The sequence below is a fragment of the Pistacia vera genome, unplaced genomic scaffold, assembly GCF_008641045.1.
Source record: "Pistacia vera cultivar Batoury unplaced genomic scaffold, PisVer_v2 Contig430, whole genome shotgun sequence".
Taxonomy (NCBI): Eukaryota; Viridiplantae; Streptophyta; class Magnoliopsida; order Sapindales; family Anacardiaceae; genus Pistacia; species Pistacia vera.
In genome coordinates this window covers 1,752,841-1,822,108 of record NW_022196258.1, presented here as the reverse complement: position 1 = coordinate 1,822,108, position 69,268 = coordinate 1,752,841, and the positions used below count along the sequence as shown (strand labels likewise).

At 34.9% G+C, this 69,268-nt stretch overlaps 8 protein-coding genes and 1 pseudogene across 12 annotated transcripts; 6 read left to right on the top strand and 3 right to left on the bottom strand.

Moving 5' to 3' along the window:
• Positions 1 to 11,058: 11,058 nt before the first annotated feature.
• LOC116143620 (short-chain dehydrogenase reductase 2a-like) lies at positions 11,059 to 12,909 on the bottom strand. Of its 2 annotated transcripts, XM_031429081.1 has the most exons (3): positions 12,824 to 12,873; positions 11,889 to 12,598; positions 11,059 to 11,129 (listed from the first exon to the last, which is right to left on the bottom strand). In XM_031429081.1, the coding sequence occupies exons 1-3, from the start codon at positions 12,859 to 12,861 to the stop codon at positions 11,122 to 11,124; spliced, it is 756 nt and encodes a 251-aa protein (XP_031284941.1). In that variant the 5' UTR covers positions 12,862 to 12,873; the 3' UTR covers positions 11,059 to 11,121. The 2 variants fall into 2 exon arrangements, with proteins under 2 accessions (XP_031284941.1, XP_031284940.1); XM_031429080.1 differs by lacking the exon at positions 11,059 to 11,129 and having other exon boundaries at positions 11,728 to 12,598; positions 12,824 to 12,909.
• Positions 12,910 to 18,947: 6,038 nt separating this feature from the next.
• Positions 18,948 to 20,107, bottom strand: LOC116143416 (annotated as a pseudogene).
• Positions 20,108 to 29,073: 8,966 nt separating this feature from the next.
• On the top strand, positions 29,074 to 35,775 carry LOC116143472 (protein SCAR2). Its single transcript, XM_031428932.1, has 9 exons — positions 29,074 to 29,444; positions 29,937 to 30,100; positions 30,453 to 30,576; positions 30,675 to 30,786; positions 31,117 to 31,178; positions 31,263 to 34,728; positions 34,810 to 34,896; positions 34,990 to 35,094; positions 35,176 to 35,775. The coding sequence occupies exons 1-9, from the start codon at positions 29,290 to 29,292 to the stop codon at positions 35,224 to 35,226; spliced, it is 4,326 nt and encodes a 1,441-aa protein (XP_031284792.1). The 5' UTR covers positions 29,074 to 29,289; the 3' UTR covers positions 35,227 to 35,775.
• A 923-nt stretch (positions 35,776 to 36,698) lies between these two features.
• Positions 36,699 to 40,333, top strand: LOC116143404. 2 transcript variants are annotated; one of them, XR_004130127.1, is made up of 5 exons: positions 36,699 to 37,234; positions 37,370 to 37,439; positions 37,552 to 37,637; positions 39,081 to 39,132; positions 40,146 to 40,333. XR_004130127.1 is itself a non-coding variant. In XM_031428854.1 (4 exons), exons 1-3 carry the CDS (start codon positions 36,869 to 36,871, stop codon positions 37,599 to 37,601), a joined length of 486 nt encoding a protein of 161 aa, XP_031284714.1. In that variant the 5' UTR covers positions 36,700 to 36,868; the 3' UTR covers positions 37,602 to 37,637; positions 40,146 to 40,333. The 2 variants fall into 2 exon arrangements, 1 of the variants encoding a protein (XP_031284714.1); XM_031428854.1 differs by lacking the exon at positions 39,081 to 39,132 and having other exon boundaries at positions 36,700 to 37,234.
• A 1,468-nt stretch (positions 40,334 to 41,801) lies between these two features.
• LOC116143559 (solute carrier family 40 member 1-like) lies at positions 41,802 to 46,010 on the top strand. Of its 3 annotated transcripts, none has more exons than XM_031429011.1 (8): positions 41,802 to 41,968; positions 42,506 to 42,650; positions 42,779 to 42,975; positions 43,061 to 43,546; positions 43,819 to 43,990; positions 44,261 to 44,398; positions 44,550 to 44,660; positions 44,956 to 46,010. In XM_031429011.1, exons 1-8 carry the CDS (start codon positions 41,868 to 41,870, stop codon positions 45,124 to 45,126), a joined length of 1,521 nt encoding a protein of 506 aa, XP_031284871.1. In that variant the 5' UTR covers positions 41,802 to 41,867; the 3' UTR covers positions 45,127 to 46,010. The 3 variants fall into 3 exon arrangements, with proteins under 3 accessions (XP_031284871.1, XP_031284870.1, XP_031284872.1); XM_031429010.1 differs by having other exon boundaries at positions 42,506 to 42,656; positions 44,956 to 46,007; XM_031429012.1 differs by having other exon boundaries at positions 42,506 to 42,656; positions 44,261 to 44,412; positions 44,956 to 45,092.
• A 2,330-nt stretch (positions 46,011 to 48,340) lies between these two features.
• On the top strand, positions 48,341 to 49,923 carry LOC116143495 (F-box/LRR-repeat protein 3-like). Its single transcript, XM_031428949.1, has 3 exons — positions 48,341 to 48,979; positions 49,474 to 49,599; positions 49,900 to 49,923. The coding sequence occupies exons 1-3, from the start codon at positions 48,341 to 48,343 to the stop codon at positions 49,921 to 49,923; spliced, it is 789 nt and encodes a 262-aa protein (XP_031284809.1).
• A 1,664-nt stretch (positions 49,924 to 51,587) lies between these two features.
• On the top strand, positions 51,588 to 55,569 carry LOC116143542 (F-box/LRR-repeat protein 3-like). Its single transcript, XM_031428989.1, has 8 exons — positions 51,588 to 52,226; positions 52,595 to 52,720; positions 53,098 to 53,202; positions 53,292 to 53,685; positions 53,764 to 53,893; positions 54,105 to 54,399; positions 54,493 to 54,744; positions 55,144 to 55,569. Exons 1-8 carry the CDS (start codon positions 51,588 to 51,590, stop codon positions 55,204 to 55,206), a joined length of 2,004 nt encoding a protein of 667 aa, XP_031284849.1. The 3' UTR covers positions 55,207 to 55,569.
• Positions 55,570 to 58,958: 3,389 nt separating this feature from the next.
• Positions 58,959 to 61,598, top strand: LOC116143427 (probable WRKY transcription factor 33). The gene is made up of 5 exons (XM_031428894.1): positions 58,959 to 59,267; positions 59,368 to 59,562; positions 60,014 to 60,639; positions 60,731 to 60,892; positions 60,991 to 61,598. The coding sequence occupies exons 1-5, from the start codon at positions 58,998 to 59,000 to the stop codon at positions 61,442 to 61,444; spliced, it is 1,707 nt and encodes a 568-aa protein (XP_031284754.1). The 5' UTR covers positions 58,959 to 58,997; the 3' UTR covers positions 61,445 to 61,598.
• A 228-nt stretch (positions 61,599 to 61,826) lies between these two features.
• LOC116143433 (CASP-like protein 4B1) lies at positions 61,827 to 63,428 on the bottom strand. Its single transcript, XM_031428902.1, has 4 exons — positions 62,972 to 63,428; positions 62,730 to 62,865; positions 62,028 to 62,281; positions 61,827 to 61,989 (listed from the first exon to the last, which is right to left on the bottom strand). The coding sequence occupies exons 1-3, from the start codon at positions 63,238 to 63,240 to the stop codon at positions 62,090 to 62,092; spliced, it is 597 nt and encodes a 198-aa protein (XP_031284762.1). The 5' UTR covers positions 63,241 to 63,428; the 3' UTR covers positions 61,827 to 61,989; positions 62,028 to 62,089.
• Positions 63,429 to 69,268: the final 5,840 nt, after the last annotated feature.

Sequence of the window (69,268 nt, the reverse complement as noted above, 5' to 3'; positions counted from 1 at the left end):
CTTTTTCCCATCCAAGGTTTGCCTTAATGACCTTTTCCCATTAAAAATTTTCAAAATATCACTTTTTCACCCAAAGTTTATATTATGATAATACCCAAAATACATTTCATTTTCTCATTCGGCCTTCAGCGAGTTACTAGGAACCAAGTTAAGAGGGGTTTTGTAGAGCGGAAGACAATAGATTGAATGATGGTAATCGATTGAATATTCGACACTAAAATCTGCTAGAAATTAGCTAAGAATAGGAAATTCTAGCTTTACGGTGGCCGATAATCGATGAGAAATCAAATACAGGAGTGAGAGAGATTTTACAGAAAGGAGATTGAAGGTTTAAATGATGGTGGCGGAGATGATTTTCACTATTGGAATTGGCTTTGGGTAGTAACGGAAATCAGAATATTAACTTTGGGTGAAAAAGTGGTATTTTAAAATTTTTTGGGTGGGAAAAACTCGTTTACTCTTTGTAGTTAGCACCTGTTCCAGATAGCTACAAATTCTAATCTACCCATTTAAAAGTTTTTTGTCACTTCTTGTAAAGTGTCATTCTAAACTCGTAGTCTATAATATCTTTTATTCCTTTGTCCTTTAGGTATATATCTCCTGGTAGAAATAGACACTTTTGGAATAAGTTACAGCATTTTCCCACCCAAGGTTTGGCAAAACGACCTTTTCCCACCCTTTAAGTTTCAAAATGACACTTTCCCACCCTTTGTTAGATTCTGTTATGTTTTCCGTTAATATTTCACTGAAAAGACAAAAATTCCCTTAAACATTTGATTTTATAAATTTCTTATTATTTTTTAATTGGCCAAAAAGTCAAAAAAAAAAAAAATAGTTGCCCCATCAACAAAGTTAAGAGTGACATTAAAATTAAACAACCTTGGTTGCGTTTGTTTCAGTTTTGGGAATACTACTTTTAGTATTCCCAAAAAAGTTAAACAGTAAAATACCCAAAAACTCAGATTTTTGGGAATACTACTCCCAATATTATTCAACTTTTTTTAAACCCCTTAAATTTGATAATTTAATTAAATACCCCTAAATATTTTTTTAAATTCACAAAACACCCAATAATCCACATTTACCAGATTCCGGCCACCACCACCGGAAAATGACCGGAATCTGGTAGGATGGCGCACTACCGGCTGAATCTGGCCGGTAGTGCACCGATCTAGCCTTTTTCGGCCAGATCCACGGTGGATCTGGCCGGAAAGGCCAGATCTAGGCCAAAGATCTGGCCGTTGACGGCCAGATCTTTGGCCGTAACAGTCGGTCACGACGGCCAACAAGCTGCTTTTCGTGACCTCAACGACGACCGTTGTTGGCCGTCGTTGAGAGCAAATACGGCCAGATCTGACGTAGATCTGGCCTTTTTCGGCCAGATCCACCGTGATCTGGCCGGAAAAGGCCATAGCGACGCATGACCGGCAAGATCCAACCGGTATGCGCCCATAAGGCGACTCCGGCTACCTCTGGTGGTGGTCGCCGGCTGGGGTGTTTGAGGGTGGGTTAGGGGTATTTTGTTAACTTTTATGTTTTATTATAAGGGGTATTTTGTAAAAAAAATAAACATAAAAGGTATTTTATTAATTTATAAATTCTACATCGTAATACCCACCCAATTCACTTTTTTTTAACTTTTTTCAAAAAACTTTTCCCAAAACCCCCAAATTTTGAACCAAATGGAGCCCTTAATATTTATTTTTATAATATCATCACTATTATTCAATAATCTACTAAATTTATAATATTTTTCATAATATAATATTTTTTCGTTTTTACTAATTAACATAAAAAATCAATAGTCCTAATTAATTAAATAAACAAAGGAAAAAATATATTTTAATATTTGAACTAATAAATAATCGAGTAAAGATTTTGATTTAACTAAATTTTAATTTAAAATAAACTAATTAAGAAATAAACTATTAAAGGGTATTTTTGTCTTTTCAATCAATATTAACAAAAAATACTAACAGAAAAGGTGAAAAAGTGTCATTTTGAAATTTGACGGGTGAAAAAGTGTCGTTTTGCGAAACCTTAGTTGGGAAAATGTCATTCTCCCAATAAGTTACTTGTGTATTTTCTAGTTTTGTCTGCATGAAATTGAGCCGATCGATATTCTGATTGTTCCCTGGAACTAAGATAGCTGTAAAAGAAAGAGAAATCCATGTAAAAAAAAAACATGACCCCATTTGCTATATTAATAAATGTAACTTGATTTGATCAATCTTTTTGACATTTATACAAATATGGGATCCTGAAACGGATGATAAATGAAAGAACAAAGTGACAGCAAATTGACCATCTGGAAGTTAACAAAACTTCTGAAAATCTCGGTGTTCTTTTTGAAGACACCAAGCATATGACGACTGGGGTTGCAGTCTATACTACAGTCTTTCAATTCGCTTAGTTTAACTTCTACATAAACAATGCAAATCAGTAATAAACTGATCAACCAAAATGAATAATTCCAAAAGGTTTTATCACTTCATTGGTATAACTCTGGGAGTAATTCTGTCGTTTCACTAGAGTCGTCCATTCATTGGAGAAGTAGTTCAGGCACAATTGATGAAGAGAAGGAAGGAAGAGTTTGTGTTTGATGAATGTGGCTCAAGAGATGACAGGCTGGAAGAAAAAGGTTGACGTTTGACGACTCTCGATCGTCGTTTCTGATTGTGACCGACCGAGGTAGCCACCCAGTCTCTTTCAGCGTGCGTGTACACCTAGAAGCCCTCAATAATTCTTTTATTATATTACAACATGATATGAAAAAGACGATTTTTGTTTATTGTTAGCATATGATTATCATTATTTCCAACCTCATTAATGAAGATAATGAATCCTATAACTTGTTTCCAATAATCCTTATTAAAGGAAAAATATACTTTCCCAACTAGTTTTTTGCATACCCAAAGACGGGGATGAGAGAAGGTAGATGGATTCATATAGATATTATCAGATTTAGATCTTATGACTCCGTATGATTTTGTTATGAAAAGACATCTGTAAGAGTTGAGAGTGTCTTTATACTATATAAACGATCAATGTCTTCGTCTCTTAACCGATGTAAGACTTTGACACTAACAAAAATAAATCACCTCTCTTGACATAATACAATATCACAGGAGAGATGATCTGTAATTACGTATATAGTCTTTTTAGCCGATTACAAGTCAATCTTAGCATCATCATAGGCTTTTCCTCATGATCTCTGTCGATGCAATTTTAGAGTGACCGTAAATAACATATTGATGTCGGAATAGGTTTAGATTAATATGTTACTTATTAATCTACTTAAACCAGCATGGTCCCAGGTCATTAACTGCTCCGAATTTCGCAAGATCAAAGTGGAACCCTCTCTTAAAATTCAATCTTTATTGGGTAGAACCTAACCATTTGACCCTTCATATCACAAGAACAGATAGAGGATCGAAATTAAAGAAATGCAAGCAGATGGACAATGATATTTTGTACATAGCAATGGCATTTAAGATATCGGCCAGTTGGATCCAGCCAGGAACGAACGCCCTCGTGTGCATTGCATGGGGCCTCAACAATCATTCTCCCAACCATCATGCAGAAATTCAACTACATACAGATACAATCAAATTGAAAACCATATGGATGGGAACTGGCTTTTAATATGTCGTTTACCAATTATTGTTCAAGTTTTTGATTCTTGCTGTCTGATATAGAAGGATAGAGAATCCCATAAATGAGATTTCGCATTAATGGCGCTTCGTGGATGCATGCATATCCATTTCTCGTCCACTCAATCTGTGCAATCATCTAATTTTTAGGTCTTCTCACACTCTTGGTAGGAGGAAGATCCTTGTCAAACGATAGACTCGCTCTTAAATGGGCATAGTTAAAAATTTATTTGTGATTGAACAATGTATGAACCAGAATAGGTGGTTTCCTGCACAGTTTTATCCAGGAAAAAAACGCATATGGATGGCGAGGGTGGCCCTCATCTCCTAACCGATGTGGAATTTTGGCACCAGCAACATTCAATCAAATATATTTTTTAAAATTCTTAACATTCCTTATACTGTATTAAAAATAAGTAATTACATTTAAATTTTATATTAAACCGGCACTTAATTATATGTTCTTGATCATACAAAATAGGAAGAATAAAATTGTAGAGATCACATTAATGGGTGGCCCCTTGGAGCTTGGACCGACAATGCTGGTGTAATGTTATAGAATCGGCTACAAAACAAGAATGTTAGGCTGGGAATTCAAACCCCCGGAAATGTGGGTTCCTCGATAAACTCCAAACCAAGTTAATGAGAGGTTTAGTTTTGGGAATGGATCGAGTTTCTCTCAAGGGTCTGAGAAATTGTGATGGGTGAGGGTAGGGGGCCGAGTGATAAAAATAAAAGTTAGGTAATGAGTGCAAATCAATCCAGTTTGATTGAAAAGTCTCAAATCTCAATGTCTGTTGAATGGTCAAAACAATTGAACTTGTCACATGTAAACCCTCGTGCTCATGTCATGCATGGCCAATCTTGATTTGCTTCTCTTTATTGTGATTGTGGTGGAGGATTGGCCGATTTCTTCTTTTGTGATCTTTTAGTGAAAGAGTAATACTAACCTTACAAAGAGTCGTTCAAAGAGTCAAATCTAGCCCTTAAAATTCATGATTGTTCCTTTCTCTTTCTCTTTTTCCCTTCTTTTAAAGGTTAGATTTGACTCTTTGTATGCCTCCTTATAAGACTAGTATTACTCTTAGTGAAAAAGTTTTAAGTAAACTTTTAATAAAATCACATCTGAATTACTGCATATGATTGTTCTGTCTTAATTATCTTAAGTTTATTCGAACTTTTCATGAAGAAATTTTTGGTTTTGTGTTTGAATTGTTATTGGGGAACTCTCGTCCTGCGTGTACAACTTCTAACACCAAAACCCAACTCACTTTCAAAAATTAGTTTAACAGAGGAGTGAGTCCAACCATATATAATTTAGGGATGTTCAAAAGAATCGATTAGAACCACAACCTGCGAGTACCCGGGGTTTGGTTCCGGTTCCTACCCGGAACTGGCCATCAATGGGTAGGTTCCAGTTCCAAATTTTTGGAACCGAAATCGGAAGCTAAGACTAATATAAAATAAAATTAAAAAGTAGGGGGATTAACAAAAAATTTTGTAGAAAAAGTAATGTGAATACATTTATATTTATATTTCATAACATTTAAAGTAAGTTGGTTTAACTTTTGAGAATCTATCTTTACAAAGTAATGAGGTTTGTAATTTTGAATTTATAATTTGTAATTTTATTTTTGTTACCAGGTGCCAGGTGGGGGGTATTTGTAAGTTTTTAAGGGTTTTTTTGTCATTTTAAAAACTTTTGGGGGGTCATGAACTTTACAGGATACCTAGAACCGAAACCGAAACCGTTGTTACAGGTTTTAGTTCTAGGTACCTACTAACCGGAACCGTCGGTTCTGATTCTAGTTCCAAATTTCAAGGAACCATTGGTTCCGGTTCCGATTCCGGTTCCAAATTTCAAGGACTGTTATATATACTATAACAGTCCACCAATTTAACGATGTAGAATAAATACAACTTCTAACCTTCTTAATTCGTGTTATATATGATGCGTTTTTTTATTATTATTTTATTAGACAAAAGTAGAATGTTTGGGCTTTGTTTGGGTCGACCAGATGGTTCACTTCACAAATTAAAAATGGGCCATGCTGAAAGCCTAATATGTGGAACCATGTAGCCCAACTTAACTTCATCATCCTCATCATCCATGTCCTTCAACTCCATATCAAAATACCATCCTTGGGCCGAATTTTAACATTGTGGTTCAATTTCAATTTAACCCCTTCCTTTTGATTATTTTAAAAATATCCCCAAGTAAAAGGGATAGATAAGGATACTGACACGCTGCCACATTACCAAACTCATTTATTACTCAAAAAAAAAAAAAAGGTAAAAACTTGGATGGATCTATTAAGGTTATGATTTTTGCCATCAGTGCTCATTCTTTTTTTTTTTTTTTTTTTTTTTTTTTTAACCCAAGTGTCCATAATAATTTCCGTGCACACATAAATCATTATAAACCTAATAGATTTGGTAAGTGTAAATATGATATCGAATAACCCACCCCAATAGATTTGGTAAGTCATAAATATGGTATCGAATAACCCACCTAAATATATAAGTCTTGTTATCGAAGAAAGAGGTTCTTATATGTCATCTTAATGTTCTCATACATATCCAATTGTCCACCCATGGTTGCTTCTTTATTCCAATAATATAGTAATTCTAAATTATTCCATTAATTATTATACAACCCACTAAAAATTAAGGCATAAAAATGGATGCAAATCATACTATAAAAACATCTAATAAGAAATCATCAGAATAATCAGAAGTATATATAAATTAAAAGCTAAACAATTGGAAACAACAGTTTAATTTCATAAGGGATTTGTGGTCTCACCTTGATCATCATAACTTGGAAACATCAACCATTCATCAGGAGATGAGTTTTGGTCACTTTCATCTCCATCTCCAAGTTTTGAACTATCCTGGTGACCAAACCCCACCCTGGAATTTTCCATTGCATTATTAATTTTCTCTAAATGTGGGTATTTTGAATGTTCAACAATCTTGCCATCTAAAGTTTTCAGAAACCCTAACCACCAAGAATAAGAAGAAGCCTGGTTTTCTCCCCACTCGAATTCCAGGCTTTCCATGGCAGCCGGTGGCGCTGCAGAAATCGTAGGTGCAGTAGTTGACCATACGGGTTCCGGGAGAGGCATTGACTCCGTCAATGAATAATAACAACATTGTGAAGAACTTGCAACTTTTGGTATTGATGCTGCTGCAACTATACCTGTTGATTTTGTGGTCGATGTTTGTTTCATTGAAGATCTATGGAGCTGCAAGGCTTGAACAATCTCTCTTCTAGCTTCAGCCATGTTGATTATACAATCCTGAGGAACCCTTCTAGTATGAGACCTTCTTCTCATCGGCTTTCTTATAGAATTATTCTTCTGTGAACCAAAATTCTCCATGGCTTAATTAACAAGCTAGAGGTAGACAAATGGGCAAGTTAAGATCGAGATTTGAGAAATGATATGATGCGTAACAGTACTGGAAGTAAGTGGCAAAGTTGAAAGAGATGAGTCGTCAGAGAGATTAACATTTAAGGTGACACGTGGTAGGATGAATGGACACATCAAATGTTAATATATGAGAAATGTCATTGTCAATTATATAAAGTCCACGTCCGCCCACCGCTGCGGTTTTAAAGGCTGATGATGCTGATGCTGCGGCAGCCACCAGTAGGCATTAGCGCCACTCTGCAGTAGGCAAAAACTGAAGGAAGGTTCTGTTGATGGTGGATTATTTTTTCGAAGTACGATGGGATTGGTCTTGGGCATGGCATCTCAAAGAGTGTCAAGGTTAGGCATTTAAGTCTTACAACTATGTGTATTAAACAATTACAGCCAAAAATAAATGAGGAAATGATTTTTTTATATTTAAATTCATAGTCTCATTAATGCTTTAATACTTTAAGTAGTTTAAGTTGACAGCGAAAAAAGTGACTCCGATAGAATTCACTTTTAAAATCTAGTTAATTAGCTTATAAGTGAGGGAGTCCAATCACATATATACATCATAATAACTTATTAATTCAGTGATAAGATATAAACTCAATTTTAATACCCTTTCTCATGCTTATTATGTAAGATCAGGTCTAAACTCATCATCGTCTCAAACAAACGTAACAAATGTGATTTCGATATCATGATAAAATGGATTTGGGTAAAATTCACTCTTAATTGAGGAGAGAGAACCGAATCACAAATATATCTCATAATAGTCCATTAAGACGGCGATGGAAGACAGATTCAACTCCTATTGAGAGTTTGACTCATTAGTGAGGAGACAAAATGAGAGACAGGAAATCATAGCGTTTCATCATTTCTGGAACCATCTTTGACTATGTAAGGATGGCAAAAGGAAATTACAATGTTGGACCTTGTCCACGCTTAGCCTTAGTGGAATCTCGGGCTCTTGCCTCCCGGTATCGGACTTGGACCGGACCCAAACTTCTAACTGTTTGGATCTCAACCCAGTATGATAAGTCTTTTTTTTTTTTTTTTTTTTAACAGCCTTTTCTATTTAAACCTTTTATTATGATTAAATTAAATTAAAAATAAAATAATGGCTCTGATTATTGGAATGAGTCAAAGGACACTAGTTATCTATCTGACAAGATTCCATTCACTCACGCTACTGAATCAAGAAAAAGAACAGTACAGATAAAGCTTCGCTTCTTTAATTAGTCTCCAGGTGCATATTTATAATATGGCTCTTTGAAGATTCTTTTTTTCCATCAAATCTCTGAGCAAATGATATGGGAATGTGGCATTAGCCTCTAATTTAGTTGATTTAACATTGATTCAGGAAAGTATATTCTCCATCTCGTATAGAAAGGTTCCTCACCATGCATGCGCTGCAATTTCTGACTACTTTGTGGATCCAATCCAAGCCTGCCTAGCCATCAGTTAATCATCATTGTTCTTAAATTTGATTAATTGTAGTTAAGTTTTAAAACCATCAATTATAAAGTGGTTACCAGATGAAAGAAAAACAGATAAACGAACCACTACTGGGCCTGATGATAAAAAAACAAAATGAGATTTTATAAGCTCTTGAGTTCGAATCCCTCAAACATTAATAGAGGTAACCATTGATGTTTTTATTAGACCGATTAGTTTGAGGGTCTCAAAGGAGTAATTGAGATACGTGTAAACTGGCTTAGATATTCCTAACGATTAAAAAAAACAAATAGATAAACTAATGAAGTGTTCCTATTGATATTTCGGCTAATAATAAAGCAACCAACCATGTATGACTTTGTAGTTTCAATATTTTATAAATCCAGGGAAGGTTTTTGGCAGCTTACCAAAGTTGAATAATTTTACACTTCTATTGAGCTGTTTACGAGTCATTCACAGACAAAATTTTTGAAAATCTCTCTTTTGTGCAATGCAAAGATGCATGCCAGCTCGGAGAGAAAGAGAGGAAGATATTAGGTTAGAAGATTTTAGGTTAAAACTTTAAAATATTATGGGGAATACTTAGTTTCTCATGCTTCACGTGGATTCCCACAAAACCATAGTCCCATAGGTCTCCGAAAAGTAAACTGTATTTAAGACGAGGGAGAACGACATTTTCCCACAGAAGGTTTGATGAAATGACACTTTCCCACCCTCCATTAGGTTCTATTGGTATTTTCTGTTGAATATTTGACTGAAATAATAAAAATACCCTTAAATAGTTTATTTCTTAATTAGTTTATTATAAATTAAAATTTAGTTAATTCAAAATTTTTATTCGATTATCTATTAGTCTAAGTATAAAGATACATTTTTTTCTTTGTTTATTTAATTAATTAGGAATATTGATTTTTTATGTTAATTAGTAAAAAAGAAAAATATTATAAATAATAATGTTGTAATATTGATGACATTTTAAATAAATATTAAGATTATTTAACTTTAAACAATTTTATAGCATTACTTCTAACTTTTTAGGTGGGGTTAACTATTTTTTCTTTTTTCAATTTTTAATATTTGACTTTTTGGCTAATTAAAAAATAATAAAATATTTAAGGGTATTTTTGTCTTTCAGTAAAATATTAACGGAAAACATAACAGAACCTAACAAAGTGTGAGAAAGTGTCATTTTAAAAGTGGATGGGTGGTAAAGTATCGTTTTGCCAAACCTTGGGTGGGAAATGTCGCTCTCCCTTAAGAAGAAAAAGGAAAGAGGATCATATTTAACACTAGAAAGTGTTGATTAATTTAAGTTGCATGTTCGTCAACGACAGCTAAGTGCGACCAAAGATCTGACCGGTAGTATATCATTATATCATATTCGGGCCATCTTCCGATGGTGGTGGCCAGAATCTGGTAAATATGGGTAGATGGGGTGTTTTTGTTAATTTTTAAACTTTTTTTTTGTGTTTAGTTAAATTAATAAATTTAGGGGGACTAAAAGAATTGAATAAAAATATGATAGCATTTTCTTAATAATGAAACAAACATTTATTTTGAGGATAAGATTAGAAATATGATAAGAAAATAGTAAACCAAACACTTAGGGGTCCGTTTGTTTTATTATTTTAGATAGGATTTTGGGAATAATATTGAGTAGTTGAATAGGGGAGTATTACGAGGTAAAATTTAAAATTTAACAAAAAAAACTCCTAGGTTTGCTAATTTAACTAAACACCCCAATATATAAAAAATTTATAAAATGACAAAAACACCTTCACCCACCCATAGTGCCAGATTTCGGCCACCACCGTCGGAATCTGGTCAGAAAATGATGTTATGATGCAGACCAGTCAGATCTGGTGGGTAGGGCGTCGATATGGCCTTTTTCGACCAGACCCACTATGGATATGGTCGGAAAAAGCCAGATCTGGTCGTCGATAGCTGCAAAAGTCTAGATACAGCCGTCGTTGTCGGTCAACGACGGCTATTTCTTTGGGTTTCGATCGTTTGTAAGTTGTTGTAATAGATTCCGGCTACAACCAATGGTGGTTGTCGGAATCTGGCAAGTATGGGTGGGTGAGGGTGATTTTGTTAATTTTTAAAATTTTTTTGGGGTATTTATAAAATTAATAAACTTAAGGGGTTTAAAAATAATTAAAAAATATACTAATATTTCTCAAATAATTAAACAAACAAGTATTTTAGGAATAGGACTTAGAATATGGGTAGAAATAATAAAACATACGGAGCCTAGAATATTTTTACATATTTTTGGAATCAATTAATAAAAATGTGTCAAGGAACTGAGAATCACATCAAACTTTATGTGAATATGTTAATAATAATATAGATAATAAATAATACAAGGTACATTGTCAGCGTATTCTTAATTCCTTACATTTATATTAATTAAAAAAAGGGTGTCACACTGTCACATGGCTAATGCAGCTGCAAATTGTACAGTACTTCTCAAGGCTTTAATTGTTTTTGTTGTTTTTCTCCAACTTTCCTGGCTGTCCTTGGACGAATTTTTCTCACATGGCTTCCTTTAATTCAAGAACCCATTATAGATTTATGGGGTCAACTCTTCAGCTTTCTGTTTGTTGGAAAAGAAAATAGAAAAATAGTTTAATGATGAGTGCTCCAATATTAAGCCTGGAGATCAAGAATATCACAAGAGAATTGATACAAGTACACCATTCGTTTAATTAATTAAAGTTCTCCTTTTTCTTTGGAATAAAATCCATAATAATTTTAATTAAATTAGCACAAGCGATCATCTATAGATACTTAAATTAGTGGATGGCTACAGCTTACTGTTTAAGCAACGGCCCTTAATCCATCTCAAGGATTCCTATTCAAATCTTTATTTTTTATTTTTTTTGGTATTTCAGAATATTCAGACCAATTTATGCGTACCTCAACGAATCATTCAAGGACCTGAAAACCTTTTAAATAATAAACAATCTCCAAACTACTAGATACAGATTCGTATTAAAATCTTTGAAAACTATATATAAATGATGAGATAACTGTCAACTAATTAAGCTTAAAATAATTAATTAATTAATTATGAAAAGCCTTTCCCATTAGGCAGTCAAAGAGGTGATCTGGTTGTCCAATCCAATGTGTCTCTTTCATTGACATTAAAATGGTATCTTCAAGGTTTAGTTTAATCCTCATTTAGAGCCTTGGAAAGGGAATTTAACTGAACTACAATTAATAAGAAATTTTTATTACAAACCAACACAATTTCTTGATGTGGTGACTCCACCATCTACAACAAGATTATGGCCGCTTACATATTTTGATTCATCGCTTGCCAAATAAAGAGCAGCCTCTGCAATATCTTTACCTCTTAGAGTTGAACCTTTTAAATTTCCAAGTCCATTCACAAAATCTTCGATTTTATTCACTTCTTGTTTACTAGGAATTCCGAAATTCATGCAATCATCTTCTTCTTCATCATCAACTGTCTTCCAAGCATTAACGAGCATAGAAGTCGCAACACCAAATGGGGAAATACAGTTAACCCGAATCCCATATCGTCCAAGCTCGCACGCCGTGTTCTTTGTGAGCCCAACAATGGCGTGTTTTGAAGCTGTATAAGCATGTGGACCGAGCCCTCCCATGACTCCAGCTACACTTGCAGTCGAAATTATGCATCCGCCTCCTCTGGGAATCATGACTCGAGCCGCGTGTTTAATTCCAAGAGCGGTTCCTTTGACATTCACACGCATGACTCGATCGAATTCATCTGGGTCGAAATTGATAATGCTCTTGTTCTTGTACTGGTTTCCAAGCACCCCGGCATTGTTGAAAAGAATATCAAGGCGTCCGTAACGAGAGATTGTTGAGTTTATCAAATTTTCCATGTCGTCTTCTGAGCTAACATCACAGTGAACAAAGCTAGCTGAAGGAGATAATGTATCAGCAAGTAAATTTCCAAGTTTGTCTTCAACATCGGCAATGACTACTTTGGCTCCATGTCTCGAGAATAGTCTTACTGTTGCTTCTCCGATGCCTCTAGCACCGCCTGTGATAATTGCAACTTTGCCCTCCAACCTGGAAAATAGCAACAAAAGTTCATCAAACTCAACGCTCAAGATAGAAAAGGCCAATGTATCATTAATTTTATAATGTATTACTGCAGCTCCTTTCCATTAAAGAAAACTGTTGCACATTGGAATATGCTCATTTGATGATGGAGTTTCCGATGAAATCTTCTACTTATATTTGTTTTTAAAACGAAAAAACTAGAGAAGTTGAGAAATGTCAAGTAACAGATACCTTTTATGAGAGATTGGAGGACTGTCTTCCCAACCCATAACATGAATACCCTGAAGGGTTGGCTCGGGCATCACTTGAGCAGGCATGGTTTAAGTTTAGCGACAAAAAGAGGTAGAGAAAGAGAGAGAGAAAGAAGCTAAGAAAGATTGGTTTAGATAAAGAGAATATAGAGAAGGGTATTTATAGGCAGAGATTCCCAGAGGTTTATGTTAATGGTAGTGGGTTTGGTTACGTGAGTGAGCTGTTCTCTATCAAAGGGTAACTTCCTAAGAAATGTCCATTACATCAAGCCTCTCGCTTGTCCCTCAAGTTCATGTTTCCATCTTCCCCATCTCCATCTACCAAAACGCCCATTAATTAAATGATTTTCATCAACCTACTTGTTTGACCAAAACTATCCCTCCATGGTTTCAACTTTCAAGCTAGCAGCTACTGCTGGGCGATGTAATTAATTGCATCATGATAGTCAAATCTTGGATTAAATTAAACTATAATAACGTCATTATTTATAATTAATATGATATGCACTATATTTATTTAAGATTAAGCTAGATCAATATTAAATATTCACAACAATCAATAGATGATAGAACGGTCAACTAGAATTCTTAGATATATTAATCAAAATATCTTGAATTTGATCCACCTCGACGCTTAATAGGGATGGCTATTGAAGGTTTACTCTATCGTTAACTTCAGAAAACCAAAAAATTAATTGAAATGCTTGAAAAATGATACAGATACCCTCAATCACCAATATATATTTACTGCCGATTCCTTTTATATGGTACAAGTATTACAGAACATCTAAGTGGCCTCCATTAAGATCCTTTTGAAATTATATACTCTAGCCATAACCATTGAAAATATAACATGCTAAGCAGAAATGCCAAGGTATATTATTCGCCGGCCAGACATATGACACTGGTGTGAACATCCAGGACACTTATAAAAAATTTGCTGATCTCTTAGTAAATGAATATATATTTTGTTCCCACTTTGAGTTCACACAAAGAAAAATTACAAGCTTTTAGGTAGAGAGTTTCACATAACGAAGCTTTAGATTGGAGCCAGCTAAAGGCAGATTTTGGTGTATCCAAAATTATATGACATCGAAGCTAGATATTAAGATATATTTCTGGAACAAACAACGAGGATCTAGCCTTCTATAGCCTATGTTTTTCCAACTAGATTGTGTACAACTATAATATTGTATGCTGTTACTTCTGCCAAAAGCTAGAGATTTGCCCAGACTGGAGCTGGATCTCTGAGGGTTTGACGAAGGATTTGGGTACTTGTTTTTCACCTAATTCAACTGTTTCTGCCTCAAATCCAAGATAGATAATCTCTGGATTTGTTTAATATCCCAGAAAACTATACCACATGGCCTTGCATGATCCTTTTTCAGTTAAATGTATAAATTAATTACACATACTTGCAATTTATAAAATGGGAAAAAAAGTACAAAATTATTGTAGGAACTGAAATAAAATAATCAAATACACAAACACAAATAATTTACAAATTCCTCTCTTCCAAGTTTCCTGTAACACGATCACTTTTCTCTGTTTGAGTTCTTCACGTATCTTCTGTAATCTCTAATAGTGTCAAAGAAATCCCAAGTCAAAATTCACCTAAAACTTTAATCAATTCTCAACACAAAAGGCCTTTGTCTATCAAAATCAGAGTGACAGAATATAGAGCAAAAAACAGTGTATCTATGGATGTATATTCAAGCCCCAGTTCCAAATTAAAATATAAAGAGTATTAACTGTTTGTAACTGTTATAATCTTCAATGCTTTTATTCCTCTTGAAATTGAGTACTGTATACTTAGTTTTTTTTCGGTAGAGACAATATTAACTATCTTTAAGTAGTTTGGCGATTCACTTAGGACTTTTAGGTATATTACTCAAAAAGTGTTGAGTTCGGATCCTCATTACTACTAATACGGGATAGTTACTGGAGGCTTATTTGGTTGTTAACTTTAGGATTCGAGAGACTAATTGAGATACGTGTAAGCTGATTCGAACATTCCTGAGTACCAAAAAAAAAAAAATAATATATAGAGACAATATTTGTGCATAGTGACGGGCAAACTAATCGCCTTGAACACGCAACAAAAAATAGGACCAAATCAGGACAAATATTAGAATATAGCTTTTATTCAATGTATTTTTGTATCTAATTGTAAAGAACAAATTAAAGATGGAGTCAGTTAGTGGCAGCAGACTCAACCCAACAGACCCTCTTTCATTTTCTTCTAGTTAATTGTTTCTACCCAAACCTTCATACTACAAGAATCTGGGAATTGGGAAATGTATTTGACCAAAACAGTACTGGTTATATATTTCTACTTACTTTAATGTGATCTCCATCGAATTTAAAGCTGATTTCGATGTATAGCTAATCATCGAAAGCAGCAGCCTCAAGTTCTTGACCAAANTCCAAACATTAATAGAGATAACCATTGAAGTTTTTACTCGACCGACCAGTTTCAAGGCCTCAAGGGATTAGTTGAGATACGCGTGTAAACGTAAAAATCTACCTGTACAGAAAGGGAGTTTAATCCCGTGAGGTTGAGGCCACTAGCGATCCGCTGCACCTGCACACGTAGAGAAACAAACGCGTGAAGCGAACGGAAAACATCCGGATAGTGTTTGTCGTAGGCACTCCGACGCTCAAGTCAGCAAGGCTGAAACAGGCTATTATAGTGAGAGCTAAGGAGTAGAGAGGTTACCACAAGTCTAGTCGGGGACTGTGACTACGGCAGTGATATGAAGCTCTTGAGTCAGAGCTTTGGGTGTGAAGGTGTAATGTCCATTGTGATCGAGAGGGCTGGCCTCTGTTTATATAGTGACAGTCTGGTCTCCCAATCCTAGTGGAAGTAAGAGTCCTAGTGTGACTATGATGCAAACCCTAGAAGAGTTAGGACGGTGGTGAGCTGTCTTACTAGCATCCGAATATGAAGGTGATCTGAACAGGAAAGCCACTTTGAGTAGGAAAGTGATCAGGAACAGGAAAGTGACTTTGAATAGGAGATTGATCGGGAACAGGAAAGTGATCACAAAGGGTCATGGGCTCTGAACTCGCCTATAGGCTCAAGAAGTGAACTGGAACTGGGAGGCCCGTGCCCAGATAGTTTGGACAGGCCGTATCTCGTATCAAATGGAACTAATCTGGTTTGGGCCTCTTTGGGATTGGGCCCGATCTCTTCCTCACTGGTGGTTCTGTTTTCCTATTTGGGTCAATGACGATTTATGATCCTAACAACGCGTAAACTGGTTCAGATAAACGAATGATGTGTTCCTATTGATATTTCGGCTAATAATAAAGCAACCAACCATGTATGACTTTGTAGTTTCAATATTTTATAAATCCAGGGAAGGTTTTTGGCAGCTTACCAAAGTTGAATAATTTTACACGCTATTGAGCTGTTCGAGTCATTCACAGACAAAAATTTGAAAATCTCTCTTTTGTGCAATGCAAAGATGCACTGCCAGCTCGGAGAGAAAGAGAGGAAGATATTAGGTTAGAAGATTTTAGGTTAAAACTTTAAATATTATGGGGAATACTTAGTTTCTCATGCTTCACGTGGATTCCCACAAAACCATAGTCCCATAGGTCTCCGAAAAGTAAACTGTATTTAAGACGAGGGAGAAAGACATTTTCCCACAGAAGGTTTGATGAAATGACACTTTCCCACCCTCCATTAGGTTCTATTGGTATTTTCTGTTGAATATTTGACTGAAATAATAAAAATACCCTTAAATAGTTTATTTCTTAATTAGTTTATTATAAATTAAATTTAGTTAATTCAAAATTTTTATTCGATTATCTATTAGTCTAAGTATAAAGATACATTTTTTTCTTTGTTTATTTAATTAATTAGGAATATTGATTTTTTATGTTAATTAGTAAAAAGAAAATATTATAAATAATAATGTTGTAATATTGATGACATTTTAAATAAATATTAAGATTATTTAACTTAAACAATTTTATAGCATTACTTCTAACTTTTTAGGTGGGGTTAACTATTTTTTCTTTTTTTCAATTTTAATATTGACTTTTTGGCTAATTAAAAAATAATAAAATATTTAAGGGTATTTTTGTCTTTCAGTAAAATATTAACGGAAAACATAACAGAACCTAACAAAGTGTGAGAAAGTGTCATTTTAAAAGTGGATGGTGGTAAAGTATGTTTTGCCAAACCTTGGGTGGGAAATGTCGCTCTCCCTTAAGAAGAAAAAGGAAAGAGAATCATATTTAACACTAGAAAGTGTTGATTAATTTAAGTTGCATGTTCGTCAACGACAGCTAAGTGCGACCAAAGATCTGACCGGTAGTATATCTTATATCATATTCGGGCCATCTTCCGATGGTGGTGGCCAGAATCTGGTAAATATGGGTAGATGGGGTGTTTTTGTTAATTTTTAAACTTTTTTTTGTGTAGTTAAATTAATAAATTTAGGGGGACTAAAAGATTGAATAAAAATATGTAGCATTTTCTTAAATGAAAAAAACATTTATTTGGGATAGATTAGAATATGATAAGAAAATAGTAAACCAAACACTTAGGGGTCCGTTTGTTTATTATTTTAGATAGGATTTGGGAATAATATTGAGTAGTTGAATAGGGGAGTATTACGAGGTAAAATTTAAAATTTAACAAAAAAAAACTCCTAGGTTTGCTAATTTAACTAAACACCCCATATATAAAAAATTTATAAAATGACAAAAACACCTTCACCCACCCATAGTGCCAGATTTCGGCCACCACCGTCGGAATCTGGTCAGAAAATGATGTTATGATGAGACCAGTCAGATCTGGTGGGTAGGGCGTCGATTGGCCTTTTCGACCAGACCCCATAGGATATGGTCGGAAAAAGCCAGATCTGGTCGTCGATAGCTGCAAAAGTCTGATACAGCCGTCGTTGTCGGTCAACGACGGCTATTTCTTTGGGTTTCGATCGTTGTAAGTTGTTGTAATAGATTCCGGCTACAACCAATGGTGGTTGTCGGAATCTGGCAAGTATGGGGGGTGAGGGTGATTTTGTTAATTTTTAAAATTTTTTTGGGGTATTTATAAAATTAATAAACTTAAGGGGTTTTAAAATAATTAAAAAATATACTAATATTTCTCAATAATTAAACAAACCAGTATTTTAGGAATAGGACTTAGAATATGGGTAGAAATAATAAAACATACGGAGCCTAGAATATTTTACATATTTTTGGAATCAATTAATAAAATGTGTCAAGGAACTGAGAATCACATCAAACTTATGTGAATATGTTAATAATAATATAGATAATAAATAACAAGGTACATTGTCAGCGTATTCTTAATTCCTTACATTTATATAATTAAAAAAGGTGTCACACTGTCACATGGCTAATGCAGCTGCAAATTGTACAGTACTTCTCAAGGCTTTAATTGTTTGTTGTTTTTCTCCACATTTGGCTGTCCTGGACGAATTTTTCTCACATGGCTTCCTTTAATTCAAGAACCCATTATAGATTTATGGGGTCAAATCTTCAGCTTTCTGTTGTTGGAAAGAAAATAGAAAAATGTTTAATGATGAGTGCCCAATATTAAGCTGGGAGATCAGAATATCACAAGAGAATTGATACAAGTACACCATTCGTTTAATTAATTAAAGTTCTCCTTTTTCTTTGGAATAAAATCCATAATAATTTTAATTAAATTAGCACAAGCGATCATCTATAGATACTTAAATTAGTGGATGGCTACAGCTTACTGTTTAAGCAACGGCCCTTAATCATCTCAAGGATTCCTATTCAAATCTTTATTTTTATTTTTTTGGATAGGATGTCCAGACCAATTTATACGTAAGAGTCATTTAAAGACTTGAAAACCTTTTAAATAATATACAATCTCCAAACAACTAGATACAGATTCGTATTAAAATCTTTGAAAACTATATAAAATGATGAGATAAATGTCAACTAATTAAGCTTAAAATAATTAATTAATTAATTATGAAAAGCCTTTCCATTAGGCAGTCAAAGAGGTGATCTGGTTGTCCAATCCAATGTGTCTCTTTCATTGACATTAAAATGGTATCTCAAGGTTAGTTTAATCCTCATTTAGAGCCTTGGAAAGGGAATTTAACTGAACTACAATTAATAAGAAATTTTTATTACAAACCAACACAATTTCTTGATGTGGTGACTCCACCATCTACAACAAGATTATGGCCGCTTAAATATTTTGATTCATCGCTTGCCAAATAAAGAGCAGCCTCTGCAATATCTTTACCTCTTAGAGTTGAACCTTTTAATTTCCAAGTCATTCACAAAATCTTCGATTTTATTCACTTCTTGTTTACTAGGAATTCCGAAATTCATGCATCATCTTCTTCTTCATCATCAACTGTCTTCCAAGCATTAACGAGCATAGAAGTCGCAACACCAAATGGGGAAATACAGTTAACCCGAATCCGTATCGTCCAAGCTCGCACGCCGTGTTCTTTGTGAGCCCAACAATGGCGTGTTTTGAATGTATAAGCATGTGGACCGAGCCTCCCATGACTCCAGCTACACTTGCAGTCGAAATATGCATCCGCCTCCTCTGGGAATCATGACTCGAGCCGCGTGTTTAATTCCAAGAGCGGTTCCTTTGACATTCACACGCATGACTCGATCGAATTATCTGGGTCGAAATTGATAATGCTCTTGTTCTTGTACTGGTTTCCAAGCACCCCGGCATTGTTGAAAAGAATATCAAGGCGTCCGTAACGAGAGATTGTTGAGTTTATCAAATTTCCATGTCGTCTTCTGAGCTAACATCACAGTGAACAAAGCTAGCTGAAGGAGATAATGTATCAGCAGTAAATTTCCAAGTTTGTCTTCAACATCGGCAATGACTACTTTGGCTCCTGTCTCGAGAATAGTTACTGTGTGTTCTCCGATGCCTCTAGCACCGCCTGTGATAATTGCAACTTTGCCCTCAACCTGGAAAATAGCAACAAAAGTTCACAAACTCAACGCTCAAGATAGAAAAGCCAATGTATCATAATTTTATAATGTATTACTGCAGCTCCTTTCCATAAAGAAACTGTTGCACATTGGAATATGCTCATTTGATGATGGAGTTTCCGATGAAATCTTCTACTTATATTTGTTTTTAAAACGAAAAAACTAGAGAAGTTGAGAAATGTCAGTAACAGATACCTTTTATGAGAGATTGGAGGACTGTCTTCCCAACCCATAACATGAATACCCTGAAGGTTGGCTCGGGCATCACTTGAGCAGGCATGGTTTAAGTTTAGCGACAAAAAGAGGTAGAGAAAGAGAGAGAGAAAGAAGCTAAGAAAGATTGGTTTAGATAAAGAGAATATAGAGAAGGGTATTTATAGGCAGAGATTCCCAGAGGTTTATGTTAATGGTAGTGGGTTTGGTTACGTGAGTGAGCTGTTCTCTACAAGGGTAACTTCCTAGAAATGTCCATTACATCAAGCCTCTCGCTTGTCCTCAAGTTCATGTTTCCATCTTCCCCATCTCCATCTACCAAAACGCCATTAATTAAATGGTTTCATCAACCTACTTGTTTGACCAAAACTATCCCTCCATGGTTTCAACTTTCAAGCTAGCAGCTACTTGGGCGATGTAATTAATTGCATTGATAGTCAAATCTTGGATTAAATTAAACTATAATAACGTCATTATTTATAAAATATGATATGCACTATATTATTTAAGATTAAGCTAGATCCATATTCAATATACAACAATCACTGGATGATTGAACGGTCAACTAGAATTCTTAGATGTATTACTCAAGATATCTTGAATTTGATCCACTCGACGCTAATAGGGATTGCTACTGAAGGTTTACTCTATCGTAACTTCAGAATCCAAAAAAAAATAATTGAGATGCTTGCAAATTGATTCAGATACCCCAATCACCAATAAATTTACTGCCGATTCCTTTTATATGGTACAAGTATTACAGAACATCTAAGTGGCCTCCATTAAGACCTTTTGAATTATATATCTAGCCATAACCATTGAAAATATAACCTGCAAGCAGAAATGCCAAGGTATATTTTCGCGGCCAGACATATGACACATGTGTGAACATCCAGGACACTTATAAAAAATTTGCTGATCTCTTAGTAAGAATATATATTTTGTTCCCACTTTGAGTTCACACAAAGAAAAATTACAAGCTTTTAGGTAGAGAGTTTCACATAACGAAGCTTTAGATTGGAGCCAGCTAAAGGCAGATTTTGGTGTATCCAAAATTATATGACATCGAAGCTAGATATTAAGATATATTTCTGGAACAAACAACGAGGATCTAGCCTTCTATAGCCTATGTTTTTCCAACTAGATTGTGTACAACTATAATATTGTATGCTGTTACTTCTGCCAAAAGCTAGAGATTTGCCCAGACTGGAGCTGGATCTCTGAGGGTTTGACGAAGGATTTGGGTACTTGTTTTTCACCTAATTCAACTGTTTCTGCCTCAAATCCAAGATAGATAATCTCTGGATTTGTTTAATATCCCAGAAAACTATACCACATGGCCTTGCATGATCCTTTTTCAGTTAAATGTATAAATTAATTACACATACTTGCAATTTATAAAATGGGAAAAAAAGTACAAAATTATTGTAGGAACTGAAATAAAATAATCAAATACACAAACACAAATAATTTACAAATTCCTCTCTTCCAAGTTTCCTGTAACACGATCACTTTTCTCTGTTTGAGTTCTTCACGTATCTTCTGTAATCTCTAATAGTGTCAAAGAAATCCCAAGTCAAAATTCACCTAAAACTTTAATCAATTCTCAACACAAAAGGCCTTTGTCTATCAAAATCAGAGTGACAGAATATAGAGCAAAAAACAGTGTATCTATGGATGTATATTCAAGCCCCAGTTCCAAATTAAAATATAAAGAGTATTAACTGTTTGTAACTGTTATAATCTTCAATGCTTTTATTCCTCTTGAAATTGAGTACTGTATACTTAGTTTTTTTTCGGTAGAGACAATATTAACTATCTTTAAGTAGTTTGGCGATTCACTTAGGACTTTTAGGTATATTACTCAAAAAGTGTTGAGTTCGGATCCTCATTACTACTAATACGGGATAGTTACTGGAGGCTTATTTGGTTGTTAACTTTAGGATTCGAGAGACTAATTGAGATACGTGTAAGCTGATTCGAACATTCCTGAGTACCAAAAAAAAAAAAATAATATATAGAGACAATATTTGTGCATAGTGACGGGCAAACTAATCGCCTTGAACACGCAACAAAAAATAGGACCAAATCAGGACAAATATTAGAATATAGCTTTTATTCAATGTATTTTTGTATCTAATTGTAAAGAACAAATTAAAGATGGAGTCAGTTAGTGGCAGCAGACTCAACCCAACAGACCCTCTTTCATTTTCTTCTAGTTAATTGTTTCTACCCAAACCTTCATACTACAAGAATCTGGGAATTGGGAAATGTATTTGACCAAAACAGTACTGGTTATATATTTCTACTTACTTTAATGTGATCTCCATCGAATTTAAAGCTGATTTCGATGTATAGCTAATCATCGAAAGCAGCAGCCTCAAGTTCTTGACCAAAATCTCCTACCTATCTCGTTCAAATTACTTCTAACTTTCCAAGGGAAAAATCAATTCAAAAGTAGAAAAGTCAGGTCAATTTTTACTTGTCAACTGCATTTTTTTTCTTTCTTCATTTCCACTCAATCATTTTTCCTCGTCTTTTGCATATTTAATAGCCATTGATTTATACAAACGATACAATGTCCCATATCCCAGAATATCTTATTGTCTGTCGAAGCCAGACTGGCTACCACGAAAGAGTCACCTATTTCTTGCATATCTTTCGTCGAACCACACAGCCAGGTCAACAAACTCAAGTCCAAAAGGTCAAGGATTTGATCTGATCAGCTGTCGTACATTGAAATCAGAGTCTTGGGTGGTGATGATCCGGTCGCTGATTAATATTAAGATAATGCAGATTATATTCTCTATTAGCGAGTTATGATCGACGAAGACAATTTGATTATATATAATTGAACCCTCTGTGTTTTCTTATTGCATGTTGGAATAATGAATAAGCAACTTGAACAGTTGTTCATGTAAGGGACCATGCATAAATGGAAAATTCCCAATCTCTTTATCATGCTTTGAAGATAATTGGTCTTAATCATGCAATTGTTTATCTTAATTTAAGCACTGCCCCAGATATAATAATATTTCCAGAAAACGAGAAAGGAGGAAATTAAATTTGTAACTAATCTTGATGGGGTTTGTCTTATTAATTTTTTAAAATATTTTTCTTTAGTGAAAACACTGTTTATTGACCAAATGGGGGCTTCAGGCAGACATTTAACTAGAGCATTATTAAGCTACTAATTATGGATCCATTACTCTTTTTTTTTTTTTTTTTTTTTTTTTTTTGGATGATCGAGGTGTTTGCATCCAGCTTACGCACATCTCAATTAATCTATCAGGACCTTAGAACTACTAATCAAGTAAGAGTTCTAGTAGTTTCTTTATTAATAACCAATGAGGAACTTAAATTTAGAATCTCTTAAATAATATACCTATGAGTCTTTATCGAACTCGTAGACCATCCATGGGTAGTTATGGGTCCATTACTTCCCTAGAAGTTATACCAAAAATCCTCTAAATGATAAGAATACTTTTTACTTATCAATAAGTAAATTAAACTGTTTGTTTTCTTTACCTTTTTCCTTTTTTGGGTTGATGTTGGATTATTCTCTTTGTAGGGACAAAAGTAGAGGAAATAATTAACCCTTTTTTATTAGAGATTTTTTTTTTTTCCAATTTTGTCAACCCGAGAAATGTAATGTTATTGTTAGAAATTGTATTTGCCTCACATTGATAATTTGGTAGATTGTTATGATGTATATGTATAGTGAACTTTCTTCCCTTTAAGCTAGCTTTTGTAGGTGAGTTATACACAAACTCGTTTATCATGATACTAGAGCCACTAGGTTTTGAACCCTGATTGTCCTTGAGTTTAGCTAGCTGGTTTTTCTTTACAATAAAAAGTGGCTCACAACCCAATCTTACAAAAACTCTCTCTCACAACCTTTACATGATAGCTCTCAGTTTTTTGTCAATGAATTTTAAATTCTGGGAAATTCATCAGCAAAAAACTGGGAGCTACCACTTAGGAATTGTGAGAGAGAGTTTGTGAGACTGGGTTGTAAATATAATATTGTCATTTTCTTTATTAGTTTATATATATATATTGGTGGGCACACTGTAAATCGATGCAGCAGTGCACTAATACTATAAAGCAGAAAGCCTTAAGGTGTAGTGGGCAAATAAAAAACAAATGCCTCTTTATTTTATGTAATTGGAGCATAATCAAGAGTTGGTGAATCTGATCATAGATTATAATTAATAAAAATATATTCTTTTTAAAATTAAAATTTAAGCATTTTGTAATCAAAACTTTTTTGGTTCATTTTTTTAGATTATCGAACTGATTTGGGATATTCAATTGAATTTCTCTGCTTTGTTCAGTGGAAATCTCTTTTTCTTTACATTCGAGTATGAAACCTGTTGAATTGGCCATCATGGCCCCAAATTTCCTGGTCTGAAGCTCGATTAAGCTTTAGGGGCTTTGAGATGGATCAAGGCCCATACTTTAATAACATGCTCAACAGCATCGATGGAGCCACGGAGAGATGGTTTCTATGCAAATCCTTGGACCCATTTTGTATTTTTTTTTTTTGGGTAATCGGGAGTATCCGGACCAGCTTGTGCACACTTCAACTAGTCTTTTAGGATCTTAAAGTTAATAATTAGGTAAAGTTCCAGTAATCAATCCTAGTAACAACTGAAAGGAATTGAACTCATGACCTTGTAAATAATACATTCAAGAGTCCCTATTTCATCAACCGACCATCCATTGCAAATAGCGCTATATTGAAGTCTTCACTGATGAGAACGGTGCTAGTTTAAGGCAAAAAAAAAAACAGGAATTATATGCTCAAAATTATGGCCATAATTGTCTTCATGTACTGTTTGCATTATGGAGCTTTTATGGGTCTTAAAGATAAGGATACGGTAATCCTAATTAGCGATCCAAAACAGATATTAAGATCCAAATTATGAATAATATTAAATGACATCTTATAACAAAATTAATGAGAGCACCTACTTGTGCGGTACATTTATTGAAATCACCGCAAAGGCTTTATCGGAGTTTGGGAAATATCGAGGCTGGTCTGCCCTAAACTTGGCAATTTCCCATCAATGGGGCAGGCCTTGACCCAGACAGAGTGAATAAGTTTTGGGCTACAATTTCTTAGAATTAAAATTAACAATACTAAATGCAATCCTGTTTTCAGTTTTATAAATTGCAGTGAATGACAATTTCCCACCCAAGGTTTTCTGTAATTACATTTACCACTCATAAACTTTGAGAAAAACAATTTCCCACCCATCGCCAACCTCCGTCAATAGAATCTGGTACTTGACAGGGGTAAAGCTATGAAAAAGACTATAACGCCCTCTACGATTTGACTTTATATTTTTTAATGAGGTTGAATAACATTTTCCCACCCAAACTTTATTAATGTATTTTTCACCTATAGTTTGGTTTATATTAATTTTAGGGTTAATAAATTAAAAAAATAAAGTTAGTTATTAAAATCAAAAAATTATGAAAAATTTGAAAAAAAAAAAAAAAGTTGGTCAAATCGCAACTAGCGATTTCGACTAATCCACACCCAGTTGGGTGCGATTCCTAATTTCCTATTAATTCACCCTAGCTGGATGCGATTCCGGCTAAACCTCACCTAACTAGGTGTGATTCCAATCTGTTTTAAAAACTAAACCGGTCGGTCAGACCAAGACCCAGCAGCTTCTCCTGTCCGGTTCAGGTCTTAGGGGAGATTTTTGTAATATTTTAAAATTATAAGGGTTAATTTGGAATTTTATAGGGGTATTTTGGAGATATGTCAAAAGTTTATGAATTAATTGGTATTTTTGAAATAAATAAAAAATTTAGGGACTAATTTTAACTTTTTTAGGGGAATTTTTGTAATATATTAAAATTTAAAGGATTAATTGGTAATTGTTTAAAAATAAAATTGTCACTGACATCATCGGTCCAACCGGTTGACCCGTGACCCGTTGGACTGATGGCAGTAAAACGGGTTGCCAATCCGGGTTTTAAAATAATGATTCCAACTAAACACACATCTTTTTTGAAAGTAAGGTTGAACCTTGTATTTTCAAAATTTAAAAACATATACTATGCAATATGAAAACAGTTTTCTAAACCAAAAATGATAATTAGATGAAACACAATAGAGCCAGTTAAATTTTTTTATTAATTATTTAAAACATGTTCCATATTACAATCCTTTTAGGCTTTTAGCCTTTTTACAGATAATCCTAATCAAGCTCTTACGTAATTCTAACATAATCAAATGAAAATTCTCGTACACATAAATAAGTTATAATGGACCGTCAAATGAGAATTAATTACTTTAGCTTTAGGCTTTATATAAAGTTTCATTTATTGTATTTTAATATATGTCCTCGGAAATTTCTTTACGATAAAAAGTTGTCATATAGATAGGTCCTACCCATCTGCCATATAAATATAATTAGGAGATCGTACCATTGTAATTATAAATAAAGTCCCTAACCACTTCCACTTACAAACAAACACATCCCCCCTTTTACTTAGCTTTAAAAAAAAGTATATACTTGCATAAAACTTGGTTTAACAAATACGATTTTTTTTTTTTTTTAATTGAAGTATCTAGGCCAACTTTTAATACTCTTAAAAGCGTAGATAACCATTTTATGAGACTCGAACACAAAGATCTTTAGATAATTTATCTAGATGATTATAGTCTTACCATCTGATTATAGACGGTAAAATCTACGGGATCGAATCTAGTGATGCGGGCCACTGACAGCCTACTGGACTTGCGAGGAAAATAGCGAAGGTTGTGGAGACTTGGGAGGGAATAATGCTATGGTTTTAGGGCAAAATGTTAGGGCTTCAAGGACCCCCTATGAGAGGGTTTGCCTCTGTTTATATAGTGAACCTCGAGGGTTCCCATCCCAAAAGGATACTAAGTCTTGTTTTTGGAGGAGTTCTCTTCCAAGAAGAGATATGATTCCTCGCCTTTATCGGATCAGGCTCATCAATTTTAGCGAGAATCTAGGTCTTACTAGAAGAGGAAGCAGAATTAGATTCTGATTCTCTGTTTATCAAACTGTTGTGGGCTGATGGGTTGAAACCCAATCAAGCTTAATTTACAGGGTAGCCCAACTCGTGGAGAGGGCAGTTCGTAAAGTAGATTTAAGCGTGAGCCCAACTAGAATTGAGCTAAGGCCTTAGGCTGTAACACGTTTATTTTGTTATTGAGCACCGTCAGGTCCAATACGATTTTTTATCCATACACCGACCTAGTTTTTATTAGATATTTTGGACACTTATGTTTTAACATTTACAAACAAAGTTAAGTGATGAATGATGATTCTCTGATTTTATGCAAATATGAAAATCAGACATAGAAAAACATATAAAATTGAAAAATAATATATAAAATTGGACAGGTGTGAATCATTTTATAGCAGCATTAACGAACACGTTGTCTAGTCCTTCTTGTCAAGAGGGTTGTTGGGATATGGAAACGGAAAGTGAATTTGAAAGCACCCCACTATATCAACCAAAACTTTAAAGCAAAGGCTACATCATTATATCCAAATATATATTAGTTATTATTTATTTACAATTATGGTTGTAACTAAACAATTTTCAATACTACTTACATGTTTTCTTTAATTATTTCTTTATAAATTTACCTAACCAACTTCCTAACTCATATACCTGTCTTCATCAACCCATCAACATTTGCCATTATTTAACGGTGTTTGACCGTTATATCTAAACCCTTTGATAAAAACGAATTGATATTTTCTGATAATTATGAGGCGTTTAATATGAGCTAAATTAGATTGAATTGAACTGTTCTTTAATCCATTATAATTACGACAAGCTATTTAAAGATGGTGGGCACATGAAGAAGAATGAACGAAGATCGGGACCATCAAATAGAAGAATTCAAAGCTTCAAAAATGGAAGCCCAACTACAATATCTTCCATAGAAAAGGCTTCACCAGAAAGCAAAGACTTCTATACCACTAACTAACCAGTAACCACCGCACCAAAACTCACCGTATCATTCAACTGTATATTAAAAAAAGTTTTGGAAATTAAAAAAAGAAGAAAAGCATAGAATAATCTCTTTTAAAGACAAAAACTTAATGAAACTTCCTCAATCTTGGCAGTATCATCACACGTTACATCATTATCATCAAGTGATGCGAATTGTATGGTCCGCTTGATTTTCCACGCCTGGGACCCCCTTTTTCTTTCTGAATGATCACATGTAATTAAGTATACTATAATAGTATGAGAACACGTTAGTATGTGACTGACGCCCATGTCTTGCAGCTCGTGGGCTCCACTTGAAACCTGAAATTTCGTTCCATTTTGAACCCCGTTACGTATATTTATTTATTTGAAACCTTATTATAAAACTAATATAAAATAAAATGAAAAATAATTTGTATGTATGCGGACCATGACAGCATGAAACCGAGACGTAACAATTGGACACCTTTTTTTTTTGGGTCCCACAATTGTTTTATTTAGCTCAGCAGCCAGCTTGGTAAATTAATAAAAGCTACAGATTTTATAAATAATTGTAGAGTCACGCTTAAGTATGGAGATTAATTATTAATTATTAATCCTCTGGATCCGGGTCTACGGTCCTCCACCACTGGTTAATGATCATGCGATCAGGAGTTTATTTATCTAGTGTACATTTATTTGTCCTTTTTCTTTTATATAATTTTTCTGGTCCTAGAGTACCTGAAGGTTGAGACCACGAGACTTGGGGTGGTCCGAAAAACACCTGATTATGATAATAATTTTCAAAGCATAATGGATTATTAAGATAAATATTGGATGTCAAATAACACGATCCAATGAGATGGGTGCATCATAATCGGCACGATGCGCGCCGGGCAAAGGACACAATCAAAATACTGTTCACCGTTTCGTTAATTCTTTCCAAAAATTCTCAATCAGGTAAAAAGATAAAAATTAAATTAAATTAAAAAACAATTATCGCATTAAATACTCTCTCACTCTCACAAGTCGCTCTTCACGTCTGTGTGACCGCTGTATATTCATTTCTCCTTCCCAAACATCAAGAAAAAAAATAAAATCAGAAACAAAAACAAAAATCTTCCTCTCTCTGAACTCGCCTTTGTTGGAACTTGGAAATGCAAGCGTAAAGCGTAGTACATGTCAAGGCTGGAGAACAAACACGCTGAGAGAGACTTTTTTTTTAACCATATTAGGGTTTGTAGTGGCTGAATCTCTTTTCGAAGTACAAGAATGCCGTTGACGAGGTATCAGATAAGGAATGAGTTCAGTTTGGCGGATCCGGAGCTGTACAAAGCTGCGGATAGAGATGATCCTGAAGCACTTCTTGAAGGAGTCGCTATGGCTGGCCTGGTCGGTGTCTTGCGCCAGCTCGGCGACCTTGCCGAGTGAGTTTCAACTTCGATTTGGCTTTGTGTTTGCTTGAATTGTGGTTTTTTAGTAAAATGTTGAGCTAATAGGGTTTGGATTTTTTGAAATGAACTGATTAAAATAGGTGTTGAGGGTGAATAAGTTCAGTTTTAGATTTGGAATTTTTTTTTGATCCGATTGGATAATTTAGTTTTATTTATTAGCTAAGTTTGTAATGATTCATGGATTCATTTAGCAATTTGAGTGCGAGATTTCCTTTTATTGTTATATTTTTAGATTTATTTCCAGGTTACTATACTTTTTGTTGGTCAAAATTCAGAGGAGATTTTGGATAATTGAAGGTCAAATTAAATGTTGAATGTGAATATTGAAGAAGTTGAAGGTCTTACCTTAGCTCATTGTGATGAATTGTAGTTGTGAATTGTCTTTCACTTGTTGTTTGGGAGAGCTATCATGAGAGAGGTGTTGTATATGTATTTACCTCTTATGTTTGGTTGTGGTTGTTTTAGGTTTGCTGCTGAGATATTCCATGACTTACACGAAGAGGTGATGGTGACTGCTGCAAGAGGCCATGGGCTGATGGTTCGTGTTCAACAGCTTGAGGTTGAATTTCCTTCTATTGAGAAGGCTTTTCTTTCCCAAACTAATCATTCATTATTCTTTACTAGTACAGGTTTGTTTACTTCCTTCTCTGTCAAATTTTTATGTACATTTTCATCTAATTGTAGATGGAAATTGCATTATCTTGAATTATATATTAAGAGTGCTTAATGTCGTTATTTAATATTTAGTTGTTTTCTTGTATCAAATTTTATACAGAGTTGGATAATTTTGAAAATGAAAAATTTGTGCTTTTATAGATCACAGTCTTACTAGGCTGTGCTGGATGTATTAGTGTCATAGAATGTATTAGTTCATAAATTTTTTGTTATAAGACTATCATAGAGTTCTTGTGGTTGAAGAAATCATTTATTAAATTGCATGGTAAAAGGTCATACATATGTAAAGATTTAATTTTGTTTCAGGAACTGAGTGGCATCCTAATCTGCGTATGGAACAGAATCTGATAACTCATGGCGACTTACCTCGTTGTGTAATGGACTCTTATGAAGAAGGCCGTGGTCCACCACGGTTGTTTCTTCTAGACAAGTATGATTACCTGAATTCTGTTGACTTTATGATGAAAATGTTGAAAAGGTTTTGCTTAAAAAAATGAAAACTTTATCATTAGTTTCTGAAATGATCAGATTTGATATTGCGGGGGCTGGGGCATGTTTGAAGCGTTATACTGATCCATCATTCTTTAAAGTTGAAGCAGCAGTGGAAGCCCCGAGGGAAAAGAAAATTCGCAAAGTGAAGGTATTGCACTGAAAGTATTTTCATCATACAGTGAAATCTTTTTCATTGGTCATGGTATTAGAGTATTCTTTCCTGTTCTTTTGTCCATGCTAAGTAAACGTAAATCATCCATCAGGATATTTTAGTTTATTTTCTGTGTATGAGACTTTTTTCCATTTCCATTGTGGTGAACAGAAATTTTGTTTTAAAGCTCTTTATGAGTGTAGTTATTGTTGCTCTGAGATTTATATTTAGTTGTGGTCTTGGCATTCCTCATAGTAGTGCCTTCTCTTGATTCAAAGACGTGCCCTGTATGTTTAAGATGTTATTCTGTCTTTATGTATCTGGCAGAGGAAAGTATCACGCTGGAGGAATGGAGGAACTCCAGAAATAGTATCAACATCACATGCCAAGTGAGACCTTGTATTCCATACTTACGCTTAACTTGTGATTGTTTAAAGTGAATAGATGGCTCAAATTGCTTTCAAATACTGCAGACTGCATCAGTTGTTTCTGGAAGAGAAGGTTGAGAAGGGCTACAGTGATCCTGCACGTCTTGTGAAATTGAAACAGAGGCAATTAAATGCATCTCCTTTAGACTTAAAATCTGGGAAAAGTTACATGGAGAAATTTTTGGAGACTTCTGAACACAATGTTGTTCGTGAAATTTCTGTTACTCCACTGGCCTTGAAACTGACATCAGATAATTCTAGTGAATCAGGCCTTGAAATACATGATATAAGTACAGTGAGTCCTGTGAAAAAATCAACTCAAAGAAAGGAAAGCACACATGACTCACAGGAGGTAGTACGGAATCCATCTATAGATGAGTTGTATGGGGAGATCATTGATAGACAAATTGTGAAGATGCATGAACCAAGTGCTGATGATGAGACAGATGCAATTCCTTCTGATCCTCATAAAGTGACGGTTGAAAAGGAAATAGCAATTGATAGAGAAGGCAAAATGGACAGCACTCACAGCAGTGTAGATAGGGAGAATTCTGATGATATGACCAGTGAGGTTGACAATTACTCGGATGCTCTTACTACCATGGAGTCAGAAATGGAAACAGACAATGAATATAGAGCTAAATCTGGTATGGGCTTCTCGAATGTCAAAAAACGTGGGATGGATTCTGGTAGGAATGAGGAACAGCTGGAGTCCCAAGCTCATTTTTCAGATTCTCAATCAATTGGAAACTTTTCTGCATCAGATGATGGTAACAGTTCATTTAAGAAAGGAAGATCTAGCCTTTCTTACTCTGATAGCAATTTGGCTGAAAATACGATATCTGATGGTGAAGGGTCAGCTAAAGTGTTTCCTTCTTCTGAAGCTTTCGTGGTTGAAATTACAGAGACTACATCATCTCACGATCTCATGTTATCAAATGATCTGAACGTTGATGAAGATAATGTCTGTGATCTTGGAGACGCCGCTTCTAGTTCCTGTCTTGTGGATTCAAAACCTTCCCTTCTGCAGTTTGATTCTGCAGCAAGTTCACAGCAACACAAATTAGATGAAACACCCTCTGAAAGTATTAAACCTGTTTCTGAATCATCATATGATGAAGAAAGTGAGACAAAATTTGTTGATTCTTCAGCAGTTGTCTCTGATATGCCTTCACAGACAAAAGATGGTGCTGCTTTTACACTTTGTGCTGAGAGCGGTCCTGTGGATAATTTGGATGATGGAGATCCAAATGTCTCTTCTGATGCTGCGTTGAATTTGTCAAACAATTCAGATCTGACTCATGAAAAGAAAAGCAGCGATGATTCTGCAGATGACGGTTGTGCTGAAAGGTTGGTCAATACTAAGGTTGATTCACATGAGTTAGTTAATTCTCCTAGGGAGGAACAGGTCGCTTTCTCAGCCATGCAAGAAGCAGAATTATGTTCTGATTCTGCATCATTGCCTGCCAGTTCGAATTTTGTGAAGCCTGATGATTTAGTTTCTGAAGTTAATGATACTTTCCCAGAAAGTGGAGCCTACCCAGAAACTTCAACTTCTATGGTTGATGCTTCACAGACTTCTAGCTCCAAAGAGCAGCAAGTATCAAATACTGGGGATAATATGCCCTTTATTGAACTTGACTCAACAGAGAAGGCAGCTTTGTATTCTGAGGAATCAAATCTTGAAGATATTTCTAGGACTGCTGACACTGAGAAAGTAGGTGTATTGACATTTGAGGTTCCTGCTGTCAAAGAAGATGAGGTCCCTCTTGAACTCACATCTAAGAGCACAGATTCTTCCGTCCTTGAGGATCATGATGGCTTAGATGATGTGGTAGCTGAAAGCGTTAAAGCAGAAAACCTGGTTGTGCTTACTGTTGCTGTTGATGATGTGCCTACTACCGCCAGTGCTGATGATAATGTTGACAATGTTGTTTCTCTGCCACAAGATTCAATTTGTTCTCCATCTAGTAATCTTGAAAATCTGCAAGAATCTCCTTTTGGTGGTAAGGATCCAGGTCAGGAAGGATTGGAACTTAATGAGCCAATTTCTCCAGCATGTGTTGAAGGATCAGAGGCAGAAAAGGAAATGAGTCAACTGGATGTTGAGCCTGAAAATTTTGACTCCACATCCTGCAAGTTGGCCTCTGATGATAATTCTTATTTGAAAGTGGTGAAAGTGGTTGATGATGATTCATCTTTAGCTGATTGCACCCAAAATAAAGTGCCTGAAGCTGATGCCGTCATTGCACCAGCATCGTCAGCAGTAAGTGACCAAGAGCTGGAATTTCTCCGTCAGAATCATCTTCTAGAAGAGGCGGAATGTGTCACAACTTCACTTGCTGGTCACCTCTCAGATCCTGAAATTTGTTTGCACCAGTCTCCGGCTCTGCAAGCTGATCAATTTGATGTGGAATTGTCAAAAGCAGAAGAAGCAAGTTCTAGTTCATCTCAACATCAGTCTGAACTAATACAGTCTTCAAATCTCACTGATCATGGAAGACTCTCTAATGATGCTTCTGAATCTTGTCAAGAAGAACTTCCAAGCGAGCTGTCACCTTCTGATGATTTAGCACAATCAGCTGGCCAGGAAATTAACAGTGTTGAACAAACAATGGATCCATTAGGTTCTTTCCCTCCAAGCTTTGGCCTTCTCCATGAGGCAAATCAAGTCAATATGGAGGAGATTCCACCTTTGCCACCTCTGCCACCAATGCAGTGGAGGTTAGGGAAGATTCAAGATGCTCCACTAATTTCACAGCAAGAACCCGTTGGTCATAGTCACGAGTCATTCCCATCGATTCTGCCATTTAAAGACGATGAGAAAGCTCAATTTGGTTTTCCAGATCAACAGAGAGGCACTGTGCAGTCTGGGAATCCATTTCTGCCCCTCACTGCTCTTGGAATTGAGGATTTACACGTGTCTGAACAAGAAGTGGGTGATACAGGGCAGCCTACTACATCATTGCAAATGCCAACTAAGATTAACGACGCAAATAATAAAGAGATCAGCGTTGTTTTAGAGGAAACTCAATCCCTGAACCCATTCTTAACATCATCACTATTACCTAATGAGGAGCCTGAAGATGGTTTCCTTGCTTCAGGGGGTGAAGTAGTTCAATCAAGTTCAAACCCATTCTTATCAGAACCAGCTGATAGACACACTGCTTCTGATAATGAACCTGTATTTTCTCAGGGGAAACTAATCTACCCTCAGAATCAGCCAATACCAGAAACAGGTTTAGAGAATAACTCGCATCAATCCACATCACAAAACTCAGAAGGTGGACATGATAATACTTCTAATACGTTAGTGCTGCCACCTAGAAAGGTTGAAGAGCAGCCTCAGCATAGTTTGCCTACTTCAGAGGGAGAATCAGCTTGGTCATCCAATCCATTTGTTTTCTTACCAACCTCCGAAGTTGGAAATGCAAACGGAAGTTCAGTAGTTAAGCTTCCCCGTCCTCGGAATCCTTTAATTGATGATGTTGCTGCTCTTGACAAAAGCAAGGTAAAAATGAGTTAAAGGTGTCTATTTAATACTTCAATTTCTTTGGAACTACTGATTTTTAACAATCACAATCTTTTGCAGTTGAGAAAGGTTACTGAGCGGGTTCGGCCGCAAAATGGACCAAAGTTAGATGAAAGAGACTCCCTCTTACAACAAATACGAACCAAGGTTAGACAGAACCTCTTATTGTGACCATTATCAAAAACAACTGAAATGCAGTGTTTCGTGAACTAATGTCTATATAATTTTCTGTTCCTACAGTCCTTCAATTTGAAGCCTGCAGTGTCGTCAAGACCCAGCATTCAGTTTCCTAAGACTAACTTGAAGGTTGCTGCCATCTTGGAGAAAGCAAATGCAATTCGCCAGGTCTCTTTCTTTCTCTCCCTCTCTGTGTTTGAGTGTTTAATATCTGGTACATGTTACTAAAAATGATTAATTATGAAATAGGCCACGGCTGGAAGTGATGAAGATGATGAAGATAATTGGAGTGATTCTTGAAAGATTCTCCCTGACAAAGCGCTTCACTATAATGGTTACATCCCGAGAATAGTTGAGAACATTTTGCTCTCCCTCATATAGTAAATAGGAATTCCTGTGACCTGGTGAAAATTCTTTTCTTCTCAACCCTAAATTCATGTATTATGATCCCCCTTCCCTCCCCAATCTTTCACACACATGTTGATGTATATGTTGTTACATGGCTCTGTTATATCTACAAAAGTCCGGTGTGAAATGTCAGGTGCGTTACAAGAATGACCTTCCGGCACTCAGCGTGCAAGCGCTGTACCAATCATTTTTCTTTTACGTTGTTACTTAAGATCTTAGGTGGTGTAAATTGTGTTGGGTGGTATAAATTTTGATTAGCAGTGTATTTTGCAATTTTTTTTATTCTTGTATGCATTGTTCTTTCTATGCATATATATTATTTCTAGCCTTTTTATGCAGTTTCTGGCTCTTATGAGTGGCTGCTTCTTTGTATGTAATACAATTGTAATAGTATGTATGGTGTCCTTCAGAAATACAAAATTGTTACCACGCTTGATTCTACTTCACTCTCCATCTCCAAGACTCGTATAATTGCAAGATGTGGTGTATGTACATGTTATATGTACTGCTGCAGCCAACGGTACAATTGGGGGTTGCCACAGACCCAAATCATCTTCATTTGCAATTGGATTGAAGTTGAAGTAGAAGGGATTTTTCATCAGTTTCAGTTCCATCATAATTTCATCCCTTGTGGACGGCAAGTCCAATCTCCAGAAATAGATAAACAAATAAAAGCAATTGATTCGTTCCTGCAGCTGTTATATACTATTTGATAATTGATATAGAAGAGGGAAACGAAGCATTTCTTTGGTTGTCTTGTCGCAGTCAAGAAATTGTTCATGCACATAAATTTGATCACAGGATTAATTATAAAGTCCCGTGATCCTCTTCTTGTATTGTAAGTCAATTGCTCCTTTAACCATATTTGGGTAGCCAAGTAAAACGATAGAGACTTTTGAATGTATTAATTAAGAGGTTTTCAGTTTAATTTTCTTCAATTATTAATAAAGGTGATCATTGAAGAGTTTACCTAATTATTAACGTTAGAGTTTCAAAAGATTAACAAGATAAGTACAAGTTTCAAACATCAGCTAAATAATTACTTCTTTTGTAATATTATTAAGTTAGGATAAGGAGCAACACAGCTTAATAAAGAAAGGAAAAGAAAATAGTAGTCGGTTACTCCAATAATTGGTATTGGTTGATACCCCATTGACACTGAATAAGCTTGGCAATTGGGCCATATCTTACCTTAACCATTGTTCTATAGTGTTTAGTTTACTGTTGAAATGCCCTTGAAGTCAACAATCGGTGCGACCCAAGAGAAAAATCAACAATAACTGATAGGATTCTTTTCTGATGAAACGATGTCGTTCTGATGTGTATGCGCAGTAGCACAAGTTGCCTTGAGAAATTGCGGTGTCTTTTCGCTTTGTAAACCCTTCTAAATTCTCCATGATGTCTCTCACACTCAATAGATTTGAATAAAAATATTATCTCATCGCTATAGTCTCTGTGTAATACATGTACAAATCAGAGGAAAATAAAGAAGTTAAAAGACAAACACATTGAATTCTGACCCGAAATTCTTTTTATGGGAAAATCGCTTCCCAATAATAAAACCAGACTATACCAACTCACAAAGACAGCATCACAACTCCTGAACAAAACTCAAACAAAACCCACTCCCTCCACACCCCAAACTCGACGAGTACTGGGAGCGGAAATCCGGCACAACAACATCAACAGCAAGTGCAAGAACATGGAGAGCACCAGCGAGCCGAATATCAACAACGGTAACGAGAACACGCGCGTGCCGTTATCGGAAGTTGTCTCGGATTGTGTGAAGCGTTGGTTTAAAGACACGCTTAAAGAAGCCAAAGCTGGTGACATCAACATGCAGGTGTTGGTGGGGCAGATGTATTATAGCGGTTATGGTGTTGCAAGAGACACCCAGAAGGTAAATTTGTTTTGGTGGGAATTATGGTTATGAATTGAGTTATTAGAGTTTTGTTTGGAGTTGATGGAAATTAGGGTTTTGTTTGGGTTAAGTTGTTCAGCTTTTTGTTTACTTTACATGGGTTGAAATTTTCAGGGAAGAGTGTGGATGACAAGAGCATCGAGGACTCGAGCCTCAGTTTGGAGAGTTAGTGATAAGCATCCAGGTTGATGTTAATTCTTTTCTTAGTTTTATTTATTTATTTATTTTATTATTATCTTTAATTTCGCTGTGTTGCCTGCTTGTGTTGTGATTATTATTCATCGTGCCTTTGTCAGGTTATAACGCGAGTGATTCGGATTCAGATGAGTTGAAAGGAGAATCTTAAATACTGAATTAGGCTTCATGTCCAAAACAATTGATAGTGAGTTGGCCTTGGGATTTATATTGTGTTTGTTGTGCTGCATTTAATTTTAGTTGGTTTAAATCTTGAATGCCTGCAAAGATCTTGGGCTCTTGTTGTCCTAGTCAATTGTGTTATTTCATATGATTTGTGATTTGTGAGATTTGTTACTAGCTGTGATATCAGATTTGTTTTGTCGTTTTTTAAGGTTTAAGATACTATTAAGTTTATGAATAGACTGACTTGTTGGATATTATACTGGTTGTTTTTCCTTTTAAGGCTAAGAATTTAATCTCTTTGTTGTTTGAGTCATCTAATTGGTGGATTTTGAGGTATTAATTTCTATCTCTTGCCCTTTCCTTCTGAACGCTATTTTATACATGCACGTGCGCGCGCATATATTCATATTCTCTAAACTAAAAGCATATTTGGTAGATATGATAAAGCAGAGAATATTATCTTATGCGATGTCGATGCTCTGTCATGAGGGCAGGATACAACAATCCGGTGAGGGGAGATTGGCTAAGGGTTATTCACATAGACAATTTACGTTTGTGACTAGACATCTCGGAGACAGAGAACAAAAAAGAGTAGTATATTTTCCAAAATTTTCCACCATCTGATATATAACTCTGGAGAAAACGTAGAGGATAAAGAAAAACCCCTATACTATCTTTTATCTCAGTCCGTTCTCTTGCTCATGCAATTACCTTGAGGAAATCGAAAATTTCAACTCTCGAACATACTAAAATGAGGGGAAAAAAATTGGTCTCTGGTAGTGATGATGTTTGTGTTTCTCTGAGTGCTGTTTGGTTTCTTCATCTGAAGAGCATCAGCTGTGCTTGCAAGGGAGCCTTATTGGATACTGGCTGTTATTGCAAGTAAATTTGGTGTGTGGTAATTTATATGACTGTGTAGGGTTATCTGTTATTAGATTTTAGAATATCTCATCTTTTCTGGGCAAGTTATTGCATGCTTAAAAGAGCATGCGATTAATGTTTTTGCAAATTTTAGGTATTTTATTGAATACCTCCATTTACAGTCAGATGAACCAACTTCTATTTTTCTGTTTGAATTGAGTAGCACGGGGTAAAAGAATATAGTTCGTATTTACCATCAAATGTTTACATTCTGAGAATGTATTTTAAACATTATTTTTACATTTTCTTTTGTTGTTATAAAGAACATGATGAGGTAGATAGTCAGTGAATCTATAGAAATGAACCAAAAAACAAAAATCAAATTTCAACAGTTAGTAGTATTTGTAAAGAAAGAGAAAGCTAAGCCTTGGTATATTCTGGCTTGGGTTAGTAAAATAGTGGTGGCCATTGATTGTGTTACATTTCAACGAGACTCTGTTAATGGATTGTTTTGACCTGTTTTAACATCTTATATAGCCTAATTTACTTCTTTTTGACTCCTATAAGAAATAAACTTACAGTTCTTTTGTTTTGCTATCAACAGACTCAATTAATGGGATCTTTTTGAACTGTTTCAACTTCTTATATAGCCTAAGGTAAACTGGAGAATTTTATCTAGCCCTTAAAAAAGAGGAAATAGATTTCTCTTTAATGTTGTGCGTATGACCTTGTGTCATTTTTTCCTTTATTTGTTATGATCCCAAGTTGCCTTTTCATAAGGGATTTGTGTTCTAAGGATGAACATTTTCCCTTTTTTTGTATAATATTTCTGTTCATCATGATTTGTTAGTGAAATGATGAATTTTACAATAGCTTGACGAATTGAAGGAATAATGGGATGAGTAATGCTATGCTCAAAGTAAAAACTTTGTATCCCAATTGATATGACAACTGATTCGGCATAGTTATTTTACTCATCACATCATCTAATCATTAACTTGTTGACAAATCAATTATCATGTCACTCGGGATACAAAGTTGGGATCTTTACTTTGTAAGTGTAGTGTTATTGATAATAGGATTCCATATGCAGAAACTGTGGCATTTCCTTTTGCAGTTGTCTTTTCATCAAATTATTCTGAAGATATCCAGACTTTTACAACTTGTCATCTGCATTCGCTCAAACATTTATTACTTCTGCTAGGACTTCTTTTTGACTTGATGTTTGTTGTTTCATGGCGTGTTCACTGTTTCTCTTAATCATCTATTATATTTGTGTAATTTAAATTGTAGTTGTTTGCATTTGTAATTTAGCATATCTACCACCCTTTGCAGATTGTTCAGGTGTTGTGTTGTTATGGCATTACAAAATTAATAATGTGATTTAGTAACCTATGAAGTAGATAGTTATAAGTTTATTTCTTTTGTTTATATTTGGGTAAATGTGACCCTAGACAGAGCAGATGAATGATTAAAGTACCTGGGTAAGTTTATATTCAGTGTGCTCTGTAGTTGTTCTGCAGCAGAATAGTTATAACATTGATGCGTTGCCAGATCATTGGTGGTATATTTAGCTGCCATTTATTTGATCCCAATTGGGACTTGCATGATTTCTGCTATCTGGTGCACTTCTAAATTTTGATTGATCTCTGTTAACTCTTTTTTGTAGGGTGGATTTGTGCTCTGCCGACTACCGGTTCTTCAACATCTTAAATGTGCCTGTAACATTCTTTTTCTTTCCTGACGCTTTTTTTAGTTTGTTTGTTTTTACCATATGTAACTTTGTAAACAATCTCATCATTATCATAAAATAATGTTAATTGTACTTTTACAGGCAACAACATTTTGTGGTTTAAATTTTTCCTTGACATCTTATATTTTCTTTTTAATTTACTGAATTTTTACATAGTGATGATATAATTTCTATCGTCGTCAACAAGTAATCGTTTTCTTTGTTTTTATCAACATAATACCGGTTCGTAGTTTCTGAAATTCTTAGTCCGTTTTGAGTATGCGACCTCATAGACTTTAATCATCTGGAGAGTCCCCCGTTCACTCTCTTTCAAATCAAAGTTACAAGAGGAAATGAGAACTAGAAGGGCAAGTAAATGGTCATTAAACTTTTACTTGTATTCGTCTACAACATCTAGAGGCCTTTTATGTCCACTTCATTCAAGAATTGCGGCCTCACAATCAGTAGCCAGTAGCTTTTGCTCACTCCGTTCTTGATATTCAAACTAAACAAGCGGGATAAGTTTTTATTTATTTTACAGTGCCTGTCCTCAAATTCTGCGGCCTACCCCTTTTTCGGCTCTGTACAAACTGATGATTATAAAATTTGGTGGTGTCCATTGCATTGTTACAGCCAGCCCCTTTTTCTACCAACTCCTTATATTTTCACTTCTCTCATGTTTATCTGGCGTAAGCAACAGCTTTTACTTGATTGTATTATATGTATGTGCTTGCTTACTCGTTGGTTGATTCCCACTGAACGAGTCTGGTCAAATTGAACTTCGTTTACCTGTAGGAGACAGAATCTCCCCTCTGTAAAACTAAAAGAAAATCTGGTTCTTCTCCCTATGCCTAAACAATGCCTTCAGTATTCCCACTTCAGGTCATTTAGTGACAAGAGAAATAGACTTTCCTACCTTAATTTCCCTGAGCTTCATGATCAACTTAATCATCATGTTCATGGCAAGAGAAACACTTAAAGAGTCCAAGACGTTTGGTAAGAAACTCAAATATATCACTGACCTTCTTTAATAGTTGGTTACTTATTATTATTATTATTATTATTATTATTATTTTGGGTATCCGGGGATATTCGAGTCAACTTGTATGTACTCTGACTAATTCTCTGAGGTCCTGAAGTTAATAGCTAGCCACGCCTCCAGTGGTTACTCCTTATTAGTAGTTGTAAGGATTCGAATTCGGGGTAAATTATAACTTCCCCTATACTTGCATATATAGTAAACATAATGCAAAATAAAAATCCGGACAATGGCGGCATGAAGCATGTCGTGGATAAATGTAATGGTGTTAAAACTCTGCGACACATTGGATAGTATCCGTTCGTTTTAAAATAGAGGAGGCAGAAGGAATCAAAGTAACAAATAGTCTCAACTACTTGTCAGCAGTATCTTAGTCGAAGTAAACGTAACTGCACCAAGAACGTATTACTACCTGCTGCTTCCCACACGGTGATGATGATGCAACTGCTATTATCATATCCTAAATACTATCAATCATATCATATCATAATCATCATCATCATCACCGTCATCAGGAAGATCGAATATCTTCATATATATATAGCATTATCGCAGCGGAAATATATAGCCTCCTTCAAGAAGCATTAAAACCTGCAAGAACTAACTGAATAAGAGATCATATGGAGAGAGATCCACTCATTGTCCAAGAACAATCCCCTCTTCATTCATCTCTACTCACATATTTGTATGTTGGCCATTTCTTAGCGAGATGGGGTGCCAGGTTAATTTTTTTATCTTCCATTTTACGTTTAACATATTTGTTTTTAATTTGCTTACAGGAATTGATCGATCTGTATTCACATTTTTTCTGACAGTTAGCTTTTTATTTCCTACCCCATATGACAGAATTAATGGTAATAGTCAATAACAGCTTCTAATTGAGAATTTTTAATGGTTCCTAATATTTTACCGTTAGAAGATTTGAACCATTTTTTATTTTTTTTCTTCTATAAATCTTTCGGGCATGCGCAGTTTCAAGTTCTTCTATAAACAAATTAGCTGCTCCGTTTTCATCAAACGCAGCGGCTCTAATTTTCAGCAATAAATAGTTGCAAAGTGTTTCGAACTATATATATTAGTAGAATAATTATTTTATCAAAACCATACATCTGTTTCAACTTACAAAATCCTAATTGCACACAAACTAACTGATTGATCTCTACGAGGAACTATTATCAGGCCATTTTATATGTATAAATTTGCTAGTTTTGAACTCTATAGCATGTGGCTCCCTTGTAACGTGTTATGTTCTTTGCAGAATGTGGGAATTCTCTGTTGGTTTGTACATGATCAGTATTTGGCCAGACTCTTTACTCTTTGCCGCTATTTATGGTGCTGTTGAATCTGCCTCCACTGCATTGTTTGGTCCCATCATTGGCCAGTGGGTTGAGCGGTTGACATATGTAAAGGTTAATGATATTATTTAACCACTATTATTTCTATGGATTTGTTTAATTGGGCAGGTTGGAGTGCTAGTTCTTCATGATAAATTTTGATCTATTAAACTCACTTGATGAATTCCTGTTGGCAGGTTCTCAGAATTTGGTTGGTGTCCCAGAATCTCTCCTTTATCATTGCAGGAGTTTCAGTGATTGCATTACTGATTTCCTCAACGTTGAAGTCCACAAATTTCACAGCATTTATCTTACTGTTGTTACTAACTAACATCTCAGGAGCTGTTGGTGTGATTTCTACTCTTGCCGGTACCATCCTAATCGAAAGAGAATGGTAATCATGACACTTTTAACAAGAAAGAAGTGATTTCAAAGTATGTAGCAACTCTGATGTTGTTATGGTTATTTTCTTAGAACAGGGTGGTGGTGATATCAGAAGGCCATCCTCCAGAAGTTCTGACAAAGATTAACTCGATTATCAGACGGATTGATTTAATCTGCAAGTTACTAGCTCCTGTTATAAGCGGCTTCATTATCAGTTTTGTATCTCTAAAGGCATCTGCCATGGCTTTGGCCTTGTGGACTAGTATAACTGTTTGGCTGGAATATTGGCTTTTTATGTCTGTTTATAATGGAATTCCAGCTTTAAGAGAAAGAAGCCAAAGTAAGATGACAACTAGAAGTTTGCCAATTGATCCAGAAGAGAGCACATCCATGTCTCAGGAAACAGAAAACTTGCTTTCTCATGGTGGAAGTAATGGAGCAATAGCAGAAAGAAGCTTGAGAAAGACAATAACTGATTGGCTTTCAAATGCCCCTTTCATAGGGGCATGGAGAGTCTATATGCAGCAAGCTGTTGTACTCCCTGGTTTTGCTCTAGCTTTGCTATTTTTCACAGTCCTCAGGTAAATGAATGTAAAATTATGGTCGGATTTCTTTCCTGTGTTGCTAGTTTATCACTAGTCTTTTCAAAGGGGGAAAATCATACAGTGCGAAACATGGCATTGAAAACGTGATATGTAGCTCACTGCCTGCTTTTACATGCTTTTCTATATTTGAACTTTCTTCCAAATGTGACATAAGATATAACAACTTTCCTCAAGTGTGCTTGTTTGTGTATTGTATTTTGGATTTGGCTTTATATCCTGCCAGTAATTCCTTACTCATCGCCCTCCAGCTTTGGAACACTGATGACAGCTACATTAGAGTGGGAAGGTATACCGGCATATGCTATTGGAATAGCACGTGGAATAAGTGCGGCAATTGGAATAGGTGCAACTGTGGTGTACCCAATTCTACAATCCCGTATTTTAACACTCAGAACAGGGCTTTGGTCGATTTGGTCTCAGGTATAAACCTCTAGAATAATTATGTGTATGTTTATCATTTAAGAGTTGCTTCATTGACATGCTCAAATTTTCGTCAGCTTCAATACTTTATTCCACCTGAAGACATCTTTAATGAAGATTAATGGAAGATATTCTAATTATATAGGAAGAGAATTTTCCTAAAAATTACATTCCCACTAACCCCATCTCCTCTCCAACATTTGGAAAAAAATTGAAACACTACTTCCTAACTGATCCTTTCATATTTGGTTTGTGTGTTTTTTCATTCAGTGGACATGCCTTTTATTATGCGTTGCTTCAATATGGGTCCAAAATGGCCTTTCAGCAGCATATATGCTAATGGGTGGAGTGGCAATATCCCGGCTTGGGTTATGGATGTTTGATTTATCTGTCATTCAGCAAATGCAGGTAGAAGCTCCCAGGTTTTGCTGTACTGAATTTTATTCTGATAAAAAAAAAATCTTTAAGTCTCTTCATTTTGATGCTTTGGATGTTAGTTCCTGCTAATATTTCGAAAATTTCGTCTTTCCTGTTTGTTTTCCCCCCTTCTCCTGTATAGGACCTTGTTCCTGAGTCAGAACGTTGTATCGTTGGAGGAGTCCAGAACTCCCTTCAGTCTAGTATGGATTTGATGGCTTATATTATGGGAATTATTATCTCCAGTCCACAGGTAATCCTGTCTTGCTTTGCAGTACTTCAGTTGTTTATGATATATGAATCAATGTGTATCTCAACCTTGCATTCATTTTCTTTCTGTTCCTTAGTGCATATAGATAAGCCCACATGAGGGTTTTTACATGTTAACATCATCAAAGCCTAAAGAGTATTCTTTCATTAGTGAATGCAATGCCAGGGAGGTCTATCATATTGCATTCTCTCTGAAGTTTCATATGTAAATTCAGCTTTTCCTTTCAGAATCTTCATGCTTGGGATTGACAAAGTTCTATTATTGTCTACTTTTTCAGGATTTCTGGAAGTTGATTTTAATGTCTTTTATGACAGTAACATTGGCTGCATTCCTCTACACTTTCCATCTATACCGCATCAGAAAGCACCTCTTTCATTTTCAAAAGTTAGAATCAGCTCAGTTGTTTATCAGATCATGCTTTGATGCAAGTCAGAATTCACGCTGTTAAATCTTATCCATGTCTCTTAGTAGGCAGGTTCATTTGCGGAATGATATTCAAGAAAAGGAAATTTTTTTAATACAAAAGAACTACTGTGTTAACGGTACGAATCAATCTAATTATGTTATTGATGTATTCTCCCATCTATCATAACAATTAACCACATAGTCGCCACCTCCTTAAAAGTCGATTTTAAGGGTGAGTTTTACCCTTTGTGATTGTTACAGAAATAAATACTTCTTAAAATCAGAACAAAATTTGGAAAAATTGATCTGTTTGTATTCTTTTTTAGTCTTTTTCATTCAGTGGAACTGCCTTTTGGTATGTATTGCTTAAATATGGGTCCAAAATAGGCTTTTAGCAGGATATATGCTGATGGGTGGAGTGGCAAAATCTCAGGCTTGGTTATGAATGTTTGACTTATATATCACTCAACGAACACAGGTAAAGCTCCCAGGTTTTTGTGGTACTAAATGTTGTAATGACAAAAAAGAAAAAATATTCTTTAAGTTTATTCTTTTTGGTGGTGTGGGAACTTATTCCTGCATTTGTCCAATGAAATAATATGATTTGCTTATCTTTTACTATTATCTCCAAAATATCAGAACTCCCTTCAATCTTCTTTGGATTTGATGGCTACTATCATGGGAAATTGGGAATTATAATCTCAAATCCACATGTTAATTAACATATCGGAATTTACTGTTTGTTCAGAAAGGGTGATAGAGAAAGAGCAGTTCACCATTTCTTAAACCATAAAGGGTGTTCTTTTGATGTTTGCTAAGTTTACACATTATTTTTGAGCATTTCTGGAAGTTTGACTTTGATATCTTTTCTGGCTAAAACATTGGCTGCATTGCTCTACAGTTTTCCAAGTGTATTACATCAGGAAGCACCTCTTTCATTTTGAAAAGCTATTGGTTTCAGTTAAATGGTTCATCAGATAATATGCAGACAGAATAAATATTGCGAAAGTTCTACTAGTCCAAATCCATTGTAGGCAGGTTTACTCACGAAAGAATGATATGTGAACTTAACACAATCTTGATTGGCAGGAATATCTTATATGGGCCACAGGAACCAAATCTATCATATCTTTCTCTGATAAATTTGTCTTTAAACTAGTGAAAGAATCAAAAGAACAATATGATTAGATTCCATTTAAGAATTTGATTGGTACTGTTATTTGCCTTTGTTTGATCTGTTTATATTATAATATGGTAGGTAGCTTCTCAAATTCAAAGAATGGTTACTCTATGCCTTGAGAATCTTAGAAGATACAGGAAATGTTTTCTGGGAAAATAATAAAATGCTCACAGTAACTATCCAGACCGGTTGAAATTTTTGTCTTGATCTGTTTTAATACTAGAAGTTACTACTGCGGTACTGCCTAACACTTTGTTTCCCGGTGAGGGCAAAACTGCTTATTGATTCTTGAAATTAGTCAATCCCTGGTTTTAAGATTTACCAATACTGGATTCTTCAATGGGAGGTGACTTCTGACTTCTGCCTGAATAAATATTGAATAAAATAGACAGTAGCTTCCATTTTTATTAGTATTTTATTTGATTACTGCAGTACGTACTTGGTTTAAACCAGTGATAATGTCATCTGTACAGATTTATTTAACTCTTGACTTTATATATAAAACCAATAAAACTAATTGAATTTGAATCAAATATGAGGCATAAAGACCTGAAAGCTAATATATATATATAAGTCAATTTCAATTTGTATACACTTGATTAATTTTTTGAAACTTTAAAGTGAATGATTAGATGAACCTTTCGATATCTAATCACCTCTATTAACAATAAAAGGAAATCAAACTTAAAATCTTTTATATAATACATTTAAGAATCTTTAACGCCGGATTGAGAGTATTGACAAATATTCCCACCAAACTGCAGAAAATTCATCCTGAAGCTAAAACCTTGATTGACTTTCCTGATAGGCCATGGATCCATATGGAAACTCATAAGAAAATAAATGGAGATTAGGTCAATACTGGATTAACAGCAATTCAAAGATCAGAAAACAATTAATTTATCTTCAACTGTGAACACGGAACCCATTAGAACAAGCAACTGGTCTTCCTTTCCGCGTACGGTAAAGTACTTTCAAAGTCTTTATTAAACACAAAAAGAAATAAATAAATAAATAAAACACAAAAAGAGCCAAAACACAGAACCTTCACCTGCTTGAAATAATATATGTATATATATAATTATAAACAAAACACAGCTATTAATTAGACTCAAAACATTTCCAGGTTTTCCATGTGAAATCAAAAGTAAAAGCTCAAAGGACAGATCAGTACAACTATTTTCAAAGAGAATAATCAGCAATTCAACAACAAAGAGCATCACTGTTCCTTTCATATATGGTCCCCTGAAGCAAAAAAAAACCCACCAAAATTTTTAGAGTCAAATCATTCTGAAACAGCAAAAATGGATTACCGTTAGATGAAATTAATGACGATTTTGATTCCAATCCAGTGGCTGAAATCGATTCCCTGGCCTCTGTGGCTGTATGTATCAGTAATCAGTCACAACCTCCCTTATAAAAAGTCTACCGCTTTTGTTTGAATTTTGGTTCCATTTTGTACCGTTCTTATCTGAGTAAGGTCGGTACTACCTGAAGGTCATCTATAAGTACGGCCGCTACTTTTATTTTATTTTATTATTTATTTATTGTATTATTTAATAGAATTTGTCAATTTTGCTTGTACCGTCTGCACTTGAATCTGTCCTTCCTCATATAGTCCTCCACCAAATGAGCTGGGTCTCACTTTGTGATAAGACCATTGACTTTTCATAATGACCATTTTACGCCCGTCAACTCCCTTCATTTACTATGTCCTTTCACGTACGGTACGTTGATTGCAGTGTGAAAAGACGAAAAACCCCTAGGAATTTTCGTCACTACTCTGGAATACAGTGAGTTTGAACAATTCAAAGGGTTAAGTTGTCTTTTAGTAAGATACGTACACGACCCAACAAACCTTTGAGAAAAAGACTGGTGAGGTTATAACCGTAATCTTATCCTTCTTCTTCTTCTTCTTTCACTTCCCAGTTCAACTGCCCAAGACAAAGCCCATCATTTTTCTGTTAACGGTTACTTCTAGGCTTCACAGAAACCAAAACCCATCTTCACATTCGCCTTATTTTCCTCCTCTTTCGATCTGAAGAAATCTAAATTCTCCCTGATGTCTCATCCAACCATGAAGAAACAGAGGGTCTTTGAAACGATCAATATCTTTGATCTCCTCTCAGAGGAGATCGTTTTCTTAATCTTAGACTGCCTTAACACGAACCCGCTTGACAAAAAATCATTTTCTTTAGCTTGCAAATCATTTTACTCTCTAGAATCTAAACATAGAAAGAAACTCAAGCCTCTTCGCCAAGAGCATCTCCCAAAAATTCTCACGCGTTATCCGAGCGTAGCCCATCTTGATCTCAGTCTTTGTCCTCGAATAACTGACAATTCCTTGAGAACCATATCGAGTGCGTGTAACTCTACGCTTCGGTCTATTGATCTTTCGAAGTCGGGAGCTTTTTCTGGTTCTGGGTTATTGAGTTTAAGCCTGAACTGCAAGAATTTGCTGGAGATTGATATTTCGAACGCGATTGGTTTAAAGGATGCTGGAGCAGCGGCGTTGGCTGAAGCGAAGAATCTGGAGAAGTTGTGGATGGGCAGATGTAAGCTTGTTACTGATATGGGGGTCGGTTGTATTGCGGTTGGGTGTAAAAAGTTGAAGGTGATGAGCTTGAAGTGGTGTTTAGGTGTTGGAGATTTGGGTGTTGGCTTAATTGCGGTTAAGTGTAAGGAGATTCGTAGCTTAGATCTATCTTATTTGCCGGTAATTTTCTTTTTTGTTTCATTATCTTGATTGGGTATACCTAATTATCTATTACTTAGCAATTTTTGGTGTTAATGTATTCACCACTAGTGGATCTGCTTGAATATGGATTTAGATGAATGTTCAATTAGATTTGGAAGGACTGATACTTCAACATGAAATGGATCTATTTTAGCTTTATCATTTATTTGGGTCAGTTTCATCTTTTATTTGGCAGTTTTGAGGTGATCATTGAATCATAAATGATGTTTGATCTAATTTCATTGACAACCTTGCTACTCTTTGCCTGCATTGTGGAAAACAAGTTTTGGTATTTAATTTCATTTGAATTGGATTACCTGTATTCACTAATCAAGTTTATGTATTTGCCTTTCCTTTTCCTGGGCAACATCCTGGGTTTAAACTCTTTTGTTGAAATATTTTGTTAGTCAACTAGTTTCTGGCTGAAACTTTGAATCTTGGTTAATTTTATTTACTGATATGTTGCCTTACAGATTACAAATAAATGTTTGCCGTCTATCTTGAAACTACAATATCTTGAAGATTTAGTTTTGGAGGGGTGCTTTGGTATTGATGATGACAGCCTTGCAGCCCTTAAACATGGATGCAAGTCACTTAAGGTATGTATTGCTGGAACGCCAGTTCATTTTAAGGTGTCCATTTGTCACTATGTTTTAAACAAAGAGAAGTAATTTTTCAATTGTGGATATTAGCATGTCATAAATTAGAATTCAATGATTTTACCTTTTTTGTAACTCTAAAATATCCATTGTGTATCTGATAAGTAATCACCACTATTGGTCTGCTTGAATATGGATTTAGATGAAATGGGAGGTGACTTCTGACTTCTGCCTGAATAAATATTGAATAAAATAGACAGTAGCTTTCATTTTTATTAGTATTTTATTTGATTACTGCAGTACGTACTTGGTTTAAACCAGTGATAATGTCATCTGTACAGATTTATTTAACTCTTGACTTTATATATAAAACCAATAAAACTAGTTGAATTTGAATCAAATATGAGGCATAAAGACCTGGAAGCTAATATATATATACAACGCCAATGTCAATTTGTATACTTTGATTAATTTTTCGGAGTTTTAAAGATAATGACTAGATGAACCTTTCGATATCTAGTGACCCCTGTAAACTATAAAAAGAAATCAAACTTAAATTTTTTTATATAATACACTTAAAAATCTTTATCGTGTTACCAGTAAGCTAATATAGGATTGAGAGCATTGACAAATATTCCCACCAAACTGCAGAAAATTCATCCTGAAGCTAAAACCTTGATTGACTTTCCTGATAGGCCATGGATCCATATCAAAACTCATAAGAAAATAAACGGAGATTAGGTCAATACTGGATTAACAGCGATTCAAAGATCAGAAAACAATTAATTTATCTTCAACTGTGAACACGAAACCCATTAGAACAAGCAACTGGTCTTCCTTTCCGCGTACGGTAAAGTACTTTCAAAGTCCTCATTAAACACAAAAAGAAATAAATAAATAAATAAAACACAAAAAGAGCCAAAACAAAGAACCTTCACCTGCTGAAATAATATATGTATATATATAATTATAAACAAAACACAGCTATTAATTAGACTCAAAACATTTCCAGGTTTTCCATGTGAAATCAAAAGTAAAAGCTCAAAGGACAGATCAGTACAACTATTTTCAAAGAGAATAATCAACAATTCAACAACAAAGAGCATCACTGTTCCTTTCATATATGGTCCCCTGAAGCAAAAAAAAACCCACCAAAATTTTTAGAGTCAAATCATCTCCTGAAACAGAAAAAATGGATTACCTTTAGATGAAATTAATGACGATTTTGATTCCAATCCAGTGGCTGAAATCGATTCCCTCTTTTACAAGTTGCAAAAATCGAGGCCTCGCTGTGGGCCTGTGGCTGTATGTATCAGTAATCAGTCACAACCTCCCTTATAAAAAGTCTACCGCTTTTGTTTGAATTTTGGTTCCATTTTGTACCGTTCTTATCTGAGTAAGGTCGGTACTACCTGAAGGTCATCTATAAGTACGGCCATTACTTTTATTTTATTATTTATTTATTTTATTGTTTAATAGAATTTGTCAATTTTGCTTGTACCGTCTGCACTTGAATCTGTCCTTCCTCATATAGTCCTCCACCAAATGAGCTGGGTCTCACTTTGTGATAAGACATTGACTTTCATAATGACCATTTTACGCCCGTCAACTCCCTTCATTTACTATGTCCTTTCACGTACGGTACGTTGATTGCAGTGTGAAAAGACGGAAAGCCCCTAGGAATTTTCGTCACTTACTCTGGAATACAGTGAGTTTGAACAATTCAAGGGGTTAAGTTGTCTTTTAGTAAGATACGTACACGACCCAACAAACCTTTGAGAAAAAGACTGGTGAGGTTATAACCGTAATCCTATCCTTCTTCTTCTTCTTCACTTCCCAGTTCAACTGCCCAACACAAAGCCCACCAATTTTCTGTTAACGGTTACTTCTAGGCTTCACAGAAACCAAAACCCATCTTCACATTCGCCTTATTTTCCTCCTCTTTCGATCTGAAGAAATCTAAGTTCTCCCTGATGTCTCATCCAATCATGAAGAAACAGAAGGTCTTTGAAACGATTAATATCTTTGATCTCCTCTCAGAGGAGATCGTTTTCTTAATCTTAGACTGCCTTAACACGAACCCGCTTGACAAAAAATCGTTTTCTTTAGCTTGCAAATCATTTTACTCTCTAGAATCTAAACATAGAAAGAAACTCAAGCCTCTTCGCCAAGAGCATCTCCCAAAAATTCTCACGCGTTATCCGAGCATAACCCATCTTGATCTCAGTCTTTGTCCTCGAATAACTGACAATTCCTTGACAACCATATCGAGTGTGTGTAACTCTACGCTTCGGTCTATTGATCTTTCGAAGTCGGGAGCTTTTTCTGGTTCTGGGTTGTTGAGTTTAAGCCTGAACTGCAAGAATTTGGTGGAGATTGATATTTCGAACGCGATTGGTTTAAAGGATGCTGGAGCAGCGGCGTTGGCTGAAGCGAAGAATCTGGAGAAGTTGTGGATGGGCAGATGTAAGCTTGTTACTGATATGGGGGTCGGTTGTATTGCGGTTGGGTGTAAAAAGTTGAAGGTGATGAGCTTGAAGTGGTGTTTAGGTGTTGGAGATTTGGGTGTTGGCTTAATTGCGGTTAAGTGTAAGGAGATTCGTAGCTTAGATCTATCTTATTTGCCGGTAATTTTCTTTTTTGTTTCATTATCTTGATTGGGTATACCTAATTATTTATTGCTTAGCAATTTTTGGTTTTAATGTATTCACCACTAGTGGATCTGCTTGAATATGGATTTAGATGAATGTTTGATCTAATTTCATTGACAACCTTGCTACTCTTTGCCTGCATTGTGGAAAACAAGTTTTGGTATTTAATTTCATTTGAATTGGATTACCTGTATTCACTAATCAAGTTTATGTATTTGCCTTTCCTTTTCTTGGGCAATATCCTGGGTTTAAACTCTTTTGTTGAAATATTTTGTTAGTCAACTAGTTTCTGGCTGAAATTTTGAATCTTGGTTAATTTTATTTACTGATATGTTGCCTTACAGATTACAAATAAATGTTTGCCGTCTATCTTGAAACTACAATATCTTGAAGATTTAGTTTTGGAGGGGTGCTTTGGTATTGATGATGACAGCCTTGCAGCCCTTAAACATGGATGCAAGTCACTTAAGGTATGTATACGCCAGTTCATTTTAAGGTGTCCATTCGTCACTATGTTTTAAACAAAGAGATGTAATTTTTCAATTGTGGATTTTAGCCTGTCATAAATTAGAATTCAATGATTTTACCTTTTTTGTAACTCTAAAATATCCATTGTGTATCTGATAAGTAAAATAGTCTATGTTGACACAAAAAAATAAAACTACTTTTGTTTCATGCTACATTTGGGTTTCTTTTTCATTTTGGTGCTAGCTTTTTAAGTAGCTGTGTTTACAGAGTTGTATGTCATTTAAGGTGGTACTTTATCCATATTAGGAACCATGGAGATTTTATATTAAATAGATTGAAAATTATTTTGACATATCTATTTCGTTTTTGCATTTTACAGGCCCTTGATGTGTCAAGTTGTCAAAACATTAGTCACCTTGGCTTGTCTTCGCTAACAAGTGGTACTGGAGGTTTACAGCAACTTACCTTGGCTTATGGCTCTCCGGTAAGTCTTTCTACTTCTTTGCCTCTTTCTATTGTTTAAAGGCTTAACCTTTAGCCCATTATTTACAGTTTGGCGGTGTTGATTGTCAGGTCACTCTTGCTCTTGCCGATGGTTTGAAGAAGCTTTCCATGTTGCAATCAATCAAATTAGATGGTAGCGTGGTTACTTGTGCTGGATTGAAGGCCATGGGAAATTGGTGTGTATCACTAAAGGAGCTGAGCTTAAGCAAGTGTTTAGGAGTGACTGATGAAGGTCTCTCGTCTGTTGTCACAAAACACAGAAACTTGAAGAAGCTAGACATCACATGTTGTCGCAAAATTACTGATGTTTCTATTGCCCAAATTACAAGTTCATGCACTACACTCAGTTCCTTTAAGATGGAGTCGTGTACCTTAGTTCCTAGGGAAGCATTTGTTCTTATTGGACAGCGGTGCCATTCTCTTGAAGAGCTTGATCTGACAGATAATGAAATTGATGATGAAGGTTTCAACATTCACTCTAATGTTCTTTGAATAAGGACTACCATATTGGTTTGCATACTTATAATTATTTCTGTTGCAGGTCTGAAGTCCATCTCTAGATGTTCCAAACTCTCGACTTTGAAACTAGGAATTTGTCTAAACATTACCGATCTCGGACTGGCCCATGTTGGCATGAGCTGCTCAAAACTCATAGAGCTTGATTTGTACAGGTTTGTGATCTCTGATCTGCTAGCCTTTTCTGCTTTCCGTTTCCGTTTCTCTTTGGGAATAATTAATTTATATTTAAAGTCTTAGTTTGATTAAAGCAAGTTTTCCCTTTAGTTTATATTGGAGTAAGTTTTAGAACTCCCTGGTTTGTGCCAAGGAATGTCTTTCTGTATGAATGGACTTATGATATCTTACTGTGGTTACTTTGTTCAGGTCTATGGGAATTACGGATACAGGCATTTCAGCAATTGCCCATGGTTGCCCTGACCTTGAGATGATTAATATAGCCTACTGTAAAGACATTACTGATACTTCCTTAATATCTTTATCAAAATGCTCAAAATTAAACACATTTGAAAGTCGAGGATGCCCCTTTATAACATCTTTAGGTCTCGCAGCCATTGCTGTGGGATGTAAGCAACTCACCAAGCTAGATATAAAGAAGTGTCACAACATCAATGATGTTGGAATGCTTCCACTTGCTCACTTCTCTCAAAATCTCAGACAGGTAGACCCCAATGCCGTTTCTGTTCATTTTGGCAAATATAATGTATCAATAGCAGAAGCTGAGACCAATTCTGCTTCATTCTTTTCATCGCAGATTAATTTATCCTACAGTTCAGTTACAGATGTGGGGCTCTTGTCGCTGGCCAGCCTCGGTTGTTTACAGAGCATGACAATCTTGCACTTGAAGGGCTTGACTCCTAGTGGACTGGCAGCTGCCCTGTTGGCATGTGGAGGGCTAACAAAAGTCAAACTTCAGGCATCCTTTAAATCGCTGTTACCCCAGCCACTTTTTAAACATTTAGAAGCACGTGGTTGTGTGTTTCAATGGAGAGACAAAGGGTTTCAGGTATGTATGGATGATTGACCTGCCATGAGGTTCACAACCTCATTATTTATTTGCTCAATTGTTTGCATAATCTGGCTAGCCTGATTTTATTGATTTTTTTTTTTCTGAAAGAAATAGTATCCGCGATAGCTGTTGTTTTCTCAACAATTCTTTGTCCCTTTTAAAGTTACTATTTTTCTTCATATGTTTGCTTTCTACTTAAAAAGCTCCAAGAGAAGTAACATAATAGTCTACAGCAATCATTTGCTCTTTGAATAGTAGGTGCTAACAACTGTAAAGTTTGACAAATCATGTGAATATCCATATTGCATCCTAAGACAGATGGACTAATTTTGAGTCATAAAGACAATAATTTAGTTATGCATATTTTAATCGAGTGAGTGAATTATGCATTTACAGGCTGAATTGGACCCCAAGTGCTGGAAGTTGCAGGTGGAAGACATGGTGGGTGGAGGATACTAAAATCCCATCTCAGCAAATGCTGGTTCCACAATGTGCATCAGGCAAATTCTTCAGAAACTTGCTCCCTTTCTTCAGCGGCTTCAACCTGTTGTATTTTTTCTCCGAATCATGGAGAAACATAGAACATATTTTTTACTCCCGCAGTTTTGAATTAAATCTTCCATTTCAAGTCAAGAATTGTTGATCCGAATGTCTGGAGGTCTGTTTCCTGTAATTGTTCATACATTGATGAAGTGATGGGGTGGAGCTTTTGGCTAACACTTTACAACAGAAAACAAAGAAAATGGGAGCCATTGGTTGATTTTTTTGATAAAGTGGTATTGTATGTTAGTCAGAAAGTTATAAAATTGCATCCTTTATGAAGATTTTGTGAAGATGACATGATAGGTTTGATTTGGTGATCACTGGCCGCATCATTGTAATAATCAAAAGACGGTCCATTGATTTTGCCTTTACCGAGCCAAGAAATGTTCCTTTTCAGTGCCTATAGATGGCAAAGATGCTAAACACGTGTGCCCAATTATAAAAGAAAAAATTTCGGTAACCGATGTGGGATCTTCTTCCTTTATTGGGCAGGCCAATCAAGCCCACCATCCCCCATCGCCACCCAAAAAACCAAACTTTTGGGGATTGCTGCTGCTTCACTGTACCCACAAAACTCCAACAAATCTCATTATNTCTTCCATTTCAAGTCAAGAATTGTTGATCCCAATGTCTGGAGGTCTGTTTCCTGTAATTGTTCATAAATTGATGAAGTGATGGGGTGGAGCTTTTGGCTAACACTTTACAACAGAGAACAAAGAAAATGGGAGCCATTGGTTGAATTTTTTGATAAAGTGGTATTGTATGTTAGTCAGAAAGTTATAAAATTGCATCCTTTATGAAGATTTTGTGAAGATGACATTGATAGGTTTGATTTGGTGATCACTGGCCGCATCATTGTAATAATCAAAAGACGGTCCATTGATTTTGCCTTTACCGAGCCAAGAAATGTTCCTTTGCAGTGCCTATAGATGGCAAAGATGCTAAACACGTGTGCCCAATTATAAAAGAAAAAATTTCGGTAACCGATGTGGGATCTTCTTCCTTTATTGGGCAGGCCAATCAAGCCCACCATCCCCCATCGCCACCTAAAAAACCAAACTTTTGGGGATTGCTGCTGCTTCACTGTACCCACAAAACTCCAACAAATCTCATTATACGAAGAATACTCCTACATATACATCATTTTTATATAATATTTTTCATACAATATTATGTGGCAATATATGATTGGGTAAAAATTTAATTTTAACTTTAAATTAGCCAATCATATCTTGCTACATAATGTTGTATGGAAAATATTGTATAAAAATAATATATGTATAGTATTACTCTATATGTATATCTAACAATTGTTTGGTCATGAATCTCGAAATATTATGATAACATGAGTAAACCCTTTTGAAACAAACTCAATATGTGTCATAAAATTTCTTAACATGAGTAAACCCTTTTGAAACAAACTCAATATGTGTCATAAAATTTCTCTAAACCATTGTTGATGACCTAAATCAGCCAATAAAGAAGATTGATTGTAGTAGTGATATTGTAATAATTTGTGTTATGATCATGGTTGTTAATATCCTACGGTACCTGATACGTATCATACGATACGATTCGATACAGGTCGTCAACGATACGTATCAGAGAATGTATCCTAAATTTTTCGATACGTTAATATGTATCTTACAATACGATACGTAATTTAATATTGATAATAATATTGATTTTGGAATTTTGTAATTAATTTTGATTATGTAATACCGTAATTTAAAGTCAATAATACCACAAAAGTCTTTAATTAATTTTGGGGATGATATTAATTTTTAGAAAATTTTAATTATTTTTTTAATTTTTAAAAAAAATATGTATTTTACAATACGATATGTTACGATATCATATATGTGATACATAATACGATTTAATAACCACGGTTGTGATTGCCCTGGAAACAGCAGAAATCATTAGTGTCTCTCTTTAATGGAGTAATGGTGAGCCTGCAGTGTCCAGGATTATTGGTGACAGAGATATTTTTCCCATATTGGATTATTTAATGAAGTTTGACAGAGTCAAAAATGTAACTCACCCATCACCATTACAACATATATCTTCAGTAAAAAAAAGGAAAAAAAGAATCTCAGCAAGTTTTGAAGACCAAGTCACCAACGGGGAATGGCGCCTCTTTACTCGATTCTCAATTCTGAGTCCATCAGTACAAGACCTCTACACTGTGGAAATCATTTTATCATTATTTTTATCTTTATTTTAATATTTAACCCTGGAAGTTGAAAAGCTGAAAACCCAATTTTTTAAATCACGGGGAGGGTTCAGGAAAGAGTCAGAAATGGCTCACGATATTGAGTGTAAAGGTATTATGTCATTTTACCCCCACGGTCTTGGCTCACATGCAGCTTGAAAGCCTGAAGAAGATGGTTCTTAGGTGGCGGCTCCTGTTTGAATTGGTCAATAGACTCAATACATTCATCAACAAGCTGATGATATTTTTACAAAAATAATGAAGAAGACAAAAAAATATATATTTTAAATAATTATTTTATCATAGTGTCAACATATATATATATACGTCTCTCTTTGTTATTAGTAATTTACTAGTTTACCCTTTTTTTTTTTTTAAATTATTCAAAAAAGGTACGTTTGGGTACCTTAGAAAAGTCTTCTTATTATGTAGTCAAATTGTCAAAACTTGCATTTGCTCAATTTATTGTAAAAGGTTATAAAAAATGTTGCTAATCAACTATTTATTATTATTATTATTATTTGTTAGCCAGGATGTCCAGGCCAATTTTTTTTTTTTTTTTTATGCGTAGGAGTGTCTGAGTCAGTTTACGCGCATCTCAATTAATCTCTTGGAGCCCTGAAGTTAATGATCGAGTAAACTTCTAATCAGGGGCGGATCTTGCCCACTTTTGGCCCACCCTCAATTTTCTTTTAAAAATACTAATATATATAATTTTTAGATTTTGGTCCACCCTAACAAAAATATTAGTGGACAAAAATATGTAATTAGTTTTTATTTTGGCCCACCCTAAAAAAAAATTCTGGATCCGCAACAGTTCTAATGACCATCTTTATTAACCGAAAGGAATCGAACTCAGGACTTCTTGAATAATACACTTGAGAATTCTTATTCGATCACTCGACTATTCAAGGGTGGTTATCTAGGTCAGTTTGCATATACTTCAAACTAATCATCGGAGTTCATTGAACACCCTACAAGCTCATGATGACTAAAGTTCTGTTATCCGACTACAAAGACAATGGTTTAAACACAAGATCTCTGAATCAACTATTTTCTAAAATTGCTATGATTTTATGTAATTTGATCAATGTTAAACTTCGATCCAAATAAAATATTGCTTTAAAATTTAGCTAAAATATGATGTTATTTTTCAATTAAATAAAAATATAAAATTTTATATACATTGGGTTTAATTGTATCCAATAAAAACATATCAAACTAGTGACTAATCAGGTGCAAGGACACGTGGCAAGAAGCTGATTAAGCCGAGGGAGTCTGATATGGCTTGCTAGTCCAGTCAAACCCACAAGCTTTGACCAAGAATATTTTTCCACGGTCAAACTTTGCTTTTAGCTTCTGGGAAGAAACATGGAGGGGAGACCTTAATGCGAACCTCACCAAGTCACCATGAAAAACATTGCCCCTTCAATTTAATTTCCATCTTCTCCCTCTTCCTCTCACTGTCTCTCTCTCTCTCTCTCTCTTACGTATGTCTTCTTCAGCTAACTCTTTAGACTCTTCTATAAATCACAGCTCCAACTTCTCTTTCCCTTCATTCATGGCCTCTTCTAATTTTTTGAACAGTATGGACAATTTTAACCAAGACAGAACGTCGATAAACTGGGGAGGATTTTCTAACTTTACAACTGCAAATTCTTCTTCTTCTTCTTCATTACCCGTCTCTCCTCCTCCTGTTTCTCCTTCTTCTTATTTATCAATCCCACCTGACCTCTTGGACTCCCCTGTACTTTTCTCTAATGTAAGTCTTCTTTATACGATCGTATAAACAGAATAATAAATTTTATTTTACTTGATTTTTATCTGACTTTTTGTTTGTGTTTGTTTGTTTGTTTGTTTAGATTCTTGCTTCACCAACAACAGCTGAAGCTTTTGGTGTTCAAACCTTCAACTGGAACAATAACCAGCAGCAGAGTAACAAGGGAGAAGAGAATAAAAATATTAACTTGTTTGATTTCTCTTTTCAAACCCAAACAAGGCCTTCTTCTTCTGCATCTTCATCGGTGTTTCAATCTTCTTCAAACATTGTTTCACTGGTAATTTTTCACCCCATTTATTACGTGTTTAGCAAGAGACTCTTTTGTCCACAGTTTTGTTTGTTCTGTTAAGTTATCCTGCTCAATACTATATAATATATAATAGCCTATAGTTTTGCTTTTACACTGCTAGTTTGACAATAAGAAGGCATTTAACAATTCAAATAAAATCATATCACACGTAGTACAGAATTGAAATTCTAACAAGATAGACAAGCAATTTGAGTGGGGGCAACATTAAAATAATGAGGTATTTTAGAAGTTATCATGTCATTTAAATTTTTTTAAGATATGATGGTAAAAGGGGTATATCCTATTTGAAAACGTTTATAGAAACATGCCAGCTGAAATAACAAGAAAAGATTTGAGATACAATATCTGAGAAATCTTGAATTTTCTAGTTTATCTTCAGTTTTGTTTTGATATGTTTAAATCATTATATTTGAAACAGGAGGAAACAGTTAAAAGGCAACATGAGTCATGGAATTTCAACAAGCCCACAAAGCAGCCTGATTTCTTAGTTGAAAACAGAGGACTCAAGTCAGAATTTGCACCAGTTCAGAGCTTCCCCTCAGAAATGGCTTCATATCAAACAAATGTTCAAAGTAATAGTGCTGCTAATCCACAATCTGGTTACAGTCATTACCCTCAGTATACCAGAGAGCAAAAAAGATCAGAAGATGGGTACAATTGGAGAAAATATGGACAAAAACAAGTCAAAGGAAGTGAAAATCCTCGGAGTTATTACAAATGCACATTTCCTGATTGCCCAACAAAGAAAAAAGTTGAGAGATCATTGGATGGACAGATTACTGAAATAGTATATAAAGGAAGTCACAACCATCCCAAGCCTCAGCCTTCTAGAAGATCATCCTCTCAATCGTTGCAACCTTCTACATGTGCAAACTCTGAAATATCTGATCAATCAGTCAGCGCAATGGGCAATGCACAGACTGAGTCTTTCTCTATGCAGGGTGATTCTTCAGCCTCATATGGAGAGGATGATTTTGGGCAAGGATCACCTACAAGTAATCCTAAAGGAGACGCGGATGAAAACGAACCCGATGCCAAAAGATGGTACGTTGGGGATAGAAAATATTACTCCTTGTGACATTTTTCATATGGAAATGCTTATGGGTTCTGAGTGTTATTTCTTTTGATTTTGCAGGAAAGGAGACAATGAAATTGCGGGTGCTATTGGCACCGGAAGCAGAACTGTGAGGGAGCCAAGAATTGTTGTTCAAACAACAAGTGATATTGACATTCTTGATGATGGATATAGGTGGAGAAAATATGGACAAAAAGTAGTGAAGGGCAATCCCAATCCAAGGTGATTACTCTTTTACTCTTTAAAATGTACCCAATTTTTCCAATTTTTCAGAAACTGTTATGAACTTGTTTCTGATTGCAATTTTTCTTCATCGGTAGGAGCTACTATAAGTGTACAACTATTGGTTGTCCGGTGAGGAAACATGTAGAAAGAGCATCCCATGATACAAGGGCTGTGATCACCACCTATGAAGGGAAACACAACCATGATGTTCCAGCAGCTCGTGGCAGCGGTTATTCGCTGCCTAGACCTTCATCAAATAATACAAGCAGCAATGTGGCGATGCCTATAAGACCATCGGTGACTGCTTTTGCCAATCAGTCTAACCAATCAAGTTATTCTAACTCCTTTCACAACATGAGGTTGCCAACATCAGGTAGTCAAACACAGTTTACACCAGCAATGCTACAGGGCACAGGGAGTTTTGGGTTTTCAGGATTTGGTAAAACAGTTGGCTCCTACATGAATCAGACACAACAATCAGGTGCTGTGTTTCCCAGAGCCAAAGAAGAACCCCAGGAAGACTCATTCCTAGATTCATTCCTAAATTAAAACAACTAACTCCAAAAGTGCACTTGAGCAGTAAATGTTATCAATCATATATGAATTTTTTTATTTGTAAGTGGGTAGTGGCCCTGTAAATTCTGGAACTGGTATAGGTGGAGTTGTATTTGTTCATTTGTTTACAGCCTTATAAACTTGACAATTTAGGCCTCAGAATCGGATTATAACAGGAGAATTTCGGTGTTTTTTCTTGGATATCACCCATCATATAGATGCATCTTATTGATCATATCACCTTAGCTTTTAAGAAACAACAAAACTGATTATAATGCAAGCAACAATAAGTCCTGTTGCTAAATAAACAATCCAAAACACATGAAAATTACGAATCTAGTCTGATAAATCATTGAGAGAGATCAAGATTTTCACGTTGGTCTCGAACCCAGTTTGCAAAAAAATAGAATCAAGCATCTAAATACATTATTTGTCACTCTGGTTACATTCAACCATCTAAAATACAGATACCAATAAGAGCTCTGACCTTCTGAGCACGGCTCTCTATACAACACAAAATTTTAGATAAACATTCGTATGTGACAATGAAACAATAGATACAGAAAAACATTCGTATGTGACAATGAAACAATAGATACAGAAAAAATCACAGAACCAAAAAGATAAAAATGGGCGTACTTAAATCTGAGATTGAGTTGTTAATTTATATCCTGAAATGAGAGCTGACAATGCCAGTGCTGTGAATGCCAAGAATTCCATGCTAATGGAAGCTGCACAGGAGTCTGTAAATATATTGTCTGCTCCTTCCCTCATCCTATTTGTCATCGGAACTGCAGCCGAGGCTGCTGATATCAACAGATAAGCTACAATCTATGACACAACAAACCAAAGATATAATCTCAGAATTCAGATATACATTTAAACATTACAACAGAAAGTTATATTAAATTAATGAATAAAAGCTCTTCCACCAAATTCAACTTCAAGGTCAAGGAATCAAATTCTTGGTTTCAGTTGGATTGAAGAATATAAAATATATTGTTTCCGGAAACTCACACATGAAGAAAGCTCCCCACATTTTCCAGATGCTACTAGGCCATTCTCCCTTTCAGGATTAGCCCATCTGACCAATTAAATTCTTAAACAAAATTAAAGGAGGTGCCCATGGCCCATTCACCAACTCCTCAATCTTATCATCTTCAACCAATGTTTATGTTCTCAACTCTCTCAAACCTTCTGATTTATCTTTTTTCTATTTCTTTTAATTTCCTTCGTGTAAATTAAAATGGCAAAAGAATGAACTAAATAGAACTCTAACCTGATCTCCGAAAAAATCAAGCAAAGCAGACGTACGCGGCTGCAACAATTGTTTGCTTGTAGATATCTCGTGCACGTGACGCAGAGCCTGTCCTCCTGTATACAAAGTCGAAAGAACTGCTATTGCCAGAACATACCTAAAAACAAATGTACCCAGAAAGAAAAACAAATAATCAAAATCCAATAATCAATCCCAAAGAAAAAGATAAAACCTTCAGAAACAAAATATTAATAAAAAATTACCTGAACTCTTCATATTTATCAAAATCTTTCCAATCACCATGTTTATTACTCGCCATGGTAATAAAAGCAATCAAAGAAAACAACAAAGCCACTCCTCTCAAAGCCAAAGACCCTCTCTTCAAAAAATCCTCACTCTTCCACCGTCGGGTGATCGCCGAGACACCAAACCCGGACGCCGTCTCCGGAGTCGGAGTCTGGCCCTCGACATCCATAGCCGGTGGCGCCACTGGCGCGGATGCCACGTAATTCTTGTCATCTGAATTGGACATACTCGCAAATTTATTCAGTGGGAGGAATATCAGGATTGAAGAGTGAAATGAATGAGAGATAAATTCTAGATTTGCTTTAAAACAAGAACAAGAGTGTTGAGTTTTCTTATGTGAAGATCACAAGAAACTGAAAGCTCTTGTTGGTTTTATTATTATTAAAAACTGACAACTCAGCCTTGTTTGACAGAAGGATATGTCTTCGCGCGATAACTTGTAACGAACTTCAGTTAAATACGGTCTTTATTTCACAAAGCTGTGGCTGCAGGCTAACAGTTTGTTCATTGGGACCCAATTGTAATTTTCAATTTCAGTAAACTGACATTTTTCCACCCAAGGTTTGCCTTAACAATACTTTCCCATCCAAAGTTTATATTCCGTCAATACTCAAAATACACTCTACTTTCTCAATCAGTGTTATGTGAGTTACCAGGAGCCAGGATAGGAGGGGTTTTGTAGAGCGGAAGCCGGTGGATTGAATGGTGATGGATTAAATATTCGCCCTCGAAATTAACTAAGAACATGAAACTCTAACTTTGTAATTACAGATAATCAATGAGAAATCAGGTGCTAAAGTGATAGGGGTTTTATAAAGAGGAAACCGGATGTTCAAATGGTGGTAACAGAGAGAATTTTCATCATTGGAATCGGTTTTAGATAGTAATGAAATATATACTTTTGGTGGAAAAATGGTATTTTGAAACACTTTTTAGGTCGAAAATGTTATTAAGGCAAACCATCGGTGGGAAAAAGTGGTTTACTCTTTCCAATTATAAATTATATTCTATGAATAGACTGTTTGAGATGCCATCTCTTTGTCAAGATCATCAAGAAGCTTTGCGTAGGGCCAATTTTAAAGTCGAAAGATTATCGTAATTGCCCTCACGTCTTTCCCAGTTTCTAATCTTTCAATATTATAATACTTTTATCAAATTTTAATTAGTTTATCTTTTTAAATAGTATATTTAAACTAATTTACATGTTACTCAATTACTTTTTTTTTTTTTTCTCTTAATAATATAAAAAATAGTTTGACCAAGCAAAAACTTTTCGTAGCTATTTTCCATTCATTTTCAATCCATGATTATTTACATGTAGATTAATATGCCGACTAGTCGTGGATTTTTTTATCATTTTGAAACAAAAAGAATTTAACTATACGTATTATTTAATGCATAATTATTGAATAATTCTTTAGTATAACGAATGCACTTATAATCGTCCAATGAGGGTGTGCCACATTAAAACGTGTGTCAAACACACGTCCCTGATTAGATGGTTGTTAATGCATCCATTGCACCAGAGATTTGCTCATAAATATCATTTGAAAAATCTCTCCTTTGGTTCACTACTATTACCATACCTATTCTATGATCATATCCTAAAAACCTCTGTTTTAAAAACCGAACCGACTGGTCTGACCTGGACCTGGCAGCTTCTCAAGTCCGTTTTAGGTTTTAGAGGGATTTTTGTAATATTTCAAAATTATAAGGGTTATTTTGTAATTTTATAGGGGTGTTTTGGAGATATGTCAAAAGTTTGGGGATTACTCGGTATTTTTTGGGGCATTTTTGAAATAAATAAAAATTTTAGGGACTACTTTAAACTTTTTTAAGGGAATTTTTATAATATATTCAAATTTAAGGGATTAATATGTAATTTTTAAAAAATAAAATTATCGTTGACGTCATCGTTCCAATCGGTTGGATCGATTGACCTATGATCCAGGCAACAAAACGGGTTATCCTACGGTCCGGGTTTTAAAACAATACAAAAAACAAAAAAATGATTCTATTTCAATATTCTCAAAATCTAATTCTGCTTTATTCAACATAAAAAATATTAATAATTACATTTTTCGTAAAGATAACTCTTTTTCTAAAATACTGTACTAAAAAGCATCGTAATTGTAAACCAAATGGGACCTTAGATTCGGAGAGAATTTTAATTCTAAAAATACCCTTTTGGGTTTCTAAAAGCCCTAGAAATGAAGACCATTCTTATGGAATGCTGAGTCCACGACAGTTGGACCAGATGAGTCATTCAGCCCATAAAAGTACAGAACAGTTGAACCAATAAATCTTGTTAAAGTCCCCCAACCATGGACAACAATTATACCCATCTTGTCAAGAGATGGCTCTTCCATAGTTCCATTCCAGGGTCCCCGCTCAGGTTTCTGTCAACGTCTTCCCAACATTACCATTTATCAATGAAACAACATCTAAAATCCAGAGGCTTTTTCTGGTCCACTCTTTCAGCCGATATCTTAGTTGTTCTACTGTAGATGATAACCAAGACAATTCACCAAATGAATCACATCTGTCTCTAGGATTCGTCCTGGTGGTCAGCTTATAATAGGAACAAAATAATACTGGAAGAGGCGAAGAGAACAATTGTTGCTCTCTGTCTTTAGATGTGACTCTATAACTGCAATAAGTTACAGACAAAAAACGATTTCTACTTCAACATGATTATGCTGTTTTAATATCTCCTCATCATCATATTCCAATAATTCACATATATGGAATATTCATACAAATAAAATTTTATTATAAAGTATTTAACTAGACAAAATCATCTTCTAAGTCAACTCAATGGTTATTAAATGGAAATTTGAGGACAGGAGAGGTGGGTGGATGTAGGCATGGGCGCATGGCAATGTTTCCCGAAATTCCAGGGACTCGTCCCGCCTCGCCCCATATGGGACGGGAAAGCCTCGGTTTTTCCAGGAATAGGGGCGAGGGTGGGTGATGCCTTTCCCCTGCCCCGCCCCGTCCCGCCTCGTATATAATATATAAAATTAAAAATTATATATATATACACATATACTTTTCACTAATATCCATATATTTCACCTAATTACACAATTATTCTACCTATATAAACTCATATTTTCCCAATTTCCCTCACCCTAAATAATTGAATAAGAACAAACCCTAACCCATATTTATGTATAATTAATTATGTTTAAACGATTAATTTAAGTGTTTGTTGTGAACGAGAATTAACTATTGTGTTTGGTAATACTCAAATTAATTTATGTTTATGTAAAATTAACGGGGTGGGGATGGACCTCCAACATTCCCCTTTGGGGTGGGGAAGGGGAATTCCTGTCATCCCCGTAAGGGTAGGGATGGGCACATAGGCCGGCCCCGCAGGGATTCGCCCCAACTCGTCCTGAATAGGGCAAATTTTCCTCAAATTTTTCGGGATTCGGGTCGGGATCGAGTCCAAAAATCCCCCCCAAATTCGGGGATGGGCCAGGGCCGAGATTGGCTTTGCCCTAGCCCGCCCCGCCCCGTCCCCGGCCCGTATATTTTATATATATATATATAACATTATACAATAATAAATTATAATTGTGTAAATATTTTATTAAACAATATATAAATAGATAATAAATAAAAATAGATTAAATATAATAAATCATTATAAATATTTGTAATATATATATGATAATGCTGTGAAACAAAAGTTATACATTCGACATTATATATTATACATTATATATGTTATACATTTAACATTATAATTTATACATTATATATAGTATACATTTGACATTATATATTATACATTATACATTGTATATTATATATGATATATACTATATAAGCATAATGTATATAACATATATATGTTATACATTATAATTTATACATAATATACTATTATCTATAATATTACGTTAATATATAATATATATGTTATATATTATTTGTTGTTTTGATTGATTATAATGAATCAATAAATCACTATAATTTTTTTTGTCCCTCACTGAATTATTATTTCAATTCTATTATCTAATTGTCTTTGTTATATTATGAATTGTGATAGCTATTTATTTAGAATTTATTATTATGTATAGTAGTTATTTATTTAAAATTTATTATAATATATATGTATAATGTATCATATATAATACATTATATTATATATTAAAGAGACATTATATATGTATATTTATTACTTAATACAATAATACATAATTTATATATATATATATATNAATAAAACTAGATTAAATATAACAAATCATTATAAATATTTGTAATATATATTATACATAATATGATAATGCTATGAAATAAAAGTTATACATTCTACATTATATATTATACATTATATATGGTATACATTTAACATTATAATTTATACATTATATATAGTATACATTTGACATTATATATTATACATTATATATTGTATATTATATATGATATATACTATATAAGCATAATGTATATAACATATATATGTTGTACATTATAATTTATACATAATATGCTATTATCTATAATATTATGTTAATATATAATATATATGTTATATCTTATTTGTTGTTTTGATTGATTATAATGAATTAATAAATTACTATAATTTTTTTTGTCCCTCACTGAATTATTATTTCAATTCTATTATCTAATTGTCTTTGTTATATTGTGAATTGTGATAACTATTTAGAATTTATTATTATGTATGGTAGTTATTTATTTAGAATTTATTATAATATATATGTATAATGTATCATATATAATACATTATAATATATATTGAAGAGACATTATATATGTATATTTATTACTTAATACAATAATACATAATATTATACTATTAATATATAATATATTTATATATATGTATAATGTATTATAATTATCATTATGATATTTGGATTCATTATAATCATTAATCAATGGCGGATCCAACACTTGTTGAGGACTTGAGGGCGGGCATTTGAACAAAAAAATACTAATATGTATAATTTCTGAATTTTGCCCTACCCTAATAGAATTGTTAATTGAAAAAAATATTAATTTGTAATTAATTTTTATTTTGGCCTACCCTAACATAAATTTTTGGATTCACTATTGATTATAATAGCAAATCCAAAAATTTCAATGAATTCATAAAATTTTCAATTCCATCTTTCCATTACATAATTACCATTTTCCTTGTTATGTTTTCATAATAACAATTTTCCCTTGTTATGAATTTAATTTCTTTTTTGGTTAGTATATATAATTGGGAGAAAATAATAATAAAAGTATAAATTAAGGATAAAATAAAAATAAAAATAAAAACCCAAACAATCCCCCGATTCCCCGTTTGGGGATTTTTTTTTCGGGGATTCCCCGAATTCTCCGAACGGGCTTTGGGCCGGGATCGGGGAATCCCCTCGAGCTTTCGGGTTGGGGCTAGAGACAGTGGTCTCCGGCCCATGCCCATCCCTATGTAAAGGGGATGGGGCAGCGGTGGGGAGTGATTTTGAGGGCGGGGATCTCCCATTGCCATGCCTAGGTGTATTTCTTTTCTTCTTGAGATTGAAGCATGTGATGTGCCTGTTAGCCGCCATGCTTAAATTATTGTTGAAGCCCACCGACTATAAATTTGAGCCTGTTCTCATTGCAAATTATGATTAAGAGGCCTTTGGTGTATGCATTTCATGTGCCTAATTATGAATAAATCCATGCCGTTAACCTTTAATCCATTATTTAATTAACAAAATTGACATGAATAAGCTCGGTTTAATTAATTAATTAATTAACAAAAATGGGTCCTCTTTGTTTCCGGTTAAACGGGGCTAGGGATGTGTTCTTGCTGTGACGGGTGAAGAAAACAGGTTGGGAGGCAATTTGGTCTTTGCTTGATTTGAGTTGTGTGTTCTTAGATTCTCGAATTGTTTTAGTTTTTGGATCAAGGATGTTTTGATTTTGGGGTAAAAAGTTTGGATTTGGGTTTAAGGTGGGGGAGATAAAGTTTGGATCTGGTGGAGGTCTAGGTGTTGGAATTGCACCTAGTTCGACGCAATTCTGATCAAATCACACCTAGATAGATTCAATTCAAGCCAAATCACACCCGATCAAATGTAATTCTAGTCAAATGAGATTTGAGATTTCGAATGATTATTTTACCTTTTAATTGTTACATTAAATAATTTTCTATTAATTTAAAGATAAAAATCTAGAATTTATTAAATCAAATGTGAGAACTTGTCATTTCACTAAACCTTGGGTGGAAACACTCGTTT

Excerpts from the sequence above, each read along its gene's own strand:
- LOC116143620 (XM_031429080.1), bottom strand. The coding sequence starts at position 12,909 with ATGCCTGCTCAAGTGATGCCCGAGCCAACCCTTCAGGGTATTCATGTT. Across the intron at positions 12,599-12,823 it reads CCTCCAATCTCTCATAAAAG|GTTGGAGGGCAAAGTTGCAA; the intron begins GTATCTGTTACT and ends GCTATTTTCCAG.
- LOC116143472 (XM_031428932.1), top strand. The coding sequence starts at position 29,290 with ATGCCGTTGACGAGGTATCAGATAAGGAATGAGTTCAGTTTGGCGGAT. Across the intron at positions 31,179-31,262 it reads GTATCAACATCACATGCCAA|ACTGCATCAGTTGTTTCTGG; the intron begins GTGAGACCTTGT and ends CAAATACTGCAG. Across the intron at positions 34,897-34,989 it reads TACAACAAATACGAACCAAG|TCCTTCAATTTGAAGCCTGC; the intron begins GTTAGACAGAAC and ends CTGTTCCTACAG.
- LOC116143404 (XM_031428854.1), top strand. The coding sequence starts at position 36,869 with ATGGGAAAATCGCTTCCCAATAATAAAACCAGACTATACCAACTCACA. Across the intron at positions 37,235-37,369 it reads TTGCAAGAGACACCCAGAAG|GGAAGAGTGTGGATGACAAG; the intron begins GTAAATTTGTTT and ends TGAAATTTTCAG. Across the intron at positions 37,440-37,551 it reads AGTTAGTGATAAGCATCCAG|GTTATAACGCGAGTGATTCG; the intron begins GTTGATGTTAAT and ends TGCCTTTGTCAG.
- LOC116143559 (XM_031429010.1), top strand. The coding sequence starts at position 41,868 with ATGGAGAGAGATCCACTCATTGTCCAAGAACAATCCCCTCTTCATTCA. Across the intron at positions 42,976-43,060 it reads ATCCTAATCGAAAGAGAATG|GGTGGTGGTGATATCAGAAG; the intron begins GTAATCATGACA and ends TTCTTAGAACAG. Across the intron at positions 44,661-44,955 it reads TTATTATCTCCAGTCCACAG|GATTTCTGGAAGTTGATTTT; the intron begins GTAATCCTGTCT and ends CTACTTTTTCAG.
- LOC116143495 (XM_031428949.1), top strand. The coding sequence starts at position 48,341 with ATGAAGAAACAGAGGGTCTTTGAAACGATCAATATCTTTGATCTCCTC. Across the intron at positions 48,980-49,473 it reads TAGATCTATCTTATTTGCCG|ATTACAAATAAATGTTTGCC; the intron begins GTAATTTTCTTT and ends GTTGCCTTACAG. Across the intron at positions 49,600-49,899 it reads ATGGATGCAAGTCACTTAAG|TACGTACTTGGTTTAAACCA; the intron begins GTATGTATTGCT and ends TGATTACTGCAG.
- LOC116143542 (XM_031428989.1), top strand. The coding sequence starts at position 51,588 with ATGAAGAAACAGAAGGTCTTTGAAACGATTAATATCTTTGATCTCCTC. Across the intron at positions 53,203-53,291 it reads CCTTGGCTTATGGCTCTCCG|GTCACTCTTGCTCTTGCCGA; the intron begins GTAAGTCTTTCT and ends GTTGATTGTCAG. Across the intron at positions 53,686-53,763 it reads TAATGAAATTGATGATGAAG|GTCTGAAGTCCATCTCTAGA; the intron begins GTTTCAACATTC and ends TTTCTGTTGCAG.
- LOC116143427 (XM_031428894.1), top strand. The coding sequence starts at position 58,998 with ATGTCTTCTTCAGCTAACTCTTTAGACTCTTCTATAAATCACAGCTCC. Across the intron at positions 59,268-59,367 it reads CCCCTGTACTTTTCTCTAAT|ATTCTTGCTTCACCAACAAC; the intron begins GTAAGTCTTCTT and ends TTGTTTGTTTAG. Across the intron at positions 59,563-60,013 it reads CTTCAAACATTGTTTCACTG|GAGGAAACAGTTAAAAGGCA; the intron begins GTAATTTTTCAC and ends TATTTGAAACAG.
- LOC116143433 (XM_031428902.1), bottom strand. The coding sequence starts at position 63,240 with ATGTCCAATTCAGATGACAAGAATTACGTGGCATCCGCGCCAGTGGCG. Across the intron at positions 62,866-62,971 it reads GATAAATATGAAGAGTTCAG|GTATGTTCTGGCAATAGCAG; the intron begins GTAATTTTTTAT and ends ATTTGTTTTTAG. Across the intron at positions 62,282-62,729 it reads TTGATTTTTTCGGAGATCAG|ATTGTAGCTTATCTGTTGAT; the intron begins GTTAGAGTTCTA and ends GTTGTGTCATAG.